The sequence below is a fragment of the Cavia porcellus genome, unplaced genomic scaffold (genome assembly GCF_034190915.1).
Source record: "Cavia porcellus strain 051 isolate PalLab524CR breed Dunkin Hartley unplaced genomic scaffold, mCavPor4.1 scaffold_24, whole genome shotgun sequence".
NCBI classification, from domain to species: Eukaryota; Metazoa; Chordata; class Mammalia; order Rodentia; family Caviidae; genus Cavia; species Cavia porcellus.
This window is the reverse complement of record NW_026947507.1, coordinates 35,632,997-35,704,521: the sequence shown is the minus strand read 5'-3', so window position 1 is coordinate 35,704,521 and position 71,525 is coordinate 35,632,997. Positions and strand designations below refer to the sequence as shown.

The window sequence follows — 71,525 nt, the reverse complement described above, 5'->3', positions numbered from 1 at the left end:
TTCTCTTCCCCTGGAATTGGAGCTGGGCTTAGTGACCCACTTTAATTCTACCAACAGAACACTGCAGAAGTGACTGCAGCGGCTACCTTAGCCTCCTCAACACCCGTTCTCCAGCAGGATGGGGCTCTCATTAATAATAACAGTCAGCTAAACCAGTGATCTCAAGACTAGGTGAAGACAGCATAGATTGCTAGGGAATTTACCATGGTGTCATTGGTCTTTTCCTCCTTTCTATTCCTAAAAACAGGAGGAGGGCCAGGGAATGTAGCTTGGCAGTATAGTACTTGCCTCATTTGCTCAACGCCCTCATTTTGATCCCCAGCACCACAAAATAATAAACTGTCATATTCATTTTTAAATAAATATATTAAGCAATAACAAAATATTTTTGTAACTAAAATAACGATTTTCTGTATTTAAAAAAATTCAAGGCCAGGGATTTAGCTCAGTGGTATAAGTGCCTGTCTGGCAAGTGCAAGGTTGTAAGTTTGATCCCTGGTACCAAAAAAAAAAAAAAAACCCTTTGGGGCTTTATAAGGGATTTAGCTGAGTGGCACAAATGTCTGCCTGGCAAATGCAAGGTCATGAGTTTGATCTTGGTTCAAAAAAAATTTCACATAGTGGGATAGCTCTGTCAATGTTCTTGCAAGAAAATACTGCACTGAGGTTCAGTACTAGTGTCTACCTTTAACTGAGATATTCTAGCATTATGATTATTATAATAAATCAAGAAAAAAGGAGGAATGAGGCATATTGTGCTGTTTTATTCTGCCATTTATTTCTTATCCTGAGCTACCATCCCTCACTAGAATACCAGAGCCATGGGTCTTTTCTCAAGGGGCAAACGGGAAGAGGGGTGTAAATACTGCCATCCTTCACCCATTATAGTGTTTAAGATGTGTGAAAATTCAGCTTTCTGGGGATTAAGTCAATTTAGAGAGACAACAGGGCTTTAAAAAATTACTTTATTAAATATTAATTGTAAGCATTTATGTATGTATACATTCAATATAAAAAAAATTTTTTTTGGAGACCAGGTCTTGGCTATATAGTTCAGCCTGACCTCGAGCTCACTATATGGCCCACACTGGTCTCAAACTCAGTGATTCTCCCGTCTTAGCCTCCCAAGTGCTGGGATTCCAGGTATGGACTACCATACCTGGCTCACATAAAATTTTTAAAAGTATATTTATGAGTCAAATAATTCATCTACAGTATAATCAATGAAGTCATTTTCAAAGCTTAGAATATGAAAACTTACCAGATAAGAAGTCAAATGTTCCATATTTAATATTAACAACTGCTGCAGTGTTCACTTATAAATAAACCCATACAGCATGATTTGAACCATGAGTTAAATTGCATTAGAAAATACAGTAAGGAAATACATCCAAGTAAAATGCTGGTAACAAGATTCTACATTGTTCTATTCTATTTTCCTTTCAACTGTTTGCCAATGACCCTAAAGTGCTTTCATAATCAGGAAAGATATATTTAAAGGAGTCAGCATATATAATTACATGTATACCACATGATCATAATGATATTCTTAGTGAGTAATATAACCTGAAAGAAAATAATGTTAAGTATAAGCAGTGTTGTTTGGATAACAGATGACATTATATTTTTATCTTCTTTGCTTACATTCCAATTTTTTGAGTTTTTGTAAAGTTTATTAGAAGACAAAGTAACAGATGTCCGCAGGAAAAAAAGGCAACCCCTCTGTGGATCACTTTTTCTATGTAAATCAATTTTATAATTAAACAAAGAAAGATTTTTCTCAACTGAACAGAGCTGCACCCCAGAGTGACTTTAACCAGTAATATTTAAAAATTCAATTTTGAATTTAAGTTACACTTTTTAACAACCAAGAATTACCAAGATGACACACAGGAAATACTGTGGCTTACACTTTCAGACATTAAAAGATTTGATGATGGATGAGTTGCAGATCTTCTAAGACTCCTGGCCCTGGTGTGCACTACTGACAAGCATCAAATATCAGATCACTTACTCAGAAATTTATAACATGGAATAATCTACTTTCAGATTTTTTAAAACTTACTTGGTTGTGAAAGAAAGATCCAAATAGATAGGTTATCTGGGGAGCCTTATTTCAAACTTCACTAATAATCCTTGTCTGAGTTTCTGTCCTCTATGCATTCCAAATGTATGCTCTCCAGTCATAAATGCTGCTGTATAGCCACTGTCAGGCCAGGTGATATAACAAGTGATCATCAAAGAATAACGAGCCAAGAGGCCCAATGTTGTAGATGTCAAAATATCTACCATCAAAAGACTGGTAAACATTCACAATCTACCAAGTCACAGAAGAATCTTGACTGCTCTTCCTCTACATGGCAGACCTACCAGTTTAGCTGAAGAATGATCACAAGCAGAGATTGAGACTTAAACAGAAACCACAAACTGCTCAGAAATGCTCACAATACTAAGATTTGCAAAACAGATAAATGGAAACCACAATGAACATCACAGAGCATCTAAGTACAATCCCTTTTTTTAAATGTCAGCCCACCCAAACATGTATGTTCCAAGACCACAGACAAACTAAGATAATAGCAACTTTTCTGGGAGTGGAGTGGCTGACAGGCAGAGCCACTGTTCCAACAAGTCCCCCAAGCTACAGCTTCTAGTCAGCCCTGGCCAGGCTGCTGACTTCCATGCTAACTCACTCCATGACAAATCACAGTTTCTATGCCTCTTCTGTCCTTCTCCTAACTCCTTTCTTCTGAGGTGCTCTATAGTTCTCATAGTTCTTCAGGAGCATGTCAATCTTTTCTGCAACAACTAAATAAATTAAACTTAGTTTTGACCACAAACTTGTTCCGGTGGTCTTCAACATTTCCAAAGCACAGAACTGGTGACTGATAGTTAGGGATAGAAAGAACACTTTTTGCTAACCACTTTTTTAAATTTTGTAACACATTACCTACTGTATTATTTCCAAAAAAATAAAATTACTTTAGAAATGTAAATAATTAGGGGCTGGGGATTTAGCTCAGCGGCATAAGCACCTGCCTTGCAAGTGTGTGGTCGTGAGTTTGATCCCTGGTACTGATAAAAAAGAAACAAGACAAAAAAACATTTGATGTTAGAAATGTAAATAATTCTATTGTAAATGAACTGCACTAGTGATTGCAATCAATCTGACCAGAACTCACAGAAGAGGAATTCTGCTGATATCAGTAAGCAGAAAAATTGCCTGTTTCTACAGGTCAGAAAAGCATCCAGAAATTAGAGGTGATTATTGGCTTTATGTCTTAACTTATCAAAAACAAACCTCAGATGTGGAAATAAGTTTAACAAACATTGCTCATACATTACTATAAATGAGGGTTTATAAGCTTTTAAAAAAACCTTTTGTATTTTTCAAATAGAATTTACAAAAACAGAACAGCATACTAGCTATGTAGCAGAGACTAATAAAAAAAAACAATGAATGAGAAGTTGGTTCTTTGAAAGAGTAAATTAAGTTGATAAATCCTTAGCTAACTTTACCAAGAAAGAAAAAAAAGACTCAAATCCATGCAATTAGGAATGAAAAGGGTAAAATCACAGCAGATCCTGCAAAAAAACCAGACGATCAGCAGCACCTACTTCAAGAACTTATATTCTAGCAAGATGGAAAACAAATAAATGGAGAGATTCCTATATATATTGAATTACCAAAACTGAATCAAGAAGATATAAAAATTCTAAATAAACCAGTATCATTTAATAAAATTGAAGATGTAATTAAAAACCTACGAACAAAGAAAAGCCAAAAAAAAAAAAAAAAAAAAAAGCCCTGTTGGACTCAACTGCTGAATTCTATAAGAAATATAGAGACCTAATGCTTGCCCTTGGGGGATAAGACTAATTTTGTTGTCAAGGAGCATAAACATGGGTCTATCATACCCACATTTATTCTTTGAATATTTCTATTGATGAATTGTTAATTTTATGAGTTTCATTAAACAATGACTACTTAAAAGAAAAAGTCACAAACATAAAGTGTGTTTTTAATATTTATTGAGTGCTTATACAAAAGCAACAAAAAGCTGGAGGTCTAGCTCAGTGGCATAAGTACCTGCCTGGCAAGCACAAGGTCATGAGTTCAATCCCCAATACCAAAAAAAAAAAGAACAAAGGCAACAAAATTTTCAACACTGATTGGTTCCTAGTGTACAAAGTCTAAAAAAGAACAACAGAAATAAATTTATGAACTACAATGAAAATACCAATAGCACAACATACACAAAAAAATCTTCACTTATAACATGCAAGGCGTTCTGCCCACATGACAACAGCACATTCAATACACACCCTCTAAGTTTCTTATGGAACTAAAGGTTACGGTAAAGGTTAAAGTTAGGCACTCTTAAGATTTTTTTTAGTAAACATCTTTTTTGGGGGCTGGGGATTTAGCTCAGTGGCATAAGCACCTGCCTTGCAAGCAGGTGGTCATGAGTTCGATCCCCGGTACAGATAAAAAAAAAAAAAGATCTTTTATTGTCTCATTAAAATATCACAGATTGGTCTTACAATCCAGAAGCTTGTTTCTGTGGCTGAATAACTCTGGGATTTTATTCATCCAGCTGCTGACTGATTCCTTTCCAGAAACACAGATACCATCCAAAAATTTTCTGATATCCTTGTTTTTGACTGTTGTGGCTTGCTGAATCAAAGTAGCTGAATTTGAAGCAAGTTCAATGTCATTACCTTCAAGGATTAGTTCATCTTTCTGGGCCTGAGATACTAAACAAGCAACACCTGCCCTCATACAAGCCTAGCGAATATATTTTTCACCCAAGAAATTCTGGATTTTGACAAGAGACCCATTCTCCTGCTTAATGATGTTGACGGAAGTGAGCACACACAGACCTCATCTTGTAACAGAAGTCCAGCCTAACACCCTTGCTCATGTTCTGCACATGACTACAGATCATGCAAATGGTAGCCAGTTCCTTTCTGTTTCCCCACCATTTGTTAACCTGGAGCCTCTTCTTTTTCTTTCCAAGAAGATTGAGCCCTACATTGATGTGGTTGAAGTCCTTCCACAGGGCCCCCTGGGGCCCTTTCACAATAACTGTGTGTGTCGCTTCAGAGGGATGTCGACATTTTCTGGAATGTCGACAGTCTGACTGCTGAGAATGGTTTTCATTCTTGAAGAAGATGCAGCAAAAGCTTTTTTATTTTTATTTTTTTATTTTTTTGAGATAGGGTCTCACAAGGTAGTTCAGGCTGTCCTTTAATTCACTGTGTAGCTTAGGCTGGCCACGAACTCATGGTGATTCTACTGCCTTGGTATCCTATGCTGGGGTTACAGGTATACGCCATCACACTTGGTTTATTCTTAATTTAGTAGTAAACTACTAAAATTTTCTCAAGCCACCAAATATCCTCCTATAATTCTCAGAGTCTGCATCATAGAGACAGGATAATTTATCTAACTGCTGCTATTAAACAATGTGATGGTTCTTTTTTTGGTACTAAGAATAATGTGGCAACAAACTTCTGTTCATGCATCTATGAGCTCATGTGTTTATTGGCCATTTGACTCAATCAATCTATAAATTACCTATAAATCCCTCCCTCAGTTTTCATGCTTCTGAATAAGTTGCAGTTTTTGATAACTACAAACACAGCTGCATATCAAAGATGGTAGTAATCTCTTGTCATCTATACTACAAACGTTTTTTCCCTAAAGCATACCTCTTAAAAGGAGGCATGTCACCCCAGCCAATATTTCAAAGCAAATTTTATCCTTCTAAAAGCAATCTACTGATATCTAGCTCATTTATTTTTTTCTTTCAGGCTTTTGATTCAATTTTGCAGTAGCCTGTCAACCTACAACAACTTTTTGGCCAAGGTAAATCATCTTCATGAAATCCTGTACTAACTTTACAGTACAGCCTCCAAAACTATTTTTTTAAAGCAGGCTTTAAGGTTTATTTAAGGACTAACATTTTCAATTCGATAAATTTTGACACACATATACATTTGTCAACCACAACCACAATCAAGATACAAAACATTTTCATCATCCCCACCAAATCCATCTCCCTCTGTCCCCAGCATTGATTGTTTTCTGTCACTACTGATTAATTTGTATTTTCTAAAAGTTTAATAACAATGGAACTATCTGGAATATAAATTTTTGGGTCTGGCTCTTTTCCCTAAGCATAATGATTTTGTGATTCATCCATTCTGTCTGGCCTCAAGCTTGTGATCCTTCTGCCTAATCTCCCAAGAAGTAGTTGGAATTATGTTGTGCACTGACACACCTGACACTATCTTTTTATTGCTTTTTATTCCACTGTGAGAATATGTCATATTATGATTATCCATTAGCCTGCTGGGTATTTCTGGTTTGGGCTATGTAATTAACTATAAATATCTGTATACAAATCTCATGTCTTCACTTCTCTTGGGTAAATACCTAGGAGTAGAATGCCAGGATGAGGTGGGGTGTTATAGTACATACCTGTAATCCCAGCTAGTGGACGGTAAACTATGAGTTCAAGACCAGCCTGAGCAATATAGCTAGACCCCCATTTCAAAACAAACAAACAAACAAAAACAGGGTAGTATGGGAGGTAAATAACATACAGTATTATGAAATTGCCAAATAATTTTACAGTCATTATACAATCTTGCCGCTAGCAGTATATATAGTTTTAATCATGTATACATGCTTACCAAACCTTAGTAATTATCTTTAAATTTTAGTCATTCTAATTGGTATAGAATGGTATTTCCTTGTGGTTTTAATTTGCATTTCCCAAGTAAGAAAGGGAAGTGGGGAGGACAAAAGAAGGGACAAGAAAAAAACAGAAGGAAAACATGGAAACAAAGCTTTTGTAAATAAGGAGAGGGACAGAGGTTGAAGGGAAGGGAAGGGATTGGGAAAAAAACAGCAAGATATGTCACATACAGGTACAAATGTCCTATGATGAATATTATTATGTATAGATCTACAATGTATCAATAAAATTTTTAAAAATTTTAAAATTTGCATTTGCCCAACTGCTAATGATGCTGAACATTTCTTATATGGTACTGGCCTTTTGCGTATCTTTACTTTTGACTTGTCAAAAACTTTTTGCCTGTTTTTTAATTCTGCTCATAATCTACTGATTCGTGCATTATTAATTCCTTACATTTGATGAATATCAGACCTATGTAAGACATATGTAGGATGTCTGTGGCTTGGTTTTTCATTCTTTTTAAGACAGGGTCTCACCTATGTAGTTCATACTGGCTTGGAATTCACTACGTAGCTGGCCTCGAACTCTTAGCAATTCTCCTGCTTCAGCCTCCTTAGTGCTGGGATTGCAGGCATGCACCACCATCCCTGGCACCTTTTCATTTAATGAAACATGTCTAGCAGAAAAAGGTTTTAATTTGATGATGTCTACTACCAGTGCTTGAAGTGCATGCTTTTTGTGACCTAGAGAAAGTTTCTCTACCTCAGTATTTTTGCTCCATAGTATTTTCTTTTGGAAGTTTATATTTTCTTTTAGAATATTCCACATCCTCAAGACCCCACCTTCTGATACCTAACCATGGAGGTTAGGATTTCAATATACGGGGTGCGGAGAAGGGCTGTTAGAGACAGGAATATTCAGAGAATATCATTAAATAATCTCTCTATCTCTTTTTTTTTTTTGGTACTGGGGATCAAACTCATGACCTCACACTTGCAAGGCAAGCACTTATGCCACTGAGCTAAATCCCCACGATAATCTCTCACTTTTAAAAAACACATAAATCACATAAAAAACACATATGGCATGGGCTACAATGAAAATAATCATTCTGAAAGATAATTAAAATTTAAGTCTAAACAACAACTACATAGGCATAACACACAAGTAACATTCATATGAAAAACACACTGTGCAGGAAACAAAAATATTTTAAACATTTTTAGATAGACCACCTATAAAACTCCCTCCTAAACACACACATGCCCCAAGAGAACAGTGAAGTGGTTGTTAACAGTAATCCTGAATCCATTCTAATTCTTACACACACAAAATCATTCAGGATTTTGAATATTTGTTGCCAATAATTTATAACACATTCACATCTGCTGGACTGCACTAAGGACTAATAAGAAACTTGTAAGATCTATAGATCTATTTTAAAATAGAATGGAGCGAAATAAAATAAATTACTAAATTTACCTTTCTGGTGTCAACTTCAATATATGAAACATATAATGCCACAAGTTAAAATTACACCCTTCCTTTTAACAATGAAACACTTTATTCTTGGGTCCCATACTAAAGACTAAAATTGTTGACTTCCTTAATTTGATTTAATAGCAGCAAACTTAGAAGAAATCCACTGACCATAATTAACCCACCTTTTGAGCCAGGGATTTAACTCAGTGGCATAAGTGCCTGCCTGGCAAGTGCTAGGTCATGAATTTGATCCCCGGTACCAAAAGAAAAAAAATTAACCCCCTTTTCTCTTCCAGCTGCTTCTGTCCTCTGTATAAAACTCAAAGCTTTTAGCTTTGCCTCCAGCACCTGTGCAGAGCTGTACAACTCTAGTCCATTCATCTAGTATGATCTTTTTCTTTGAGAGATCTCACTATGTAGCTCAGGTTGGCCTTGAACTCACTATGTATCCCAAGCTGGCCTTGAATTCATGGTGATCCTCACCTCACTTCTGAGTGCTGGGATTATAAGCATGTGCCACCATTCCCAGCTCAGTGTTATCCTCTTAAAGGCTGAAAGATTTCTCAGTGCTAACTGAAAACACATTCAATATCTGAACAGACCTAACTTCCTACAGTTAAGTCTTCCTAGAATCCTGAGAAACAGTGTTAAAAGTGAAGTTCTGGAATCTTCAGAAAACAAAGAGCGGAAAGAGTTCTTCGATTCAATTTCAAAAATGCTAGGGAAAAATATGAGGGAAACACTATATTGTAGTTCAGTAAATATTTATACTATCCACTGCATGCTGCCACTGTGTAGGTAATGTGTAAGTTTAATACACGGTGGCTACCTTGAAGAACCTTACCTTCTAGTTAACAAGACAGTTCACATAAAACAAGATACAGTATAACTACAAATGTAAAGCAATTAATTGTTATACACTAGAACTTTAGTCATGTATCCTTTCCATGTGTGTATGGTTTTATTATAAATACTATTTTGTATTTTTATATAAATGACACTATTATATAAATGGTTCCATGCTGTGTGTCCTTTTATATTTTATATAAAAAGTACATTTTTATATTCAATGAATCTTCAAGACTTCTCTGGAATTGGGCCAAGGCACTCTTTTATTCTTCCTGGTTTTTATGAATTTCCTGGGTGACTCCTGTTGGTAATCATGACTGAGAAAAATCATCCAAAGCCTGTTCATCCTCAAAGGCTGTTAAGGGCCCCAAACCTAGCTTTTTTATCATGTCAGCTGGAGTTCAATAAAGATTATTTTACAATGCTCCCAACTCAGAAGCCAAAATCAAACCAGGTATGCACATGATTAGAACAATATCCAAATTATAAAACTGAAACTATAAAATTAAGTTTCTGGTTAGGAAGAGGATTAGTGTGGCTATAAAGGGGCAAAGATGACACTATGGAGCATCTTCTCCCCCTGCCCATGCTCAAGGCCCTGAGTTCAATTGCCGGTACCCACCAAAAACAAAAACTGGATCATGCCAGGGTCAATTTCTTGATTTGAAGCCAGGTGTGGTACCATATGCCTACAATCCTAGCCCTCTGGAAAGCTGAGACAGGAAAATCACAAGTTCAAGCACAGCCTGGGCAATTAGCAATTTAGCAAGACCCTGTCTCAAAATTAAAAAATAAACAAATAAATAAATAAAAAGGGCTGGGCTTGCAGATCAGTACAAAGGTCCTCGGTTCAAACCCTAGCACTGCAGAAAAAGTTTTTTTCTTGGCTTTGGAATAGTACTATGTACCTGTACGAGGCAAGTGTTGTGGCAAAGAGGAACTTGGGAGAAGAGTTTTTAGGACTTCCTTTGTAACGTTCCTGAATTTATAATTAAATAAATTTTGAAAACCAAGTTTCAGGGCCAGGGATTTAGCTCAGTGACATAAGCGTCTGCCTAGCAAGTGCCAGGTCATGAATTCAATCCCTGGTACCAAAAAAACAAAAAACAACAACAAAAAACTAAAACCAAAACCAAACCAAACAAAACAAAATTTATAAACTCCAGTAATTTGAAGAAATTCTGTAGCCTTTTTACCATCAACTTTAACTCAGTATGCTGCTACTATACACATTCACTATATAAACTGGATTTTGAAGTAAATGTAAGTAAAGTCTGACACAGACCCACATTAATGAGAAAAGGTCACACTGGTAATGACCACCTTATCCTTGAAGTGTGAAAGATAACCTGAAAAGTCACTGGCCTATAAACTACTATTTTTAGGTTACTGTATGGTCTTACCCTCATGGGACACTGGGATTTACCTAAATAGCTATCTCTGATCGCCACAAATAACTCTGCTTTCATTTCTATTTTAAGCCAGCAAGCCTGCCCTACTTTTGCCAATTCATTTCCTAATCTACTCACCTGCCTTTCCAGTTAATACCGCTGCAGAGGTCATATTAATCAAATGTTAGTGATGAAAGTCGTATGTGCCTTCAGATTCTTTTATAGCTTATTGGAACAACTCATTTCATTTAAGTCATTCCTTCTGTGCTTTTTGATGGTCATCAAATTCAATTTCAAAGTACATAGAGCTAAGTACTGGTCCTCTACTAATCAATAACCACCATTAGTGATATAAACATTAACACTTTTTTCTGGAAGGCACAAACACACATCATTTCCCCAACGGCTTTTTTATAACTAGGCAATTTGGAGTGTTACAAATGAAGTCAGATTTTCAACTACAAGGAGAACTAAATTAGTGTGCCTTGTTCAGATTTAAGGTTTTTGTTTGAGGGGGTTTGCTTTTTAAAAATTTTTGATTGCCCAATCATAATTATATAAACTTACAGGATATAATGCTTTGATATATGGATATATTGTGGAATGGCTACCTTAAGCTAATTAACAGTCACCACCTCTACTGCTTATCCTTTTTTATGGTGAGCCATTTGAAATTTACTGGTTTTGAAATACACATTTCTATTGATTACACTCACCCTGCTGTGTACTGGGTCTCAAAACCTATTCCTGTCAGAAACTCTACCCTTTCATCAACAACTCCCTATTCCCTCCACTCACTCCCAGTCCCTGGTAACCATCAGTCTACTTTGACTTTGCATGTAAGTGGTAGCAGGCAGTATTCCCTTCCTGTACCTGGCTTATTTCACTTTATATTTTGTCCTCCAGATTCACCTGTGTTCTTGCAAATGGTAGAATCCCCCACCCTTTTCAAGCCCAAATCATAACCTCTGTGTAATTTTTTATATGCATTCATCCACTGTTGGACACCCTGCTGATTTCATAACTTGGCTATTGTGAAGAATGCTGCAATGACATGGGAGTCCAGATGTCCCTTCAACATACTGATTTCAGTTCCTTGAACACATCCTATAATAAGACTACTAAACCGTACGGTAGTTCTATTTTTAATTTTGTGGAACTTTCACCATAGGAATAGTAATTTCTCCAGTGACACCATGTAATATGGGCAGGGGGTCTGGCAGGTAGGGAAAGCTAGGCTTAAGGTCTCATTGAGCTTTATAAAGATTGATAAGGAAACTTACTAAAAGAAGTTTTTGCCTGCACCACTAAAAGTAGTTTTGTACCTTCACAAGTAGACTCTGCAGTTAGGGTAATTAGAAAGACAAAAGAGGAAAGAGCCAGCTAAACTAGAGAAAGGTACCAGGCAACACATTTACAGGGAAGCCAGCTTCTTTGACTCGCCTGACAAAATACAGGAGTGATAAGCGATAGCCACCTAAGGAGTCTTACTTAATATGCAACACACACAACTCCACATTTACACAATTACGCATGTTCTTACTTTAACATCCCACACATACCCCCTTTAAGTAAACTGTCTTCCTAATAAGCCCTCACCCTTCACTTATTCATTTCGAAGAAACGGGAAGAATCCAAACGGCCAGAAAGCCTAGATTAGGATCAAAGACAGTCACAGGAAGAGATGGGACTGCAACACGTGCCCACATAGGATAAGGGAAAGATACTAGTTTCCAATAAAAGGAGCCAGGGATAACAACTTATGGGCTTTCAGCTCAAAGCCCCCTACTATCCCATGGTAGCTGTTTATCCTCTTTCTTTTCCATCTTTTTCCCCAAATAAACTGGATTTTGTTATAGTAAACTTTAGCTTTTTTAGTTTTTTACTAGCACTAGGATTGCAGGGAGCTACATGTACAGCAGACCAGTGGCATGGCATGGCAAGGCAAACTGTCCACCCTGAACGTAACAATGTTTTTCCTAAAACACTACACAACAGTCAAAAATAATCAGCTTGACTCCATGCGTACAACTCCACCTTTATTTCAGTTATTTATTAACACCTATTTCAGTGTTGAGGATTTAGCTCAGCATGCCTGGCAAGCACGAGGTTGTACGTTCAATCCCTGGTACAAAAAAAAATCTAGTTTACTTTTGAATTTCAACGGAAGGTCACAAGGATAAAAATATGCAGGCACACACAGAGAAAAAAACACAAAGTCAGTCTCATCTCTAGGCCTCTGATCACAGTCAAAGTTTTAACCTTAAAGATAATCAATTTATAGAATGGAGAGCAAACATTTCACAGCAGCTACAGTCCCCAAGCTGGTTATCTACTCTTCTTCCAGTGGTATTAGTCATAGACAGCTCCATAGTTCTGATTTTATGCTACATTTTGAGAGGCTACTTATTATAGGCTATACCGTTTGACCACATTTCAAGTAGTATTCGGGCTTCAACATAGAAACAGAAATGTGTCGCATGTAGTAAGAACTTATCAAATATATGTTTATAAATACACAATTTCCAAAATTCTATCTATACTACAAAACTTTTTCCTTTTTTTTTTTGCTCTTTAGGTTTAAACCCTTTCAAAAGCTAAGGACAAAACTAAGACATTAAAAGTCTTAATTTCACATATGCCAGTTTAAGTAAAACAGAGCTGCTGTCAAATTATACTAAGATTCAAGATTAAGTAGAGGCATGTGTATGTGTGTATGCGTGTAAGATATCAATCCAGTGTCTCAAGCATGCTAGTCAAGTGCTCTAACACTGAGCTATAGTCCCGGCCCAAGATACACTTACTGAATAAAGAATATCTAACATTTATTAAGCACTCACTATGGGTGCTGTGCTAAGCATTTCACATACACTGTGAAATGTAATCTTTAAATTCTGAGGTAGGTTCTATCTCCCATTTTAAACTTGTGGCAAGGAAAATAAATAAATAAGGTCACACAGCCAGTAATTAGCAGAGCCTATGCTCTTTCCTTCTTATAACTGCATTTACTTAGTTACTAAGCACCTAGAAATGTGCTAGACACCATATTCAGCATTAAGGATGCACAGTCTTTGCCCTTGAATAGAATAGCTCCGTATGAATAAAGGATCTAAAAACTACACTCATTCACTCATTCACTCATTCATTCATTCATTTCTGTAGGCAAGCATTCAATTACTGAGCTACATTCCCAGCCTGAAATCACTTTTAAATGTTTGTAAGGCAATGAAGAAGAGGGCAGGAGGCTTGGAAAGCAATGAGATTGTTTACAAAAGCTCACAGGATGCAATCAATGTGTAATAACGATGGTGTAATAACAGCAGCTAACATGTATGAAGGAACTCACTATGTACCTACACTGTGCTTTGTGGAACTTATTTAATCCTTACACTTACCCTGTAAGCTAGGTTTTATTATCCCTCTTCCAGATAGGTAAGCTAAGGTAACAAAGTTAATTCTTGTGTTCATGGTCATGTAGCTACTGAAAGAATTTATATACAGGTTTGCCTGACTTCAAAGCCCACATTCTAGGGAAAAGAAGCTTCTCATAAGTCCTTTATGAAATCTAGAAAGATAAATAGGGGTATGGCAAGCTACGGGACAAGATTCTCCATAGAAGTTATGCAAAGAGCCCATTTACAGATGAAAACCATTCTCGGGACAACAAGCCATGGGGGTGTGAAATACAGAGGAGGAAGCGGAATACAAAGTTAGGGTGGTTTGGGCCTGGGATGTCGCTCAGTAGTACAAGTGCCTACCTGGCAAGTGCAAGGTCTTAAGTATTGATTCCTAGTACAAAAAAAAAAAAAAAGAGAGAGAGAGAGAGACAGAAGTTTAGCATCAATTGAGTTAAGAGTCTGTCCCCATAGCAGGAAGTGCTCATGTGAGATTTCAAGCACAAGAAAGATGCTAAGATGCTTTACATGATCTGCAGTTCCTGAGGGCAGCATGGAGAGTGAACAATGCTAGCAAGACAGAGACTACTGCAATAGCATAAATGCTGGCCAATCACACAATGAGAAAGTTATGTAAAAACCTGAGGCCCACAGCACTTAACTGTGGCAAAAATGGATGTGCAGTGAAGGGAGAAGAGGCTGAGCTTGTCATCTGAGCCAGTGACTAGGTAGGTAGGTAAGCGGTATGACAACAGGGATGGAAACATGAAAAATCTCTTTCTCTTCTATTTAGTGCTTATTCCTCAACCACTTTTATGTTTATGTTTATCCCTCAACCACAATCTATTTAATAAAGTACATGCCCATCTCACTTTCCTTATTTGTGTGATGTTCGCATTTTCTATAATTTTGCATCAAGTTTATAAGCCTAGTGCTAGGCATGGTATCACTTGCCTATTATCCTAACACTTGGGAGGCTAAGGCAGGAGGACTGCTGAGAGTTCAGTTTCAAAATGTAAAATTTTAACATCAAAATTTTAAACCAAAAAAAAAAATTTTAAGCCAGGCACACTGGCACATGCCTTAATCCCAGCTACCCAAGGCAGAGGCAGGAGAATCAGCGTGGCAACTGGTGATTCAGCAAGACCTTGTCTCAAACAAATACACACATACACACACACACACACACACACACACACACACACAGAATGGGGGTATAGATAAGTGCAAAGTTACTAGGTTCAATCTCCAGTACTGAAAAACAAATCCGAAGTTTCAAAAGTTTTAGAGCATATTATTTACAATTATAAATGAAGCATTCAACCACATACACTATTAGACTTATTCACACTGAAAATTTGTATTTACAAATTTTTTTTTTTGGGGGGGGGGCCAGGTGTGCTGGCACATGCCTGTAATCCCAGCACTCGGGAGGCGGAGGCAGGAGAATCACTGCAAGTTTGAAATCAGCCTGGGCTACATAATAAACTCAAGGCCAGCCTGCACTGCATAATGAGACCCTGTCTCAAAAAGACACAAACAGAAACAAAAAAAATCATGTGTGTGTGAAAACAAAAAAAGTGTGTGTGTGTATGTGTGTATATATATATATATATACATATATATATAACTAAAATATTAGTGTAAATATTTTTAAACCTTCATGAAACCATCATGGTTGAAACCATCATGGAAATATTTAGGTAAAGTTATAAAATTTATACTAAAATAATATGAAATAGTTTCAAAACAAAAGCTTCTAAGGCATAACCCATTTTCCTTTTAATTCAAAATACACCAGCAGATGGAAATGCAGAAAAGTATTAAAAGCAGGTTTTTTTCTAGAAGGCAGGAATATGAAGTCATTGTTTTCTCCCTCTTCTCCTTTTTTTTTTTTTTAGACAGGGTTTCATGATGCAGTTCAGGCTGGCTTGAACTCACTAGGTATCCCAAGCAGGCCTTGAATTTATGGCAATTTTCCTGCCTCAGCCTCCAAAATGCTGAAATTATGCACTACCATATGAAGCAGGAATATTACTCTTCCAGCAAAAAAGGAACAAAAGAACACTTTAAGGTACATGCAGATTGTACCCAATAAACATTTAATGAATAAGACTTTTTAAACATAAACACTTTCCACTATAGAAGTAGTCAGACTATTACTGATGAATTCCATCCACTCTGATAACCTTTATGTTGCCAAACAGATATTTTCCTTATTAGGAAGGCCTTCCAACTTACAGTTTCATATACTTTCTAATTCGCACATTTTTCCAATGCTAATTATTTCTCTACTAACACTATATATGTAGAAAGAGACTACTGTCAAACTACTACCATGTTCTCTAATACTGTACTACCTTATCCTAAGCTTTCCAGGTCATCTTATTACAATGAGATTAAATGAAAAGCAAGTTTAGGTAAAAACACAAGGTTAAAAACAAAAAAAAAAAACGAGGCAAAGTTACCAACAAGGACCTGAAGCAGAAGTAAAGCGAGGTTTTCTGACTACTAGTTTAGTCTTTCAGTTTCAGAAAGCTGTGTTTAGAGGGCACTTAAAATACAAATCACTCCCACCCACCCACTCTTCTCCAACATTTGCTCAAGCAAAACAATTAAGCAGACTTTAAAGTTAACAGGAAATAACAGAACCAAAAATAACTGGGGTGTGGTATCACCTCTGAAGAAGCTTTCGAGCGGTGAATAAATGTAGACATCTCTAGCCAGATGAGACAGAATCAAGTCACAATTTTACTACCCAATACAATATTACTTAACTACTTATACAGCAGAGTTTTGTTTTTGTTTTTTTACATTGGCTTTATTTTCTTAAAAGAAACTGTAACTACTTAACTCTTAGAAACTGGGGACAAGAGAGAAGGGAAATGACAACTGTCACCAAGAAGCCAATACTGCTATGGTCAAATTCTTATGCTAAAGATTTTTTACATGTAAATAAAACCACACATTACAGAAGCCTGAAATTGTGAGTGTTTTATTTAAGAACATTCTTAAAATGCATTAATTTGAAATTGTACTAAGTAATAAATTTGCATCATGAAGGAAGTTCTCTGAGGGTGGTACTCACTCGGCTATGAGGAGATAGCAATAACCAGAAGGAGTTTTAATTCACTTCTGTATCTAAGGACATGAAAGTGTCAATTAAAAGTTTCCTTTACAACTGAGTATGGTGGCACATCCCTATGACCCCAGCATCCTGGAGGCCGAGGCAGGAGAATCACTGTAAGTTTGAGGCCAACATAGTTCAAAGCCAGCCTGAACTTCAAAGCAAGACCCTGTCTCAAAAACACAAAATTCCCTGTATATCTTGTTGACATGTTATGGTGTAAATTACAGGGCACCACGGCGATAGCATTTTGAGATTCCTGAAGGCCTGAGGAATATCATTAAACTTCTCTCTGATCTTATCTATCCTCATTTGAAGGGGCACTTCTTGTCCATTGGCTTCCCTCCTATTTCTGCTTAGAACGGGGAATTAGAAAGCAGTAAGGCTGTATTTTGAAAAAACACTGCTGGAGAGATAAAGACAGACAATATGACACAGAGATGATACAAGGACCTCCAAATGATGTAAAGGAAATACTGTAACTCCCAATGTGTTAAATGTCCCTATGCCAAGTCTGTGTTCCCCAAAATCAAAAAATGAATTCTAAGGAATGATAAAAGTTAACTGTAGGAAATATTTACTTAAGATGGCTTCTGTCTGAGAGAGAGAGAGAGAAGGGGACCTAGAAAGTGGGTTGCCCAAGAGCCCATTCTCAAAGGAAGTGTTACAGAGCAAAATCATGAGGTGGACAGGAAATCATGAGGTGGACATAAAATGGGACAAAACTATGATCAACCAATGAGATTACAAGTATAGTTGCTTAGGTAATATTGATCCAATGGGGAAGGAGTCACATAGCAAGCGTGCATGGAAAGAACAAGGACCTTTCCAGTAAGAGATGGGTCAAGGTCTTGATTCCCCACCCAGGTGATTGATGCCTATTCAGAAAATCAATCATTATTATTTATCCCTGGGGAAGCAAGTATGTGTAGTGATTTCAGCTTTGTCTTGAAGACTGGCCTTCAACAAATGTACCTCCAGCCACAGTTGTAATATAATCTAATCTTCTTCACTGACTCCAAGCCCTAACTGCCTATAATAGTTCTACCTAACTTAGGTGTCTATAATATTAACACTTAACTAGTACAGCAGAGAGGAGTCATCTTAGCATGAGAGGAAACTGCCAACACCCTACATAGCGGATGCACAGGCTGTACTAATGGCACAGTACAGAACTTACTGTATACAATGATGACCTTGATTCATCCAGAAGGATTATGTAGAGTATATTCTGAGTACTAAGAGAGGACTATATATTCCTGGTGCTTTAGATGCTGTAAAGACTTAAAACAGTCAAAATAACTATTAACAGACAAGTGTCAAAAATAAAATAAAATAAAATAAAAGGCAAGTGTCAGTTATATCAGCTTTCTACTTAAAATCCTTAAATGACACCACACAAATGTTGAACAGGTAAGTCTCAAAAATATCATTATATTTACTAAGTATCAAATAGTGTAATTAATATTTATGATACCCATATTGTTCTGCCTTTTGAACATTTTAAACTTTCCTTGTTTAAAAAAATATATTATTGTCACCAATCTTAGTTTCCTTTCTTCTTCCAATATCAAAATGAAAGGAGAAAAAAAGCACAGTATTTTATTTTCCCCAGCATAATGCTAACCAGTTCATCAAGAGGCCACCAATGAAACTCATCTATGTATATTCCCCTTTTACACTGCTTTTCACTGTGTGCTTTTAAGCCATGTGTTAGGACTTAAAGAAAGGTTAGGCTTACTTCTTCCATTTGGACAAAAGAAGCACAAGAATTAGTGGTTTTGTTTGACAGGTCTCGTTAAGGGCAGAAACAACATCAACAACAAAAATCTACAAAACTTAGAAAGCATTTTAAGTTTTGTTCTTATAACAGTAATAACAAAAATCTCACTCAGGTAGATACATGAATCAGAGAACATTTTCCAGCTATAGCCAAAAGGAAAATAAAAAAAGCAACATCATGTCAAGAGATCTCACAAACATCATAAATAAATGGACTTATTTGTGCAGCCACAGTAAGATTTTAAAAGCAGTGACTTGCAATGACAGCGAAAGAGGACCAGAAGACACCTGGTGTAAGAACCAAAAATGGAGTTAAGGGCGTGTCAAGAAAAATAGGAGTCTACATTTAAAAAAGACTTAGAAGAGTCCAGTCAACACCTGTCCATGCACCACAGATGACTTCCCAGGTAGGAGAAGCCCAAAAAGAAAAAACCGTTTCCTTCCCATAAATAAACAAATAAATAAATAAGAAAGACGGGGGGGGGCGCTCTGGGAGTGGCACTCTAGAAGCAAGACAACCTCGGGGATCCAGCTGCTACTGGCCCTGGGGCCACGGAAAGGGAGCCCCGAGGGCTGCCCCAGAGTCGGCCGCCCCCGCCTCTCCAGCCCCGCCGGATCCCGCCCCGGGTGGGCGCTGCCCGGTTCCATCTCTCGCCGCTCCCCTCCCGGCCCCCGCCGTCGCCCCAGGCCCTTTCCCGCGGGAGGCCGAGGCAGGCCCGGCCCGCTCAGCACCTTTGATGACGCGGTCCGTGGTGGAGAACGGGAAGCGCCTGCCGGACATGGTCCCCTCGGCCTCCTCCCGGCTCCGGGACTCCGCCGCACGTACGCCTCCGCCTGGTCGCCGCTTTCCTGTGCCGCCGCCTCAGCTGCCCTTGGCCGTCAGCCCGGCGTTGTCACCACACCGCCAGGAGGATCGGCCTTGGACGCCACTCACAGGAGCGAGCGCCCGCGGCTAGCCCGGGACCTCGGCGTCGAGAGCGACGGCGACGGCCACTGAGGGCGGCAACTAGGCGACCGCCGCAGGTCCCAGCCCGCGCCCTCGTGCGCGCCCCGCGCCGCGCTCACGGCCCCTCAGAGACCCCACCCCTCGCGCCGCGCCCACATCCCTTGCGCGCCCCCGCGCCGCGCCTGAGGCGCCTCAGCCGTCCCGCCCCTAGCGCCGCGTCCACAGCCCCATGCGCGCCCCCGCCCTGCGCCCCTGGCTCCTCAGCGGCCCCGCCCCTAGCGCCGCGTCCACAGCCACGTGCGCGCCCCCGCGCCGCCCTCAGGGCTCCTCAGCAGCCCCACCCCTCGCGCCGCGCTCAACCCCACAGCCCCGGGCGAGACCCCGCGTCAGGCTCACAACTTCCCGGTGCCCTCCGCGCACCCCCGCGCTCCGTTCGAGGCTCCCCGGCAGCCTCAGACCGTGCACGCGCGCGCCCGGCTCGCGGTCTCTGCTGCAGACTCCCACTTCACAGCCGGCTCTGCCTGCGGCTCAAGCTTCCCTCCTCTCCCTGGGGGCGCTGTCGGTCCCCGCGCACTCCTCCCCTTCACCCTGGCCAGCACCACGCGCGAACCTGGGGACCGCGGTTTAACGTCGCTTTTGCCGACTAGCGCAGTGAGGAGGATCTGCTCGTCCCTCCCGGTGCCAACCCGGTGCGGGGCTGGGGGCGCTTAGTGCTGCGCTCCACCCCGAGCCCCTCAGTTCCCCTCTGCATCCAACCAAGAGGGAGGCGTCAGGTCCCGGGCCTGCCTGGGCCCCACCTGAGTGAAAGGAGCTCAGCTTCCCCTCAGCCCTTGGTGCTTCCTGCCCAGCTGGACAAAGTGATGATACCTTTCCCGCCCCCAATCCAGTGTTTTTCGTTTCGTTATTTTGTGATACAGCACCATGGGCAAGACTCTGCAGTCTTAATCTGACTCATCTCAAGGGTGAAAACTGGCCCTCCTTGCTCCTTAAATTGTAAACCTCATATAGGTAGAATTCTACTGGATGTGGTGACACACATCCATAGTCCCAGCACTCTGGAGACTAAGGCAGGAAGAAGGTAAATTACAGCCCAGCTTGGGCATTTTAGCGATTTAGCCAGTTCCTGTCCCAAAATTAAAAAAAAAAAAAAAATTAAGGGCTAGGGATGGGCCTCAGGGTGGAGGGCCTGTATTCAATGCATGGTACCAGGAAAAGTATTAATAATTGCAACTCAACATAAGCAGCTCAGCCGGGGGTGGCGATGCACTCCTGTAATCCAGCACTCAGGAGGCTCAGGTAGGCTGGTTTTTGCAAATTTGAGACAAGCCTGGGCTACAAGGTGAGCCCAAGGCCAGCCTGAACCGCATAGCGAGATCCTTTCTCAAAAAGACAAAATAATAATAACAGAAGTTGGGGCCCAACCTAGAGCTGCAGAGAATCTGCATCCTAGCAGGATTTGCACTGATGTGTGCACACGCTTCTGACAATCTGCTTGCTTCCCAGGAAGAGGCAGAAACTCCATGGCCTACTTTGCAGCTTTCCTCCCAAGGTTTTGACAGCGTGGGCTGAGACCAACAGGAGCCGCCCCCCACAACCCCGCTTGGCTCCCCCAGTCTCCCTTTGGAGGATGTCAGGGGCTTTCCAGTTACTTGGACGTGACTCTTAAGGAAGGACAGGCCCCTGGTCTCCCCTGAGGAGTCGAGTCTCCACAGCCCGTGGAGCATCAGGCTGGACGGTAACCAAGTCCACGCTGCAGAATCTGCCTCGTCTCTGCACCTTCGGGCTTCACCCTGACTCTGGGACAGCTTTTCAGCGCAAACTTGACTGTGGATGCTGCTCCGCATTGCTCCCTGGAAGCCACTGCCTTAGAGACCCAGTTTAGAGCCCTTAGTCTGGCCTCAGAGCTGCTGCCCAGTCTGGTCTTAACCCACCTCTCCAGCCTCTGGCCCTGCACAATGCCAGCACAGGAGCCATCTGCTGGGCAGGACAGGGCTCAAAAGCAAGGCGGAGAAGAGAGGGGGTTGGGCATGCCGGGCTCGGCTTGCCGCCCTGGTACTACCCAAACCATGTGCTGCTGTGTCCTGCCTGGAATCACGGCCTAGGATCAGCCTGCTCCCAAGTGGAAGGTCCCGTGGGGCTCCCTCCCAAATTTTTAGTGTTCTCGACAAAGAACTGCACAACAGGCACAGAAAAAGTCACACGATTTTTTTTTTCAAATGCATTTTATTTCAAAGAGGAAAAGAAAAAATTCAAAACACATCAATGGGGCAACAACATACACACTGTGCACTGTCATCCCAAATCATTCACTCAGAGCACACGACATCTGCATTCAATTAGGACATACAACTTTTAAAAATAATTTGGTTTGGCAATAACAAATGCTGACAGAGCTGGGGAGAAAGGCTTGTCTTGGTTACTTTTCTCTCCTTGCTGGGACAAAACACCCAATACCCAAAACAAAGGAAGGAGAGGTTTATTTAGCTCACTGTTTGTGGAGGTTTCGGTCCATAATCAGCTGGCATCAAGGCAGGGTGGCATGGCACTGGGGCAACACTTCAAGACAACAGGCAGAGCAAAAGTGGCGGGGTGGGGGAACAAGCCTCTTCTCCTTATACTGTACACAGGCCACACCCCACACCCCACAGTGGTGTAGCACTCACAAAATCTCTGTGCCCTCTTGCACAGGATGAATATATTTACAAAAGTAAGGTCCTGGCTTGCAGCTGAGTCTCTTAAACTTGTAAACCCCTCAAGTTGACACAAGGTATCAACCATAATAAGGCTATTGGTGAGAGTGTAGGCTGTTGCAACCACTGTGGAAATCAATGGGGAGAGTCATCAAAAGCCTAGGGCTAAAGGTTACTTTGACCCAGCCATTCCCCTACTGGTATTTTCCCAAAAATAATTTAAAGCATCATACCACAGCAATATATGCACACCCATGTTTATAGTGGCACAGTTTATAATAGCCAAACCTTGGAAACAGCCCAGGTGCCCATCAGCTGGTGAATGGATAAAGATGTGTGTGTGTGTGTGTTTTTTTTTTAATACAGTGGAGCACTACTCTGCCTTGAAGGATCAGCTCCAGACACTTCTAGGAAAACAAATGTACCTTGAGACCATTCTGAAGCGAAATAAATGAGACGTGTGTGAATATGGTGTTATTTATCTGGTGTAAGAAACCAAAAGTGTAAATACGGACAAACTGTATGATAGATATTGTGAAATAGGAGAAAAACATTCAAATGAAGAGTGGCACAAAGAAGAAGGGAAAAGGAAAGAAGGAAAAACTAAAAATAAATGAGAAAAGATGGAAAACATGGAAACAAAGCTTTGTAAATGGAGAGGGGAAGAGGGGTTGAAGAAGGGTAGGAGAATGGGGAAAAAAGGGAAACAAGTTATATCATGTACAGGTACAAATTCTCTATGATGAATATGATCATTATGTATATCAAAAATGTACCAATAAGATCTAATTAAAACAAGTCTTCAATTGAAAAAAGCCAACAATGCCAAAAAGACAAGTTAAAAAGAAAAGGTACAAATAATCTAAGAAATTAAACAGAAGTGCATCACTATTGAATCTACATTTTAAAAATAATAAAAAGATCAAGGAAAACTAGTGCTCATAAATTTTAAAATCTCGAAGTAGAAAGTCACTTCAAAATATATGACATAAAAACTGACACAAAAATTTTAAAATTCAAAAATACTTATATCTGATAAAGAAATTAAGCCCACAAATTAAAAATGTCCCAAACAAACAAACTTCACTGACTTCACTGGCAAATTGTCCTAACAAAGAATAGAAAGAAAAGAATCACTTTGCAGCATGTTTTACGAAATTGGCAAAATGTTGATATCATAGTTTTTTATTTTATTAAATTTCAATACACCATCTTTAAAAAAAAGAATGAGATGGCCACGGTAGTACCTATCTGTAATCCCAGCACTCTGGGAGGCTGAGGCAGGAGAGATCACAAGTTTGAACCCATCCTGGGCAATTTAGTGAACCCAGTCTCACAATACAGTATGGTACAGTATAGCGCAGTACAGTACAATATAATGGGGCCAAGGAGGTAGCTCCATGCAGAAGTCCTGAATTCAATCCTTAATATCATAGCAGAACAAAATGAATTTCCTATGTTGGTCAAAATTGACACAAATAATTAAAATTACCCAGATTCATGTTTAACTGCCTTTTCTACTAATTATTTAAGATCTGGTTTCCAGTGCACAAGGCTATAAGAGTTGGTGTATTCCCTGTGAAACTCCCCAAGCACTTCAAATATCTTGATTAATGGCAACCTAGCTCCCCTGAGAAATAATGAACACTTTTAATTTAACAAAAGCTAAGGGAATCTTGTTTCCACTGTTACATAAAAGTAACCTGGTTTTGGTTTCTATTTATATGAAGTCATTAAATATTAAGCTTCTGGGTTAAGTGCAAGCAAGGGAACTACAGCTGTCTTTAAACTAGAGTAAAATAAGGATTTCTAAACTGGGCATAGCTGTCTGCAAGTGTTATCCCAGCACTTTGGGAGGCTGAGGCAGGAGGATTATAAATTCGAACCCAGACATGGCATCTTAGTGAGACCCTGTCTAAAAACAAAAAATAAAGGGCTATGTTGCAGCTCATCAGGAAGACTCTGGATTCTGTCCCCAGGGTGGGGGTGTGAGGAGGGGCATACAGCAAAAGGTATTTCATCATGCATATTCTCCAGTTTAAAATAAAAAGTAGTACTACAAAAATCTTTTGGATAGTGCTGGGGATCAAAATCAGAATGTTTACACTGAGTTACATCCTCAATTCTTTTTTTTTTTTTTTAATTTTAAGACAGAGTCTTGGGCCAGAGATATAGCTCAGCAGCACAAGCGCCTGCCTGGTAAGCACAAGGTCCCAAGTTCAATTCTTGATACAAAAAAAACCCCCCAAAACCAGATCTCACTAAATTGCCTGGATTGAGCTCAAACTTGGAATCTTTCTGCCTCAGCGTGCCAGAGTGCTGGGATTACAGATGTGTACTACCATGTCTGGCTTACATATGTTTTTATTAGTAACATACCATATATATGGTCACCACATACTATATTTTATTCATGCCTCCTGTAAGCGTATTTAGGGTTTTGTTTTTGAGACATAACTCACTATGTAGTTCAGGCTGGACTTATGTAGCCTAAATTGGCCTTGAACTCATGACTGTTCTCCTGCCTCAGCCTTCGGGGTGCTGGGATTATAGGTGTGTGTGACTATGTCCAGCTTTAGTTTTTTTCCAGTTTTAGTTTTGATTAAATTACCTAGTATGGACACACACACACTATATTTCATTTGTTTATTTGTTTGTTTGTTTGTTTTGAGACAAGATCCCGCTCTGTAATTCAGACTGGACTTGAACTCATTATGTAAGCCAGGATGGCCTCAAACTCACAGCGATCCTCCTGTTGGGGGAAAGTTTGCACTGGAGAGGGAGAGTTCTGCTGCCTGGTAAATACATGTTTACAGGTTGATATTCAGGCCACTTTTTGGGTAGAGTGTGTGTCCTTTGTTCATCCAGGAGAGAATTGGGTAATTTCAGTGTGGGGGCTCAGGCTGCCACCACAGCCTATTACTGTTGTTTACATCACCACAAAGCAGGAAAACGGTGGCACTCACTAGATAATATAATATGTCTGGAATAGAAGTTTTGTTTTTGAGACAGGGTCTTCTTGTGTAGTCCAGGCTGGCCTCTAACCTAAGGCAATCCTCCTGCCCAGCCTCCCAAATGCTGGGATTACAGTATGTGCCACCATGCCTGTGTTGGAATAGACTTAATATCTCTGTCACACCTGCTCTCTAGAATTCCACAGGTAAGGGCGCATCGGAAAGGAGTCCTGCTATTTATTTACTAGGATGCCTGGGCCAAGAACAGAATCAAGGAGCCTTTTTCGGCCTATATTGTACGGTATCTTGTCAACTTGCTCCCCCTACCGTCCATTTTCGGTATAGCAGGTCTTTCTAAAGCACAAAGCTGACGTGTCGTCCCCTTCGCTTAAAACTGTCAAACGCCTCCCCTTTCCAGAGAGCTGCGAGCCCTTCCCCCCCCCCCCCCCCGCGCGTGGAGCAGTGCGGTTTATCACATTGAGCTGACTCACACACGCGGCCCTCAGCGCGCCGCGCTCCTATCTGTCCCAGAGCTCTCGCCTCTGCTGGTCCTTGAGCTTGATGATTCCTCTAGATCTTTGCAGAGCTGAGGCTCAACTCCAACGATGTCCTCTCAGGCCCTTCTCTGATCCCTGCAGCTCAGGGCCACCAGTCCACCAGTTCCTCTTTGCTCTGTGGGGACTGTCCTGGGACACTTGTCTCTGTTTGCCTGGGCTCTGAAACAGGAGGCCTTTGTCCCCCATTCTTTTCCCTCGCCATGACACACTGTGCCTGGCACCAAAGAGGAACTCATCATTTTGCTGGGTGAATGAATATTGGCTTTTTCTTGTCTGGATTGGGCATTTTTAACTTGAGATACAGCATTTTCAAGAAATTGCTCCTCCTCTCCCCAGTCTGCTCCCACCAGTAAATGAAATGAAGGTTTTTGAGTATACATTCATGTGCACAGGGGTGTGGGGAAATATTTTTTCAGATCCTCAAAGGAATCCAAACAACAGTTTTTTTTGTTTTGTTTTGTTTTGTTTTTTGAGACAAGATCTCACTGTATAGTGATATCTGGCCTTGAGCTCTCTGTGTAATCCAGGCTGGCCTCAAACTCTCAGTGATTCTCCTGTCTCAGGCTCCTGAGTGCTGGGATTATAGGCGTGTGCCACCATGCCCAGCAACAAAATGTTAATTACTACTAGTACAAAGTTTTAATTGCAAAAGCACTTCCTCACATGTTTGGTTATTAGTACACTTAGAGATAGATAGTGTGAACTTAGAAATCTTTATAAAAGGGGCTGAGGATTTAGCTCAGCGGCATAAGCACCTGCCTTGCAAGCAGGCAGTCATGAGTTCGATCCCCATTACCGATAAAAAGGAAGAAGACAAAAAAAAAAAAAAAAGAAATCTTTATAAAGATATGGCAGTGTAGACAGGTGAAACATATTAGAAATCACAGATAATAAGTAAGGGTCTCACTATGTAATTAGCTCAGGCTGGCCTTGAACCATAGTGATCCTCCTGCCTCAGCCTCCCAAGTACTTGGATTACAGATGCGCACCACTGTGCCTGACCATAAGTCCACTGCTTTGCAGTCAAATGCTCTACTCCTGAGCTATATCCCCAGATCCACTGTTTTCAGCTCAAAATTCTGAGCTCTTTCTGCTGAAGACATGGCAGGATCCAGAACTCTGGGGAAAGTTTGCACTGGTCTTTGTGTATCTTGATTTGTTCAATGGTCAACACATTTAAACACTTTTCCAAGGATTTTCTCATTTGAAGTAGTTTACGGGTACATGCTAGATTTTGGGGCTTGGGGTGTGTGTGTGGTTTTTAGCAGGTGCTCTACTACTAAGTGACACACCTAGCCCCAAATTAAAATTTTCAGTAGGTAAAATAAATTCAATAAATACTTAGACAAGACCTTTATCCATACTTGTTAGCCTGGAGATAAGCATATGAGCAATTACAAAAATAATTTATAGGAATGAATATACTTAAAAGCCAAATGAAGATGCTGGGAATCCGTTTAGAGTTTACTTGCCCTTCCAGGTAGAATATATAATTGAAACATCTGTATGGAAAAATTCATTTTTCTGAAAATCAGCTTTTCTGGGAAAGAAAAATCTAAATTCCAATTCTCTCCTGTTCACTCACTTTCAAGAAAAGGGACAAAGGCCCTGCACTGCATGGCGTCACATCCTCTAAGTTATGGGGCATCTCTGCCCGGGGCTGTGTCCATGGGATACCTGCAAACAGCTTCAAAAGCTTGGGTTTTGTTAACTTCAAGAAGTTACAGGCAACAGCGCACTTGAAAGAATCTCCCACTCTGGGAACAGCCTCAAGATCAAACAGATTTCTTCCCCTCTTTCCTCGCATCTCTAATTAAAGACCTACGTCTGTACTTTAGCAGAACCAGCACGCCCTTTCTTCAGTGAACTGTTTTTCTTAAAACCCACAAGCTTGGCATCTTGCTCCCACGATTCGCTAATGAACTGGTTTGGTGTCATGTCCTCCTTAGAGGGGGAGGTATTTAAAGTGTCAGCCCAGTGCAGGAAGACAGGGATCCAAAGAGGATTTCACTCATAATTACTTCATCAAAGGGGTCTCCTCTGAGAAACCCACTGATAGCTCATGTTACCTTTTCTATCTGTGAGAACTTCACTTTTTTGGTGTCATTATGTAGTTTAAGCTGCTCTTGAACCATGTAGCTTGTAGTATCCTCCTGTCTCAGCCTCAATGGTAGGATTCAAGTGTGCACCCCTGTATCAAGTGGAAACTTGTCTTTTGTTTGGTACTGGGATCAACCCAATAGCCTTGGACACTCTAGGCAACTACCCTGAGCAAGGCCACCAGTCCCCTCGCAGACTTTATTTGAGCTGGGGGTCTTGCTAGGTTGACCTAGCTAGCCTTGAACCTGTGACCTTCCGGCTGAGATTACAGGCATGCACCACCATGCTTGGAAACTTTTTCTTGAAAGATCATAAGCAACTGCATTGCTTCTATGGTATGAGAAAACAAACATGTAAATAAGGACCAAAATGTTTAACAGGTATTGGGAAATGGAAAGAAAATGTTCAAATGGGAAGGGGAACAAGGGACAGGGGAGAGGACAGAGGGGAAAATGTAGGGACAAAAGAAAAAGAAAAGGGAAAAAATGGAAACAAAGGCTTTGTAAATAAGGAGAGGAAGAGGGGAAAAAGAATCAAGATATATCATGTACAGGTCCAAATTCCCCATGATGAATGTGATCATTGTGTGTATCTGAAATGTACCAACAAAAGTTTAAAAACACACACACAAAAGCAGGGACTGGGGAGAAAAGAATCTATAAGCAAATCACAGACACAGAAAAACAAAACAAAACAAAACACCCAGAGCCTAATGGAAACAAGCCTTGCATCTTGGTTTATGATTGCCAGGGTTCAAACACTTTTGGGTTACTCCTTAACTATAACTGTTGCTACCAGTTCAGAATCCCACCTGCTGCCAGGTCAAAGATTGCTTCATACAGAAAGGACAATCTGTTAACTTCTTTCCTTACTTTATTTAAAATAAATCCCAAATAAGCCAGACCTGGTGGTGCAAGTCTGCAGGACTGCCACGCGCTTGAGGCCAGTCTGGGCTCCATAGTAAATTTAAAGCTGGCCCAAATTGCATAATGAAACCCTGATTGTAAAACCAACTAACCAACCCTGCATAGACATCTGGCAAGAAGAGGCTGTGATGTTGGAGAGAAAAATGTCTTTGGCCAGAAGCTCTTAGCCTATTTAGCTGAAGGCTTATAAGAACCTTTGGATCTTACCCTACTCCCTACTCCTGCCTTCCTGTAAAAATATCACCTAAAAGAGCCATATACCATGACTAGAATATACTTGTTTATCCCAGGAGAGGAGGGACAGACTTCCATGAGGCTTTGAATTTTCACTCTTCAGCATGCTGGTATTTCCTATTTGATTCTGAGGAGTACAAAATCTTTTAAATACATAGGCATGTGGTTTCGCCATAGGTCTATATATAGTCTGCCATATCTTGGAATGGCTTTTGCTCAAATCAGACCTGAGTGTCACCAAATGGCAATGTACAGAAACAATGACACAGGAGAACTGCTTTGGGACACCTTTCAAATTTAGTGTTTCACCTCCCACTAAAAATGTCCCCAGTGGCTCAGCTGATTAAGTATTATAAAGTCAAGGCTGAGGTCAAGGTTCTCATTTTTTTTTTTTTTTTGAGACAGGGTCTCTCTGTGCAGTTCAGGCTGGCCTTGAGCTCACTTTGTAGCCCAGGCTGGTCTCGAACTCGCAACAATCCTCCTGCCTCAGCCTCCCGAGTGCTGGGGTTACAAGCATGAGCCACCATGCCTGGCTGTTTCTCATCTTCCTAATGGCCTTTTACTTCTGTTCCATGAGGCCACAAATTCACTTTGAAATTTGTGTTTCTAAATAAAAGTGGACCAGGTGGAAAAAACAAGCAAAACATTGTGCAGGATAGTCCCAGAAAGCAGGCCTGTCACTGGGTCTTTTCATTCATTCTTTTGCTTAGCAGGTACTTCAATCACAGAGATCAAGTCCCAGTCCAGGAGGAGTTTAAGGTAAAAACAGCAATTCCTATCCAGGTCCTCCTACAGGGACACAACAGGGACATGAAGGAGTCAAACCCAAGCTGTAAGAGCAGAAAAGAGCAGGAAGGAAAGATTTTCTAGAGAAGGTGCTTGGAAGCCAAAGGATGGGGTAACCATTGAATACCTCAAGAGCACTGAGGGAATAAGTGCAAATTAAAGGACTGGGTCAGTCCCCTGTACCAAAGCGGGAAAGAGGCCACTTAACACATACTTAGAATTTTAAAAAGGGTAGGATTATAGGCGTAGGCATCTGGAAATCTCAGCACATGAAGTCAAGAAAGTGGACTAGAAGTTTCCCTTACCTGGCTGCTTATTACCGCTATCAGAAACACAACAGACCTCTAACTCTACTAAGCTGGAATGAGAGTCAATTTAGCACTCTGAGGCTCACATCAGAGCATCTTCCCTGTATAACACAAATGTGATTCACAAGAACTAAGCTGACTTTCCAAAGTCAGTGAATTTACACAAACCAGGGCTGCGGTGTTGAGGACGAAGACAGGACCTCGTACAGCCAAGGCAAGTGCTCTGCCACTGAGCCACACTCTAGACCAACGCAGACACTTTTACAGTGAGTGTATTAGGACATACTAGTTCCTTCTAAAATCCCATAGCAAACTGTTAAGTTAGACCTAGTAAAAGAAATCACAACATCGCCACCCTGTGTTAACATAAGCATCATTACACCCATAATGTTATTGCTAAAAAGACCACAAGGGGGATTCTCAATAATTACAGAATATAGCTTTATTTATAGAATCTTACAAATAAAACATTTACAGTCCACATAAGTTATCTTCTTTCTAACTCTTCGCATAACACCTGAGTTATTTAAAATAATACTGTGATGGAACTGCAGAACTGTAAAGGGAAATATGAATAAAAACAAACCTCTCTCTTTTGCAAAATCAGATTTTTTTCTTATAAAGCAGAATTCCAGCACACTACCATCTCTTTGGAAAAGAATTTAAAAATAGATATCAGGCTACCCAAACAGAGAATTTTATTTTTGGTAGTACTGGGGATTAAACCCAGGGGTGCTCTACCAGTGTTGCATCCCCAGCCCCTTTTATGTTAAGGCAGAGTCTTGCTAAGTTGTCCAGTATAGGCTTGAACTTGCAAGCCTCCTGCCTCAGTCTCCCAAAGTGCTGGGATTACGGGTGTCCACCTAGCATAGAAGTATTTTTGAAGCCCAGGGTGAAGGACGACTAGAAATGGCCCCTAGTTGATACTACACACAGAACACCTTTGGTGACAAGGACAGACAGGAAGGTGCGAGGCAGCAGAACCATGTTCCTGGCTTCTGGCTCCTGTGTATGACATGTATTTCTCTGCTGACATTCTTTCTGGAGCGAGGCAGAAGGTGCTCCCCAAACTCACCACAATGCAGACTTCTACTATGTGTACAATAGCAAATTCAACTTTTTTTTTGTACCAGGGATCAAACTGATGACCTTTCGCTTGCCAGGCAGGCGCTTGTGCTGCCGAGCTAAACCTCCGGCACAAATTCAGTTCTTAAACGTCAACCCAGGAGGCAAAGCTGTTGCAGATGCAATGTAGTCAGTCCCCTCCCTCCTAAATTCCAACTGGGGCTGACCCTGTACCAATGCCTTTAAAGAACACTAGTTCATATGATTGCTATTTAATTTATTCAAGATTAGGTTTCTAAGTTTCTTTCTTTCGAGACAGGGTTTCACTGTGCAGTTCGGGCCTTGGATTCACTTTGTAGCCCAGGCTGGTCCTTAACTCACAGAGACCCTCCTTCCTCTGTCTCCCAAATGCTGGGATTACAGGTGTATGCTACCATGCCTGGCTCTAACTTCGTCTCTTAAATTTAGAAATGAATTAACTCCAATTCAGTTTTTGTTTTTTTTTTTTTTTGGTCTTTTTCCTTTTTATCGGTACCGGGGATCGAACTCCCAACTGTCTGCTTGCAAGGCAGGCGCTTATGCCGCTGAGCTAAATCCCCAGGCCCTAATTCAGTATTTTACTCCAGAAAAAAATTTTTTTGGTAGCACTGAGAATTGAACCCTAAGCACTAAGCTATATCCCCAGCTCTTTTATTTATTAGTTTATTTATGTTCATTTTGAGATAGGATCCTGCTAAATTGCCCAGACCGGGATCAAACTTGTGATCTCCTTGCCTTAGCCTCCCAGAGAGCTGAGATTACAGCTGTGTGCTATCACACCCAGTGACAAAGGGTACTTTTAAAGGAATGATAGCATCTATGTAGGGAATACTAAAATTAAACAATAAATACATTAAGGTGAGTTAAGTAAGACAAAACCTTTCAGAGTCAACTTTCCTTTTTCTCTTTTTTGATTTTGTAGTGCTAAAGATGGAACCTAGGGCCTTGCATATGCTAGGCAAACATGCTACCACTGAGTTACACCCACCTCAGAGTCTGAAATTGTGCCATTTTCTCCTAGATCCTAAAAGCAATTTGGGAATTATAAAACAGAACAGACAAAGAAGCATTTTAAAACAATACCAACAGAGATGATGATCAGATTCTGACATTTACGGACTTGGTTCTTTGGTAAAACTGGACCCTAACTCTACCAGGTCCTGACACTCAATCTAGAATCCTGGTGGCTGAATTTTCTCCTCCGTCAGTCTGGTCTCAGTTCCACCCAAGTCAGGAAGCAAGATCAGGAGGGACCCTTAGCTGCTCTCCTGGTTTGAAGACTGTTTCCCAAGAAGAAAAAATGAAACAGATGCTGCTTGGAATTGTTAAGAGTGGACAGTCTTCCAAACTGCCTAAGAACAGAGAAGATCAGGCACTGGTAGTGAACCCGTGCTCCTGTCTATCCTGCAAACAAACATGGCCCCTCGGCTGCGACTGTGGGCACCACTAAGAAAGGCTTCTGGGGAGACTGGCTCCCCAAAGTGGCTAAAGAGTCTCGCATTATCAATATGATAATAATAAATCATTCACCTAGTGAATCTGGAGATCAACTCCCCTTGAAGCCAGAGTTCTGAGGCAGCAGCTCCACAGTGCCCAAGGCTGGCCTGTAGTGTTAGAGACAAGCACACAGTCCACTTTCGGAGGTCTAGAGCAATTCACACTGGGGTGAGCTGGGACATGTCACCTAGACAGTGACGTCTGCAGCACCCCAGGGCCAAGATGTGAGGTTCTGACCTCACAGTCCAGAGCCCCTTGTGCTCACACTTGTGTTTATGCCATCAGCAGGTCCTCAGCGTGGTCTGCACCCGTTCATTGCCGATTTCCCTTGTCACTACATAGAGCATAAACAACTGCTCTTGTACTCTACAAGTTGGCTTGCCAGTCTGTGGCAGAAGTCTCGACTGGGGCAGTGAATCCATGCAGTCTCCCCTCTAATACGAACATTTTATTTTGTTGTTTTTGTTTTTTGCAACAGAGTCTTGCTATATAGTTCAGGCTGGCCTTGAACTCACTATGCATCTCTGGCTAGCTCAAACTCGAAGCAATCCTCCTGCCTCAACTTTCCTAGTATTGGGATTATGGGTGTGTGCCACCATGCTGCCACATAAACATCTGAAATGTGCTCAAAATGTGCTTCTAGAGAGGCAGCTAAAAAATCTCTTAGAAGAAGGGAGCTGGGAATCATAGCTAACCCAATTATTTTCTTGCAGGGCTCCTGCCCCTCCCCACTGTCAGTATTAATGTGAAAAAAGAGGCCTGGGCAGCTGCCCACAACTCTGGCCCAGCCAGACAGCCAGAAGACAGCAGGGCTGGACAAGAACTGCATCCAGCATCCCAGAGGGAATAAGTGAGCACCCAGACTGGTCCCACATCACTGGTTCTACTTCCCCTGTCGATCAGGATGGTCCCTGCCTTGCCTGCCCTATTAGCCTGTTCTGAGTTTCAGTTCTCTGAATTAATAGGAACTGAACAGATTTTAAAAATAGGTGGGAGAGATGCCTGTGCCCTGCCCTTTCTCTGAAGAGCAGGAGACCCCAAACTTTTAAAAGAGGCAGCTTGAGGTCCAGGATGCAATTTGCATTTGTGGGTCCCCCAGGGTGGATTCCCCTGTTGATATTTCTATCCGGGCTCTGACAGCTGCTCTGCTTTTACACTGCAGGGTCCAAGATGCCAAATCTCATGATGCTGCTTCCAAGAGAGATCCGAGTAACCAGAGAGCAAAGGGAGAGGCTTGTCCTATGTGTGACACTTGGGTTCTGGCATGACTGTGAGGAAGGGGCAAGGAGAGGGGCGAGGCACTACCTAGAGAGTGGCAACCGTGCAGCTGGCTTTCTGGGACACAGCCGACACCCAAACGTGGGTGACAGTCCACAGCAGTTCACAGCTGCCCTTTCCGTGTGCGACGTGCATGGCGGGTCCCAGGCAGGGACGGGCAGCTCAGTGCCTGCCTTGTGATGTGAGTGGCCCTGCAGGGCCCTACCCGATCTGGATCTGCCCCGAGTACATGGTGAGGAGCAGCATGATGGTAAAGCCAGTCAGGAGGCCCAGGTTCTGGATGACGAAGGACACCAGCATGCTGCCGTTCCTGTCATGCTCCTGGGAGACCTCATTCATCTCAGGGAACTGGAGAGGGAGAGAAGAGCGAGCCAGGCAGTTCAGTGAGCACGCGGTGCAACCATGCAAGTGGCGGAGGAGGAAAGCCACACTCGTGGGAACCACAACCTAGGCACAACACCTTTCTCGGGGGCAGCCCCAGGCGAACAAAGTACTGGGCAACTGCAGGCCCTGGCAATGTTTAGATGCTGGCTGAACTCTAACACACTTGAAAAGATCTTTTCACTACCAGACATTATTGTTCCCTCCTCGGGAAACTAAGCAAGTGTGCTGGGGGATAGGGAAGGGAGATGCAGGCGGCTGGGATTCAAAGCCTGTGCTACGAAGCCAGCGAGGCAAGTGCTGACACTGACAGCATGGACTGATGCTGAGAACAAAGCTTGACACCGCGAGACCCTGTCTCAGAATATCCAGTGAATATGCAGAACTGACAAATCAATATACATAACAAAGCGTTTTCTGTATACAGAATAGAGAGGATATATACTTTATTTTATTTAGACAAGGTCTTGCCATATAGTTGAGGCTGGCCTTGGACTCACTTTGTAGCCCAGGCTGACCTCAAATTCATAGTGATCTTCCTACTGGGCTTACAAGTGTGTGCCACCATGCCCGGCTATATATGAGGATATGCTGTATAAGGAAAAATAATTCAGACCAAAGCCCACATCATGCCAATGATCAAGGAAAGCAGTCAACCTTCTAAGTTATACAAAAAGTGCTGCCAGACAGGTTGAAAATTCAAAATCCTTAGGTAGTTCATATCAATGGTAGCAGCACAAAGTAGTATACAGTTTCAGTTACTGCTTGCTGTTAACAGAGGTTAAGCCCTTTTGAAAAGTTGTTAAAATCCTAAAACCAGAGCCAGTGTGTAGTGCATGCCTGTAATCCCAGCACTAAAAAGGCTGAGACAGAAGGATCATGATAATGAAGTTCATGGTTGGCTTGGTTACATAATCAGACCTGATCTAAAAAAAAACAGAAAGAAAAGAAAAGGAAAAGGAAAAATCTAAAACTAGCAATTTTAGCTTTGAAACTAATGTATAACAGCTGATCAATTAGTAGTATCATTTGAGAGGATATTTGCAAAAAGTATGCAAGATGGAAAAATATCTGGTATATTAGGAAAAATTAATCAGAACATAAAATTGCATATTCAATGTGATTATAGTTCATTAAAAACACACAATATTCTTTGCAATAAAAAAGGAAACAAGGTACTGTTATTGTTATTCTGGGGCAGAAAAATTATGGGTAATTTTCTTTCTTTCCTTCCTTCTTTATTCATTGCTGTTTACCTATTCTATCGTGTTTAAGTATAGACCCTAGAATGGGTGGTATCATCGCTTTCTTTAATGACACATGCAAACAGAAATATATTTTTGCCCTTGAAAGTCTAATGTCCCAGCCAGGCATGTGGTGTGTGTTTGTAACCCCAGCTCCACAGGATGCTGAGGTGAGAGGGTCACAGTTCCAGAGCAGTCTGGGCAATTTAGCCAAGCGCTGTCCCAAAACAGCAAAAAAAGGAACCTGCAAACAAAACCCTAAGACTAATGCCTCCTTAAAGAGGTACATCTAAAACAGACAAGAGATGAGGTATGTGAGAGATGCTTCAATAAAAATCTTAATAAGCCAAATTAACTGCTGCACACAGGGGCACCTACAAGTAACCCCAACACTGAGGAGGGCAGAAAAAGGAAGATTCCAAGTTCAAACCCATGTTCAGCACCTCAAGGACTTAGCAAGACTTGTCTCAAAAAAGAAAAGGAGAAAAAACAAAAACTAACATCCCCTTAGCTGTCCTGTCCATGATTTTAATAACCCGCTTAGCTTTGCCTGCTGGCATAAATGCTGGTCAACTTACCATATCAGCTAGAGAAATATACAGGAACATTCCTCCAGCCAGAGCAAAAATCCAGTTAGGGGAGAAGTGGCTGCCTGCCACGATGCCAAAGGCCAGGCCCACGTAGCAGCAGCAGGCAGAGAGAAAGTTGAAGAAGAGGGCCTGCTGGATACTCATTCCGGCATTGAGCAGGATGACGAAGTCGCCTGGAGGGACACAGCGGAAAGCATGTTTAGTCAGAAGACATACTGCTTACACCACAGTAAAAATCAGGATGCCCCAGATTCAACATTGACAGGATGACTTCCGGGCCCCTTCTCTAGCTTCCTCTTTAGACAGCATCTCCATCTGCCATGCTGGCTGCTTCCTCCCAGCCCACAGGCTGGAATAAGCCACGGGACTCTGAAAGCAGATGACCAGCTAGCAGTGGCCTTCTATCCTTTTGTCTTCTGATAGGGAACTAAATAAAAGAAGCTCCCTTGCTTGCAACTGAAATAAAAGATACTTTCAGGGAATGAAACTTAGAGGAAGAGAAGGTAGGAAATTTGGCCAGACTTACAAGCCAAAAAATGGCAAATGGTAAGATCTGAGCTCCCAGAGTTCTGGCTTTTTTACACTCTGCTATAATAAAGCTAAGTATCTCCTAAGTCCTGGCTCAGCTACTTCACTCTCATCCATCCCCGCCCTGGAAGATGAATAGGCTTTGCGTTATCCCGTTTACTGAGTACTTAGCAAGTAGCTAAGTCCTCTTCACCTGCTTCTCCTTTAACCACAGGACCAGGGGCAGGCCGTGTGGATATGTGGGGGCTGTGAGCTCACCCAGCTCATGCGGGAACTCCTCGCAGAGGATGGCCACCGAGGTGCTGATGCCTTGGAAAACAGACACAGTGAAGGAGGCACCGATGGCCAGGCCATCGATGAAATTGTGCAGGCCATCACTCAGGGTGATCATCCAGGCCAGGGTGCCGATGTCAGAGTAGCGCACACCTTTCAGCCAGTAGCAGGCACTCTGTGAAGCCTGCAGGTCCTATAAGAAAGTACACAGAGGGTATGGGGTGGACCATGTGCCTTGCAAGGTGGCCCAGGCTCCCCAGGCAGTGGCGACTGCTGACCTGCACCGATAGTGAGCCCACAATGACCTTCTCTTCCACGCTGGGGGCCCTGCTATCCAGATCGCCGCTGCAGGCCTGAGGAATCATGTGGTCCAGGTCCCCGTTCTGCAGCTTCTCTGTTACGCCCTCTTCCTGGTCCTTCTTGGAAGAAAGTGTCTCTGAAGTAAAATGGTTATGTCCGTGATGGCGCTGGAAGGGTGACAGGGAAAGGTCAGGGTAACACTAACCAAAATCACCAGCCCAATGAGAGTTCCAGCCTTGGGGAGACCTCACTGCTGCACAACAAAAACCCCAGAGCAGGTCACACTGAAATGTGGACAAGGTGCATGTACAGCAGTGCCAAGCATGTGGGAAGGACCAGGTGTTAGGAACTGAAGCGGCCCCTGAGGAACCCTCACTGAAGCGAGGTGGTTCTGCAGAGTCTGGAGGGCCTAGGCAATGACCACTTGCATCCCATTCAGCAGCTGTGCAGGGCACAAGCATAGGTCCAGGTCTGAGGGCATCTCTCTGGGACCACACTGTGGTGGTCAGTCCCAGTCTCTGCCACCATGTCTCATACTCAGTGACTACCTGCTCCCAAGCCCTTCCCTAGTGGATGTAAGAAGATCTGAGGGTATACATGGGAGACCATTCAGGACAAAGCAAAGGGGACAGACTCAGCTGCTGATTAAAGGCTCATTGGCCAGATTTAGGTTCCAGAATCAGCTAACATCCTTACAATCTGAAATGTAATGACCTCCTCATGACACCTGTGTCCCCTCATCTCCATTGGTGATGCAACACTGAGAGCAGACATGTTGACATTTTTTGACATGGTGCCTCCCTAGAATTTTCCTTACTTAGTAATTGTTACAATGGGGTCTCACCTTGTTTTTCGGCTTAAGAAGCATCTTCAAGATCTTCTCTGTGAAAAAGAAAAGGTAGAAGCCCCCAAACACCACTGCAGACTTGGAGACATAATTATCTTCCTGAGGGTTGAAACCAAAAGCCTGTGGACCCATGAAAATAAAATGAGTTAAGAAAATAAAAACTTTCACTAGTTCCCTCTCATCTCTCAACAACTTCCTTGACTCCAACAAAGCAGTGTCTTTGAGTAACTGCTGCCTGCCCGAACTCTCGTCAGCACAATCTACTCCTGATGCTCCCGGATGTGATATCACTGCTCCTGGCAGGGACCCGGTGTGCTTCTCTTCTGACGCAAAACACACACCATATTTAGGACTTTAAACTTGGAAGAACAGCTGCGGATATGGCTCCCTGCTTTTAATGAGGACTTAATTTGATTTCTTTCAGCGCTAAGCTACAGAAGCACCCTGAGGGTGAATTCCACACTTAAGGAAAGGACTTTTTATTTGCATCTTATCTAGCAGTCCCTGGCTTTTCTTTCTGTAAACATAATGGGAAGTGGTATAATTATGCTTTCTAAAAAGGGAAATCCATCCCTCAGTTAAACAGAAAGAATTGCAGCATCTTCCTGACCACAGACCTCACAGGGACCACAAGGCCGAGGAAGCGGGCTGCGTCCCTGTGTGCGTCAATCTGGGTGGTTCTGAAACTGGTGTGATGATGTCTATCTGCAATGCCAGCTACTTTGGGAGGCTGAGGAAGGAGAACTGCTTGAAGTCAGCTTGGATAACATAGTAAGACCACATATCTTTATTTAAAAATAAAACACTGGGAGAGGGTGTGGAAAACTTCCCTTATTAAGGAAGGGGCAAATCCATTGGGAAGAAGACAGGGTGAGAGACCAGGAGAAGTCTATTCTAGGTCTGGCTCTTGATTTATGGAAACAGGCTTTGAATACACTCCAGCCCTCCAGAATGGGATACTAGTAAAAGTTGATTCTAACCCAGGGAACTCTAGGCCGCTTAAAATGTGAGTTTATCCTTTGATTTTTAAAGGGACCAAATTGAATCATGTCCCTCCAGGGTTGTTCTTCTAAGAGACCTACATAGTGGCCAGATTCTAGTGTGGAAGCAATATGCTCAGGTCAGCTCAGGGTAACTTTTGGGAAAGCTGAGTCTTCGTAGGGAAGAGTGATTTGCAAAGGGGCAACTACCACCGCTGCACACAAAGCCTGAAAGAACGGTGGCACCCGACTGTCTGGCTTGCGTGGGAGGCAAGGGACGTGGAGGCCAGGCCTTGGGAGGCAGCTCTCCTTCCTGCAAGTCAGAGTGCAGCGGGCAAAACAGCACTTAGTGGTGTTGATTCAACAAGAACACAAAATAGCACTGTGGAAAATACCAATGTTTCTGCTTTGCCTGGGCCTGCCAGGCCACCTATGGTGGTGATCTGTCTGATGTTTATTATAATTAACGGGTCTACCCATGACCCTGCACCCAATCAGATGGGGCGTCTCTGGGGCTGATGGCCAAACCTCAGACACTGAGCTCCCTCTCTTTTGCAGAATATTTTCTCAAGGACCTGGGCAAGGGGCAAGGGTGTGACTGCTGTGTGCAAGCCCAGACTGTTCTGTCCAGGTTGCCTTGGCCTTTAAACTCCATACTGAGACCCATGCACTCTGGCAGTGTGTTCATACTTGTCTGCACTGTTGAGATCTAGAAAATGATCTTGCTACCCTATTCTTTTCACTCAACACCTTCAGCACTTTCCTGACACCAGGCACTTTACAAACATCAACTCCCTGGGTAATCTGAGGGTGACTCTACTGTCTCTCCCATTTCACATGAGGAAACATAAGCAGCATAGTGGGGAGCTCACCCCATGCTGCAGAACCTGGAGACGGGGAGCTAGGACTTGTGCTGGCTCTCAAACATACGCTGTGCACCTTTGCCTAGCTCTTGCCTGACTCCTAGTTTTGCTTTTCACCACGAAAGACCCTGGATACTCCTCCCTGTGCCCACCAGTGAACAGAGGGTCTTCCCACTGGCTGCAGTCCCCAGCAGACGCACTGCTCTGGGGGCCAGCGTTCTGGCTTGCCATACCTCGGGGATGAGCTGGAAGAGGGCGTTGGAGTAGAGGGTTCCAATCGCCAGAGCTATGAAGTAGAGCAGCAGCCTCTTGTAAAAGATCTTCTTCATAAAGGGCACCACGCTGGCCCCCATGAGGGAGCAGAGGGAGATGACGGTGACACAGAGGATACCGTATCCCCACACTGCCAGCCCACCCAGGACAAGGAGGGGGCAACCACCATTTAGGGGAGGAAGGTGGAGAGGAAGGTGGGGGCAACAGGGAAAGTGCAAATAGGAAGGGAGAGAAAAATAGAAAATTTGTTAGTGATTCAAATTCGATAAAATTTTCTTCAATCAGTTCAAGAGAAACGAGGAGGAAATTAGGGTGGCCTTGGAACCCCGTGACTACTGCCCCTGTTGCATTGGGTGGCCTGAGTCACACCTGCCAGCTGGTATGACTGGAAGGCAGGATGGGATGCCCTCATCACACATCTGAGAATTGCCCAGGCCCATCACAGACTTCAGGTCCAAGTGTTCTCTTTCATAAGACACAAAAGCAAACGGAGAGAGACTGTTCATCCTGCTGCCCAGTTTGCTTCTGCATCCAGTCTGTGTCACAGGAGCAGATGACACGACTGGTAGGTGGCGTGGTCAGTGCAGAACACAACAAAGCCAGATGTGCAGAGAACAAGACCTGATGTTGAGTCATTTCCGAACTTCAGTTGTTTTTGTGTTTCAGTTTGCTGTAAGAGGGGCCCAAGTATAAAAGAGGGAGTTCCAAGGTCACCCCATCATAAAACAAGTCCTCTGGCATTTCCTTGTGGGATACACTCCAGGCTGAGAGTCCAGACCTGAGCCAGGACAAGACACAGGGATTTTCATTCAGAGGCAAGGAGGCATCTCACTGCAGATCTTTGAAAAATTACAAATTCAATTTCTGAAGCTGAAAACATAGCCCAAGATGAGGCCTCCCCTGGGAAGTGCCTGCTAGATCCATGTGGAATTTTGACATGAGAGCGTGTAGTTACCCTTAAATCACTGCTTCTCTCATTATGAAGGAAGGCCAGGCTAGGCCAGGCATGAATCCCCACATGGCACCTTTTCTGGGTCAATCTTGCAGTTGGGAAGAGCTGGGAAGCTGCTGACATGGGCTCTTTATGTAAGGCAGCTCCATTACTCCTGAGATGACCCCATGCTATCCTCTCTCCCCCAACAGCAGCATCCCTGCCCTAGAGGGCAGTGTGGGCAGGCTGTCAACTTGGGCTTTATTTTATAGCTCCTCAGTGATGACAATTAAAAACAAAATTACCAGACATTTTACAACAGTCAAGGAAGGGTCCCAAGAAGTCAGTCCTCTCAGGAGAAAGTCAAGATGCAAGGTACCAAGGATCCCTGCTCCTTTTATTTCTTTTTCTGTTTTGTAACACTGGGGGTTGAACTCAGGGCCTCCACACTGAGCTACACCCCCAGCTTTTGTTCATGTGGAGGCAAGGGCTCGCTAAGTTACTAAATTGCCCAGATTGGGCTGAAAGGCATGATCCTCCTGCCTCAGCTCCTCTGAGTGCTGGGATTACAGGCATGTGCCCACCACACCTGGCTTGTTTTGTATTTTTAACTTTGTTTGTTCTTGTCAAATGGTCTCCCACTGCATTCAGGATGGATAACCCACTGGCACCCAAGACAGACTCCATGGTTTCCCTCAAAACAGAGGACATGCCACGTGCTCATCCACTGCACCATGCCACGGGAGCTCTAGGAGGGACTGAGAGAGATCCTCAGCTGGAAACAAATGCTAAGAACCTTGCATCTGATGTCCTCAAGAGGCCAGATCAACCTTAGTACCCGAGGAGATGGGGACAGAAGGGGTGGGGCTGAAATCCTAAGAGAGACGTCATCAGTGGCCCTTGATACAGGTGTCAGTTTGTGTTTCAGGTGGTGGTCGCCAGGTGCCTTAGTGTGGTGGGGAGGGGACCTCAGCCGAGGGGCAGAGCGGCGGCGCGCATCTGTCTACTGCACCTCTGGGATGAGCTGGAAGAGCGCGTTAGAGAGCAGCGTTCCGATTGACAGGGCGATGAAGTAAGTGAGCACCCGGCTGAAAAATGCTCGCTCCGTGCACGGCACGACGAGGACTCCCAGGAGAGAGGCCAGGTTAATCATCGAGACACTGAGGAAACCAAAGCCCCACACTGCGGAGGAACAAGAAAAGACAGGGCCTCCATTACTGCAGGCTGGGCCACTGCGAACGTGGGGTGACCAGGGTGACTGTACCCAGCAGCCCTGGGGTCCGTCTCTAGTGTTTAGAGGTGGAGGAGTCTCAAAAAAAGCTGTCAGGGTCACTTACCTTTCAGAGGGACTGGAGGACCACATGGAGGATTAAACACAAGTTAAAACATGCCAGTGGGGATAGTATGAGACATGACACAGTGCCACGTGTCAAAGCTGGGGCCTACAAAGTCATGTGTGTTTGCTCGTAGAAAAGAGATGAGCTCACTGGCTGTGGGATGAGGGGACAAGCATGAGCCCAGGCACCGGGGTGAGGGGACAAGGATAAAGGAGACCAAGTGAAGTCTTAAAAAGACAGAACAGGGCATGGGTGGTGCACACCTATAACCCCAGCAATTTTACAAGGTTGAGGCAGAAAGACTGGCAGGGTTCAAGGCCAGTCTGGGTTACATAGTAAGTTCAAGACCAGCCTGAAATACACAGTGAGACCTTGTCTCAAAGATTGAGCCCTTTGGGGTTGAACAACACCAGTATAAAAAGCAGGCAGCCAGGTGTGGTGGCACATGTCTATAACCCCAGCACTCTGGAAGGCTGCAGCAAGAGGATCCCAAATCAAAGCCCAGACTAACCTGAGTGACTCAGAGAGACCATGATGCATGTGCGCACGTGCACACACACACACAAAACAAAAAACCCCAAAATGCTGGGGGCTGAGAATTTGACTTAATGCATAGATCCTATGTATAAAGCTAGGCCCCTAAAAAAAAAAAAAAACAAAACAGAAAACTCTGAAGTCCAGCCCTCTGAGAACTCACCAGCCAGGCTGACCTGGGTCTGGCAATGCAGCAAAACAGTGGTGTGAACACAGTAACAATCAGCACCCGTCACTCTTCCCCTTTGTGATGGAAGGCTGTGTCTACACTGCTGGGTGATCCACAAGCCAGCTTCTGCCCCTCTCCTTACTCACCTTCGAGGGAGCTCGGCTTTCCCTCCCCTGTCTGCTTGTTCTCCTCATTCTCTTGGTTCTTGAGTGAGCAGGCCTGAGAATCCAGCTGCTGTAGGATGGTGGGGCAGAATTCCTGGAACTCATTCCTCCCAATCCTTGACTCATTACTCAAGTTGTGGGCAGCGAAGAGGTCTCGAGAACTAAAGCACTGGAACAAGATGAGTGAGAGAGCCATGAAACTGCAAAGTCCACGGTGTCTCTGCTTCTCATCCTTCCCACAGATAAAAAGATGGAAATGGCAAAGTTCAAGAAATCTAGAGAGGGCTGGGGATTTAGCTCAGTGGCATAAGAGTTCAATCCCTGGTACCGATTTAAAAAAAAAAAAAGAAAAGAAATTTAGAGATGCACCACTAAGGAAGCACCTACATGTGAAAATCTCACCAGTAATCTTAGCAGTCAGCCACCTGGGGAGGTTACATGTGCTAAGCACATGCATCTGTAAATGGTTATTGGGAGAAGTTTTTTTTGTGGTGCTGGAGATCAAACCCAGGGCCTTGGTCACGCAAGGCAAGAGCTCTACAGCTGAACCACTCCCCTAGCTTTGGGAGGTTTAGGAACAACCAGACTGCAAATCATGGTGACCAGGGAGTGGTTGCAGGAAAACATGCTCCATTTGCATAGCTGAAGATAAAAGCTCCATCTGGATACCAAATCTGGGTGCTCATCTGAACGCCAGGGAGCTGCTATGTTAAAATGCAGATTCTAGAGTTACCTCGAGCGCTGGCAGAGGTACGGGAAGGAAAATCTCAAGATTCAGAGCCAGCTACTGGGCAAGTTCCGGCTGGCCAGCGGAGGTAAGTGCCCAGCCACCTTGGGAGGTATTCGTTGGCAAGTGGCTCTCACATACCGTTCCTGGGGAATGCTGTAATTTTAATTATACTTTATCCCCATCTACTCTGAGCTTGTTGGGGCTATCTCTGAACATAGCCCTCAGGGTGTGCTGACAACTGAAATTTCTGGGCCAAGACATGGACTCTAGAGACCCCAGAACACTGCTGCTACCCCTGTAGAACCCCCATGGATGTGGCTGTATTGCCTCCTGGCACTGCCTGGGGACTCAGGCATCTCCCACACCCAGCTGGCTCTGCAGTCACACTGCATGGTCCCCTTGCCTGCTTTCTTGTGCCAAACCCTTCAGGAGATTCAGTTCTCGGATAGCCCAGGGATGAGCCTGAATCTCAGTTTCTTTCCAGCCACAGAATGTAACACCTCATTCCAGCTACCTCTGAGCTCCCCATCTCGACAGCAACCTCTTTAAATATGACTCATGTTTCTGTTTCCCATAACACTCAGCGCAGGGAGCAAAGCAAATATATAAAAATCCTGCTGGCTGGCTTATGCTTGACTGTCACAAACAGCCTCAGACTTGGACCAGCCAAGATGATAGGAAGAAGGCGCACAGAAGCAGTTGCCAGAAGCCTTGGAGAGGTTCTCTGGGTGCTGGTCCTGCTCCCTCCAGGAACTCCCGGAGAATGTGTAGTGTTCTGTCTTAGGAGAGAGAATAATGGCATATCACATGTGCATGGGGCTTAGGGAATGTAACCACCACCAGAAATGCTGTGCTGGGAGCCATGGCTTCGAGACGTTCCTTGCGATCCTGGTGTAACCTCAAAAGATTGGGGGGCTGAGAACCCTACCTCCTGGCGGCCCTTTGGGAGGGCTTCAAAGCTTCATGCAGGTACAGAGATGCTGCTAAAGACTGCGGTTATGCTGATCTATAATAAGAATCTGCCACATCACCCACCCTTAGCCCCAGCAGCCAGGGACCTGAGAGACACCGGCTCACAGGAAGGCTTACCGTGGAGAGGTTCCTGGCTCCCTGAGTATGCTGGGTGACATTATCACGGCCCACTCCCACATCCAGGTGGTTGAGCAGGTCCTTCAGTTGCGGCAGGGTGAGGCTGTCACCCTTGCCATAGTGCTGCATGAGGTCATCCAGGAAAGAGGCAGCACTGATGGGCAGCTGGGCCGCAGACCCTGTTGGCACCTGGGGAGCGGTGCTGCAGGCCAGCAAGGCCAGCAGGAAGCAGCTGGGGAGGGGCCGGTGCGGCAGAGTCATGGTGACCAGGCTCACCTGCAGGACCACAAGTCTGGGTAAAGGAGCTGCCTCGCCTGTTCCTGACCCCCACGCCTAGCACCAGGGGTGTCCCTTAATATCCTGAATCTGGTCAGCATCAAGTTGCAACTTCAGCCCTTCCCTACTCCCTCTGCTGAGCCTTAAGAAACTTTTCTTTTAAAGAGGACAGGATGAGCTGGCTATGGTGGCACGCATCTGTAATCCCAGCACTCTGGGAGGCTGAGGCAGGAGGACTGCAAGTTTGATCCCAGCCTGGGTAATTTAGTGACTTGGTAAGAGCCTGTCTCAAAATAAAAGATATAAAAGGGCTGGGGATATAGCTTAGTGCCAATGCCCTGGATTCAATCCTCAGCACCACTCAAAGAAAGCAGGCAAGGGCTAGAGAAAAGTGAAGGAAAACAACAAATTCAAAAAAGTTTGACTAAACTTAGAAGAAAAAAACAGGAGTCTAGAGTATAGCTTAACGGTACTGAGCGTCTAACATGTATGAGACCGCAGGTTCTATCCCCACCAAATAAACAGTGTGGTTACGATTCCATAAAGGTTTTATCTTTTAGAGATACTGAAATAACCATGGATTAAGTGTTATCTCATCTGGGTTTGCTTCAAGGTAATAAAGGAAGAGGAGTGTGTGGGAGGCACAGATGGGACAAGACTGAGCAGGAGGAAATGACTGTTGAAATAAGTGACGGAGATTAAGACTTCTATTGTGCATGTTAGAAAATTTCCAAAGTAAATAATAGGTTCTTAAAACCATAAATACTATAACTAAAAGAAAAGATACAGGATTTACCCTAATCAAAGAAATTAAAAAAGAAGAGAGGCGAGCACATGGTGGACGGTGCCTGGCGTTTGCCAAGGGCAGACCTTGCCGAGCACTTAGAACTCATTGTTTCTTTTAAAAGAAGTTGGGAAACTGAACTTCACCTAAGAGATAAGGAAGCCAGAGAGGGTTCAGAGATTAGAAGATGCATCTGCAGCCAGCAAAGCCAAAAATAGACTCTCATGAAGTGAAGCCAGGGCTGGACAACATAAAAACACGTCCTGGATGCCACAGGCAGCCACAAGGTCTGCAAGCCTCTGAGCAGATCTGACGATTTCTATCCGTGCACAGGTCCTGAAGAGCTGGCAGGAATGCCTTAGAGGCCACACTGAATTCCAGGTGCCTGCCGCAGGATCACAGAATGGAACCAAAGACTATACCCATTGCCAGCTTACTCCTCAAGTTTATCTGCAACTTTAAAATGCTCTGAAAAACACAAAAACTCTTCAGCTGTGGGTGACGTGGATGAGCGTCCACCCAGGGACAAGTGCTGAAGTGTTTGTGGTCCACTGGCCCAGAGGCCCTTGCATGACTGCTAGGACAGCCTGGAGCCCTAGAGAAGAGGCACTTCTGATTGCACGATGAGAAAGATGAGTGAAGCCAGGTATGGTTGTGTAGACCTGTAATCCCAGCACTCTGGGAGGCCGAGGCAGGATTGCAAGTTCCAGGCCAATTTGGGGCAATTCAGTGAGACCTTGTCTCAAAAACTAAAAAAGTCTTAGGGATGTTGCTCAGTGTGAAAACCCTGGGTTCAATTCCCAGTACCATGAAAAACAGGAGAGGAGAGAGAGGGAAGAGGAGAAGAGACGAGAGGGGAGAGGAGGGAAGGGTTGGCAAGGGGAGGGAAGAAGGGAGGAGAGGAGGGAGACAGACAGATGGGGCGAGCAGGGGCAGCAAGCCATAGAGCCACCTTTACTTCTCCCAGGTGACCTTTTTCTTCACTCCCTGCCAGCATGGCTGCTCTTGTGTAATGAAATACACTGCTTTGATGGCAGCTACCACATAGTGTCAGCTCTGATGAGATCCACATGCCGTGGAGACTCTGGGGTGCCTGAACACTAGGAGAGTACAGTCGGAATCATGATGCTGAGCTCATGTGGCCTTGAGGACACTTTAGACCCAAGTGACCCAGGCCTTTTGGCAGATGGAAGGGGAGTTTTCTGCGCCAGTGGGGACTTTTTTTCTTCTTAACTGTAAGTTATTCTTAGCCAAAAAAAAAAAAAAGGTTTATGAAAGATTCTTTGGCAGAAGGAAGAGAGGAAGAAAACAGACTGTTCTTGCCATGGCTGGGAAGGTAAGGCAGGGTAGGGTCCTGGATGCCAGTCCCTGCTGGGCAACTCCAGTCCCCCAGGCAGCTGAGCCATGCCCGTCCACATTTGCCAGGGGTGCTAGGGACAGAGGGCTTCAGGACATAAGAGGAGAAGGAAGATGACAAAGGCTCAGACGATCAGGCCCTTCTTGTCACAGAGAAGCTGGGTCTCACTGCCTCTGTCCCCTTGGTGCAGCATCTGATGAGGAAATGATTCTAGTAATCAGGTTGGTCTCCAAGTAGCAGACCAGGCCCAATTTTGGGCAAGAGAATGAATGATCTGAATGATATAGGAATGAATGATATAGGAAGTCAGTAGCCAAGCTGCTTGCTCCAGAACCTTCAGTGGGGCCATAGACATTTCCTTGCCATCCTAGGACCTCCTAAATCCCACTTGCTGTCACCGCTTCCATGGGTCCAGAAGCATTTTATCTACAAGCAACAGTCCTGTTCTGTGGGCAGATACATTTTACCATTGTGTTTATCATAGTTCATTTTTTCTCAAAAACACTGCTTCTCATGGACCCTCTTCCACTCCAGCTTCCATTTGGCCAGGGCTCTCTTCTTCACCATGAGACCCTCACCAGATCCCCACCCTTTCACAATTGTGAGCTAAATAAACCTTTTTTCTTTGTAAAATACTTAGCTTCAGTCATTCTGAATAGTAACCAAAAAAAAAAAAAAAATAGACTAATATGAAATACACCCAGAGTTTTATGAATGTCCTAAGACAAAATATGTTGAAACATCACATAGATTTAAGATGGAGAACTGAAATGGCAGCCTTTTCCTTCTGCTGGTAGTAAGCAAAACAAAAAGCTGATAGTAAGGAAAATGTAAGAGGCAAATACATTCACCAATAGTCAAAACACAGGGAAACAGGCATAAACAGATGTTACTAACTTCAAGACCAGAGGGAAAGAAAGACACAAAGGGAACAACACATTACACTCCCACCCCTGGCCCAACCCTGACAACCCAAAAGAGGACAAAACTAGAATTCTCCCGAAGGTCCCTAAATATACCAAGAGGCATCCATTCTTTGTTCTCCTCAACTGAGGAGTGGGAAAAGTGGGAGCAAGAATGAAGGCTTTACTTGGGCGCAGTGCCGCACATCTGGGGAGGCTGAGGCAAGAGGATCATCAGGAGTTCGAGGCCAACCTGCACTACATAGTGAATTTGAAAGCAACCTAAACTACTGCAGGGAGAACCTGTGTCGAATCCTTCCCCCACAAAAAAGGGCTGGCTCTTGAGGGAAATTAGGACTACAGGGGCTGGGAAAGTAGCCAGTTCTAAGGAAATAATTTCTTCCTTCCTTTCCAAAAGAAATGGGATCCACTTTCCAAGTAAATGTGCTGACCTACACTACAGGGATCACTCACAAAACCAGAACAGTGCACAGTCTGATGCCCCCATCCATCCATCATCCCTCCCTCACACCTAGCAAACTGGAGGCCAGCCTGGGCTACACTACCCAGCCTTGAGAGAGGCTACCTACTACCTACACTTGAGAGAGTTCAAGCCCAGCCTACACTACCTAGTGAGACCTGGTCTTGAATAAAAAGAGAAAGAAATGAGAAAAAAGGTGATGCAGGCTTGCAAATGAAAAGATGAACTGAAAGACATCACTGGAACATTATAATGGACAGAGAACAAAACTGCATCATTTGGAACTTGGAACAGATGACCAAGCCAAGTTCTGAGATAGCCATAGAGAGCACTGATGGAAAAGGCTGATAACAGCAAAGCAGAGCAAAGGCACTAGACCCAAGGAATGGGAGATGTATTCAAGATAACATGAGATTTCTGTGAAATGGAAGAGAAAAAGCTGAAGATGGAAATAATATACTCTATTTCGTAAATGTTCCAGACTGAAAATTGCCTAGCTCAGCTACTCATGTAAGATATTTTCAGATAGGCAAAAGAAACTATTTGGTGGTGGTGGTGGTGGTTTGCTTGTGTCTTGTTTTTCTGTTTTGGTTTTTTAAGACAGGGTCTTACTACGTAGCCAGGCTGGCCTTGAACTCATGGTGATCCTCCTGCCTCAGCCCACCAAGTGCTGGGATTACAGGCATACACTCTGCACCTGGCTGCTGGTTTGATTTTGCTTTCGTTTCTGGGTGCTGGGGGTTGAACATAGCACCTGATATGCTAATCACACAAATGTACCACTGAGCTATAACTCCAGCCAGAAATTTTCCCCCTCACCCCAAAACCTTTATTGTGAAAGTGGAAGAAAATTCAGACTATAGTCACCTTCTGAACAGCAACTTCCAAGTCAAGATAATCTAAGAATAGCCCCAAGATTCTAAGGGGAAGACAATATGGACCACACATATTACCATTAGCCAAAATCTAATTCAAATTTGGTAAAGTTTTTTTAAATTTGAGCCTGGACTCAAACTTGTGATCCTCTTACATCTTAGCCTCCCGGAGTACTGGGATTACAGGTGAGCACTCTTCACTGCTCTCAGCCCTAAATATGGTAAAGACTGACAGAGATTCTTCAGCATGGAAGATGTCAGAAAGTACAGGGAGAAAACTGTGTTAACAATGAAACACAGCTAAGTAGTACAGAAATAAAGAGCCCAGGAACAGAAACTATGTAAAAGCATGATGGTAAACTCAAGTCTTTTAAATAAGAACTAAAATCATTAATTATGAGGATTGTGGTTACAGGACATAGTCTTTATTATAAAATGAGTAATAATACAATTAATACAATCAGGATGTGAAAAAAGTATGAGAACAAATGTGAGAATTCTCATACCCTCATGTTTCACAGCAAAGAATCAATAGATACTGTTGAGAAGAAAACGAGTAATTATACATGTGACTCACAAGCTATTTTCTTCACTGGATAGGAAATTATCTCTTGTGAATAACACATTTCTTCCAAGCTTAATACTTTCTTCAATTTTCTTCCTTCATTGTATTCACAGAAACGATAATACTTTTCCATACAAGTATTTCCATCTATTTCTCTGGATTCATTTATGCAGGAATATAGCTGAAGATGTATGTAATGTTCACCTAATGCTGATGGTGGATATAGCTGGGGATCAGCACTGAAGCATGCAATGGTTTTATTTTGCTAATGGGGACTGAACCCACGGTTGTGTACATGCTAGGCAAGCGCCCTACTACGGGGCTACATTTGCATCCCCAGACCTGGTTGCTTTCTTTCACTTCAGCCTACTGTTGTGTCCCAAATGGGGCTCAGAGCAGCAGTATAGAAAACATGGTGGTCAGAAGCACTTTCTCAACATGGCCCAGAACCTGGAGCCCAGAGAAGCAATCCACCTGACTCCAATGTCTGCCAGGTGTTGTACGCATCCTTCATCAGAATAGTCATGATAGTCACGGTCCGTCTCACAATGAAACAGTAGACTAGAAAACAGTCGCCTGTATAGTCAATTGTAAGGTCTGCAATTAGAAAACCAGCAGCCTCCAACCACTGGGGAGACTTCTCTTGAGCTCAAAGAGCTTTGAAAAAAAGTATCCACTGTCCCCCACCCCCTTCCCCATAAACACTGCCCAATAGACCACTCTCCCTTTGAACACAGTGAAATCTTCACCCAAGCAAAGAGCAAATATTAGTTTGGAAACCAGCCCTTGCGTGGTCTTGCCTGGACAGCCCATGTATTCAATGGGTTCATTCTTCGGCTTCTGCTTCCTCTGCCCTCCCACCTAACTGCTCTCTGCACACCCTACAAGGATGCAGTCTCTTCTCTGCCAGGCCCGGAACCTCCAGCACTGGCACTGCCGCAGGCCACGTAGGGCTGGAGATTTCCATACCATGCAGAAGTCTGTGGGCAGGGCCCCTAGAAATAGTGAAACCTCCTGCTCCTGGGAGGGGCAGGATGGGAAAATTAAAAACAAAAACATAAAACAAAATAGTGGCATCCAGTAGCAGGGAAGAGAATTAGAACCAGCAGCTTGCTGCTCTTTGGCCAATATTTACTGAGCCCTCTGTGGGTCAGCATCTGGGGGAGGAGGTTGAGACCGTAAGCAGACTGCAGCCAGGGGCTGGGCCAGGGACCTGGCTGGGCAGACAGGCTGGAAAAGGCTTATGTAGCCCCATGCTGAGCCTGGGGAGTTTACTGTCAGCTGGCCCAGGGAGGGAGGAAACAGCACACTCCCCAGCTCCAGCCCCACATCTGTGAGGACACCGGGCGTCCAAGACTGACTGAGTCAGGCGGGGCGGCAGACAGAGAAGGAAGAAGCCCAAGGGACCTGCCAGCTCCCCACCCCACCCAGGGCCGGGAAAGTCACCACCCTTCTCATCATGTGTCCATCATCAATTCCAGACACCCGATTGCAAAAGCCTGACCTGCTGTCCCTCTCAGTTGGCAGTCAGCTTCTGTTTGTTAGACCCTGGGGTCCAGTGTGTGGCTTAGCAAACGAGGTGCTGCTCACATCTGCCACTTACGTCACCCACTTGAAGCAAAACTCCCTGGTTTTTATTTGGGGTCAAATAAATAAAAAGCAGGATTTCGTGGTCTGATGAAACAGCACAACTCAGAAAGACCGGGGTTCAAATGTGCGACCTGACAGTAGCACAGTGTGGATCTCTGGCTCCGTCAAAGTGTGAAATGACGGAGCTCCACGGCCACCCGGGAGACAAGGCTTTGGGGATACAGCACAGCACTTCAGACCAGTCCCTCCCGTTTCTTCATTTCTTGAGACAATGCCCTTTCCTAGTCCCGAACTCACTCTCTTGGGGCTCATCTCAGGCATCTCCTCTTCCAGGAAGCCTTCTTGGACTACGCTCAGTAGTTTTCTCGCACTATACTGGACACCTAATTACCTGTCTCCCTGGAAATCCCCTAACTGGATTTTTGTCCTTAAGGGCAAAGAGAGTTGTCTGTTCCAACACAGGCCTGGCACAGTATTGGGACAAGAAGTTGGAGGCAGAAAATTTCTGCTGGAAGAGCAGAAGTCTAACTTTTCTAACCAACATTGGCATGGCTGCTATAGCCTGACGAACAGATAGCTCAGCACCTGGGACTCTTTTGTCCTCCTGGGACCCACAGGCCAGTTCTGTCCCAATCACCTGAAGTTAGCTGCCATAACCATCTATTATCCGATCTGCTAAAAACAACCTAACCTTGAAGTTCATTTACACTAATTAACTCTAGCTAGCTCACAACTACCAGCCTTTTTTTTTTAAGGCAGGGCCTCATTCAGGTTGGCCTAAGACTTATAGTAATCTTTCTGCCTCCACTTCCCAGGTGCTGGGATTACAGGTATACACCGCCACGCACAGTCATACCTGACATATTTAACATGCAATCCAATCCAGTCCAATTCAATCCAGGTGTAGTGGTATATACCTGTAATTTGAGTACTCTGGGAAGCTGAGGCAGGTGGATGGCAAGTTCAAGTCCAGCCTGGGCAATTTATTCAGATCCTGCCTCCAACATATGAATGGATAAAGAAGACATTTTTTTTTTACATAAAAGAGTATTACTCTATCATAAAGAAGGCTAAGCCTGAGACATTTCTAGGTAAATGGATGCACCTCGAGACCATACTATTAAAAGATATAAATCAGACACATGTTTAAATACTGCATTGTTTTTCTGGTGTGAGAAACTAGAAAGGTAAATAAGGACCAAAATGTATAACAGATACTGAGAAATGGGAAGAAAATGTTCAGGGAGAGGGAAAGAAAGGACAAGAAAAAGGACTATAAGCAAAACAATGGAAACAAAGCTTTTGTAAACAAAGAGAAGAGGTGTTAAAGGAAGGGGAAGGGAATGGGGGTAAAAAAGGAAGCAAGATATATTACATACAGGTATTCCTTATGACTAATGTTATCACTATGTGTATCTAAAGTGTGCCACTATTTTTTTAAATGAAAAGACCGAGCAGTATTAGTGGCTCACGCCTATAATCCCAGCACTTGGGAGGCTAAGGCAGGAGGATCTTTGTGAGTTCGAGACAAGCCTAGGCTACAAAGTGAGCTCAAGTTCAGCCTGAACTGCAAAGGGAGACCCCTGTCTCAAAAAGACAAAAAAAAAAAAAGAAAAGAAAAGAAACAACCAGGTGTGTGGTACATGTCTATGATCCAGCACTCGGGAGGCTGAGGCAAGAGGACTGCCAAGAGTTCAAGGCCAGTCTGAACCACACAGCCAGACCCTATCTTGGAAAAAGAAAAAAAAAAAAGAATTGTGCATCAATCAAGACTTTTTTCTTTGGGGTACTCGCAATCGAACTCAGGACCTTGTGCTTGCCATGCAGGTGCAGCACCACTAAGCTATCTCCTTGGCCCATTCAATATTTTTTTTTAAATGAAAGGTGTACTAGCGTCTGGTGCAGAGGGTGTAGTCCCTGCACTCTGGGAGCCTGAGACAGAGGATCACAGGTTTGAGCCCAGCCTGGGCAACCTAGCAACTTTAGAGAGACTCTTTCTCAAAATACAGTAGTAAAATTAAGTTGGGCTGGGGGCATAGCTCAGTGAAAAGGCCCTGGGCTTAATGCCCAGTTCTGGAAAAAAAAAAAAAAAAAAAAAAGAAAAGAAAAAAGAAAAAGCTTCTATGCAAAAGTTCACTCATTCAACAAATACTCTTCACCTGCAGCCAACTAGGGATTATTCCAGTCACCGCACCCCTTCCCTCATACAGCAGAGAGAGCAAACACCTCTGCAAGCAACTCACCCACATGAGGACGGCAAGGGTGGGCCTGACCTCGAGGTAGGGTCTGCTCGATGTGGGCAGAAGTGGCTTCTGCAGGATATTAAATGGCCTGGGGGTGCACGGAGGAGCAGAAGCAATGGCGTAGGCCGAGCTCCTGGGCTCCCAGGCTGCACAGGATCACGTTGCAGACTGGGCTGCCAGGGACCTGTGGCCTCTGCTGCTACCAAGTAGCAACTGCATGGGAAGCTCCCCGCTCCAGAATTATGCTGTCCCTGCCGGGGGCCATGCCAGCAAAGGGGAAGTCCCGGGATCTACCCCGAGGTGGTGGCCAGCTCTTCCCACCAGAATGAGCACATCTAACTGGCAGGGTCTGAATCACGCTGGGAATTTTACAGCAACAGTATTTGGAAAAAATATGCTTTTGGGGAGTTTTTTGAGTATATGGAGCTAGGGATCCAACCCAGGGCAGTCAAATGCTAGGCGAGCTACACTCGAAGCCCTACCACACTGAGCTTTCAATCTTCTGCCTTTAGAAGGTGGGGTTATAATTCAATACCCACAGGATGTGCTACTTCAGAACAGGCCAGGACCCCCAGAGAAACCTGCTTTACCTTAGTGTGGACAACCAGGGAACAGGTTGGTGGGTACCATCCACCCTTTAGAGTGCCAGGCCGAGCACTGCGGGTGCCAGGGCACACAGCAGGTAGCAGAGGTGGTGTCAGGGGTCACGGCAACTCTCCCAGTAAAATGTTCCAACTGAGACCTGTGGGACATGGAAAAGTGAGTCCAGCGAAGCGAAAGGAGGGGGTGAACATTCCAGGATTCGCAGCTATGTTTGGAGACCCGGAGGCTTGGCATGGTGGTACATGTCTGTAATCCCAGCACTCAGGAGGCTGAGGCAAGAAGATTATCACAGGTTCCAGGCCAGTCTGAACTACATCATGAACTCCAGGCCAGCCTGACCTTTGTACATCATAAGACTGTCTTAAAAAGTAAATAAAATTTTTAAAAAATAAAATGCAAAATGGAAAACATTTGGAGACTCAGTGAAGATGGCACATACTAAACAATTTGGTGCCCACAGGGGCTTACATAAAGCCCTGCACAGAGAAAAGGACCCTGAGGCTTGCACGTGCCAAGCAAGCGCTCCGCCACTGTTATATCTTCAGCCTGGCTGATGTTTGGAGAACAGGCAGGAACTGGGGGACCAGACAGGAGGCTTCCTCAGCTGTCCAGATGGAGACTGCAGACCCAGTCTGGCCTCAAGAACAGTGCTTCTTCCTACTGGCTCTAGGCTTCACAGCAACCCAGCCTGGCCTGCTGACCCTTCCCCGTAAGGGCTACTGGTCTTCAGTCACCCACTGCAGAATGGACAGGTCCCTTGTCAGAGGACACAAGTAGAGTTTAGGAAAGACCACCCCCAGCTGAGCATGGTGGTGTACACCAGTAATCCCAGCACCTGGGAGACTGAAACAGGCCCATCGCTGTGAGTTTGAGACCAACCAGGGCCACCGAGTGAGATCATGTCTCAAAAAAAAAAAAAAAAAAAAGACTACAAAAACCACCGCCATCTACCTTGAGTGCTGTGCAACCTGTGCTCAACTCTCATGCTGTGCAAGTGGGTCATTTGGAAACTCCAGCTCTCCCTGGCAACACTGTGGGTACCCCAAGAGCACCTGGCTCCAAGCTTGGCTAGAAAGCAGGACTGTCTGCCCCAGCCTCTGACCCTGCAAGATGGCTCTTGTCCGTTCCTCATCCCAGACTCTGAGCTCCGGTCTGGCCAGGCTCCAGGCTGAGAAGCCAAGTTCTGTGCAATCGCATCTCTAGGAAAGCTGTTCTCACAGTATGGCCCCAGGACAGCAGTGTCACCAGCACTGGGAACCTGCTCCTATACCTCTCACCACCCTCAGCCGGGCTAATTCAGAAACTCAAGGCTCAGCAATGTGGGTTTTAATCAAAGCTCCAGGGTGATCAAAGTAAACCCTAATGCCTTAGGTCTGCAGCTCTTGGTAAAAGAGCCAGAGTTAATGTTCCATTTCAGATCCCAGAACCAAAGGGAAAAGAGAGGAAGGTGGGTGTGGTGGTACACAACTGTAATCTCAGCATAACAGAGGTTGAGGCAGGAGGATCATCTTGAATTTGAGTCCAGCCTGGATTACATACTAAGTTCAAGGCCAACCTGAACCTTATAGTAAAATGCTGTCTCAAAAAAGACAAAAGAATAAAATGTAAAGAGCTACCATCCAGCCCTTCTCACTCAGGAGCTGGCCTTCCAGCTCTGTCTGCTCACCAGCACTGACTCCTAACCCAGCAGGAAGACAAGGCAGCACCTGGGCTTCTGAGGTGTCGGTAAGCCTAAGCATTTATCAACTCATTGGTATTACAAATGAACCCTACCCTCAGAAGAAAGGTCATTGAAAAAAAGAGAAGGAAAAAAACCCTTATTTCCAAGTTGGGCAAGAAAGGTGGCAGTGGAGTTGAGTAATCACATTCATGAATCATAATTCCTCTGGTTTCCCCTGGTTTCCCCTCTGCTGTCCCAGCCTCCCACACAGCGAGATCTCCAGCCAAGGTCACAGGCAACCCCGGTCCGGTTACTGAGGCAAAGGGCCTGCTCAGGGCTTGCCGAGAGCCACCCTGCTGCCTAAGGCTGCAGGCATCAGTAGAGAAACTGCAGCTGTCTGCTGCTTGCGCCAGCCACCCGTCTCCACTCCTCTCCTGCTCCCACCTAACAGCTGTCACATCACCCCCTGCTCCAGTAAAGTCCCCTGCACCCCACTGCCCTCACCCAGCAGCAAGGCACACCTGAGCTCTGCCTGGGGCCAGGGCACTCCTCTGGCCTGCTCCTGCTCTCCCACATGGCCCTGCTGCACCCCACAGAGGGAAAGTGGTCAGAGATCGGCCACCCCATTGGGACAGCCACCTTCCTCCTGGTTTCCAGATCTGGCTATCTCAGAACACTAGGCTGGCACTGTGAGGTCACAGCTTTGGTTGTATCCTACCAGTCTGAAAATGCTAATCTAGTATCACTCTCCCTCCATATAAACTGTAGAATGGGTCCTGGCCTTCCCCAAGGGCGCAATAGGTAGGGGTATGGGGTCAAAGGCAGGGCCCTAGGGGGCATCTTCCATCAAAGGTGCATAGGAGATGCTAAGGGTCCAGCCTTCTGCCCTCCAGAGTCTCTGTCTCTGCCAGGGCCAGAGCTTGGCAGAGGCACTATCCAGAGCACTATGTCCCATAGGAAGGGCAGCCGGGCCACACAGCCTGCAGTACACAGCAATAAATCAACATCACGTGTTACAGATCAGGAGCACACAGGTGCAGCTCTCTGTTCTCAGGTTAGGGGAAAAAAAAAACAAGGCTTGGGTATGTGGCCCTTTCTAGGCAATGGGTATAAAAGTGACTTTGCTAACATCATAACTCCTTGTGCATGTATTTCTACTCGCCTTTCCCCTCCCTACCCACCCTTTAAAAAGGGATCGACATTCTCACCAGACTTAACAGCTTACTCTCCCCTGCCAATGCCAGCCCCGAGGACTATCACACAGAAAGGGTTCCCCAGCTTGTGTATACTCCAGTTCACGTGACTTTAATCCCAGACAGAGGAAGAAAACTGACTGAGAATTCTTAGGACAGCACTGTTCACCGAAACGCTGGCGATGATTCAGAAGCCCATCAGTGACCGTGTGGATGGAATAATTTCATTTCAAGCTTGGAGTAACCATCTCACTTTGTGTCCTGCTCTTTCCGGGAGACCTCTTCCATGAAGGCTTGGAAGGAGTCCTCCCAATACGAAGTCACTGCACTGCACACTCCCCGAGGACAGGAGCCCATTCACATTTCCCTAGTAAAGCCCATGGTGCACAAGGAATTTGAGTGGCAGAAATGCTAAAATGTTAGCTGAGATAAACTGAAACTCCTTAGCCAGCCTTCTGGTCTCCCCTTAGCACACAGCCTTTCCTGCTAGTCTTGCCTGTTTACCAGCATAATAAACACAAGATAGCAAGTGCCCAAATCTGAAATCTACAGCTAGTTGTAGGGCACACGCTTGCAAGTCTAGCTATTCCTAGGCTGAGGCAGGAGGATTCTAAATTTGAGCCTAGGCTCAGCAACTTAGCAAGATCCTGCCTCAAAAAATACGAAAAGGAATGGGGATACAGCTCAGAGGATTCAAACTCCAGAATCTAAAATAAAAAATAACACACATAACAATTTAAGTAGCCAAGCATGGGAGTGCATGCCTATAATCTCAGCACTTGGGAGGTTGAGGCAGGAAGATCTCTGAGTTTGAGGCCAGACTGAACGACCCAGGGAGACCGTGTGTCAAACAAAAGACTCTTTTTTCATTATGAATAATCTGTTTCCTCATATCAGATTGCCAAGGATGGCAGCCATCTGATGATGCCACCAAAAATAACACTTTCACTCTGCCTCGGGGAAGGGGCAGGAAAAGGGAAGCCTATGCGTTCAGGCTGTTTCTGGCACTTCTGCACCGCTCATGGAAACTGAATTTCTCCCTGCGCGCACTGCCCCTCTCGGCAGCCAGCTGCGGGGGAGGGCAAAGTCATAGGCACAGTCCCCTGGAGGTCAGGGGGCGGCTGCAGAGAGAAGGACTGGAAAGGAGACATAAGAGGCCTGTGGTCAGCTGCCAGCTCTGGAGGAAAGGGTTGACTTTGTACTTTTTCCACCTTTCTGGGAAGGGAGACGGGAACTGTCATGGCTGGCTGCCTGCAAACCACCAGGGGCCCTGAGAACAGGCCCAGCCGTTCAGTTGGAGCACAGCCAACTCGGGGTAAGTGAGCAGCAGGGAAACTGATAGGTCAGGGCACGCCACCCGGGCCGAGGGCAGAGAGCACGGGACACCACTGAGGACAGAGCAGAGCAGGCCATGTCCCTGCAGGCAACAGGGATATAACTGGCCCCAAGCCTCTGGACTCTGGGCTAAGAAAACAGGACCGCTGGGGGCTGGCCAGGGAGCCTCTGGCTTCCAGGAACAAGTTGGGGAGCCTGTGACAGTCCAAGGCTCTCCTGATCAGCAGACCCTCTGGGGTTTCCAGGAAAGAAAGTGAAAGAACTCAGCTGCTCAGATCTGCCAGCCCTGCCAGCAGGATCCCCTCGGGCAGAGGGTAGTCCAGCAATCCCTGGGGAGAGATGAGCTTCAGAGAAGCTGGGCCCTACAGGGTGAAGAAAAGCTCCCCAGAATGGAAGGAAGAGTGCTGGGGTCCAGGGACCACAAGTAGGGCTGCAGTCAACTGGGTTCTTTAGTAAAACAAGAGCTTACTAAAAGAGCTGGGCAGGATGGCCCTGTAATCTCAGCACTGTGGTAGCTGAGGCAGGAGGATCACCAATTCCAGCCACACCTCAAAAGAAAAGCTCTAGGTTTAATCCTATTAACACCACCAAAAAAAAAAAAAAAAAAGAGCTTTCTATAGGTTGAGTATTCCTTTTAAAAAATGCTTTGTATCAAGTGTTTCTGATTTTATTTTTTATTTTTGGTGGGGTTTTTTTTTTGGAGGGGGGGCAGTTTACTGAGACATGTTTCATTATGTAATTCAAGGGGACTTTGAACTCACTATAGCCAGGCTGACCTCAAACTTGCAGCAATCCTCCTGCCTCAGCGTCCCAGTGGATAGGATTAGGCCCAGGTAAGTATTTCAGATTTCAGATACCTTTCTTTGGAATATTTACAAATACATAAGATTTGCATGCTGGGGACTGAATTCAAGGCCTTCACATTGAGTTTCAGACCAAGTCCCTTTTTAAATATTGTGAGATGGTTTCCCTAAATTCCTAGGTTGGGCTCCAGCTTGTGATGTGGCTCTCCTGCCTCAACCTTCGAGCATGCTGGCATTACAGGTGCATAGCACCACACCAAGATAAAATGTATTTGTCTCACATGTGCCTTATAGTCTGAAGACAACTGGGGACAGCATTTTTAATAATTTTGTGGATGAAACAAAGTTTCCTAGTGTGAAACTGGCACTCCAAACATTTCAGACTCTTGGAATATTTCCAATTTTGGATTTTCAGAGCTGGGGTGCCCAGCTGTATATGATTTGCTACATTACAGCTGAACATTTAACTAATTTTATATTCTCATTACCATGTGTATCTACTTCACAGGGTTCTCATCAAGGTTGAATATCAAAATATTTTGTGTCTGCCAATGTGGTAAGTTAAAAATTACTTATTCTTACCATTGGTGTTTTGTTTGTTATTTGAGATAGGGACTCACTGTGTGGCTCAGGCTGGCCTTTAACCCTTTATGGCTGGCCTGAAACTTGCAGTGATTCTCTTGTCTCAGCCTCCCAAGCGCTGGCATTATAGGTGTGCGCCACCACACCAGGCTCTACTGTAAATTTCTGGTGGTAAAAAAAAAAGAACCCAGTGGCTGGGGATTTACCTAAGTGGTGTAAGTACTTGCCTAGCAAGCATAAGGTCATGAGTTCGATCTCCAGAACCAAAAAAAAAAAAGAATATGTCTCAAAAAACAAAAAAACCAGAACCCAATCTTTCTTCTGGAAGAAGACAAATGTAGGTGAAGCTGTGCCAGGCTGTACAGCGCCTCCTCCTCGCTCCCACCTCTTCCTGCCTAAAGGTGCAAGGTGAGCTACAAGCACAGGATGAAGCCCTCCACGTGCCAGGAGACAAAGGGCGAGATGCTCCAGGGAGGAGAGCCTGGGTCCCAGCAGGCTTTGCAGGCAGCGCCGGCTCGGCCCTGGATGTGCCTGCCCAGCACATGCCAGTGCCCGTGCACTGCCTTCTCCCCTTGAGTTTTGTCAGGATCCCACTTAGCACTGCTAGGACCCACCGCTGTGCCTGGCCCTGTCCTACGCACAGGTGCATTATTTCATGTAATCTTCCTAACCATGTTATTATACTTATTTGTGCCTCTGGGTATTGAGCCCAGAGACTTCAACGTGAGCTGCATCCCCAGCATTTTCCAAAAATGTCAGATAGGCTCTTGCTAAGTGACTAAGTAGCCCAGTCTGGGCTGAAATTTATAATCCTCCTGCCTCCCCAAGTACTGGTATTACAGTGTTTGTCTTATGTCAATTAAAAAAAATTTTTTTAAGGTAGGAAGTGCTGGGCATGGTGGCACACATTTGGAATCCTGGCTACTCAGGAGGACGAAACAGGAGAATTTCAAGTTTGAGTTAGTCTGGACAATCCGATGAGACCTGGCCTCAAAATAAAAAGGGTTGGGATGTAGCTAAGTGATCCAGTGCTTGGTTAGCAAGTTCAAGGCCTTGGGTTCAATCCTCAGCACCACAAAATAAAAACATTTAATAATTACTAGTGTCCACCTGAAACCTCAGGTGGAACTAGGTTGGAAAGTAGAGTCTTTGATGATAATCAGCCCAGTATCTGGATGGTCCCTGAAGAGAATGACCTAGGTCTTTACAAGACCTATAATCCCAGCACTTGAGAGGTTGAGGAAGATTACAGGGTCAGGAGGGACCAAAAGAAAAGGAGAAAGGAGATCTAGACACCAATACACAGAAGGGAAGGTGGTGTGAACACAGCCAGAGACTGGAGCCGACATTACCCCCAAACCAAGAGATTCTGGGAGCCACCAGCAGCTGGAAAAGGCAAGGACAGATTCCCTCCCCACCAGGGCCCTGGCCTCCTGATTAGGAGATCCGTTTCTGTTTTGGGAAACCACCCTTGTGGTAACTTGTCAGGCAGCCCTGGGAAACGAATATATGTACTAGGTAAACACTGCGGCTGGGACGGAGGCCTGATCACTTTAGCTTCAGTTGTCAGAATCTGAAGACAGCCAACAGAGACCTGGCCTATGTGTGTGGGCTAGATCTTTGATATGCGACTTCGGGTCTGGGATTGTGTTGAAGCGACTGAAGAAAGGGATTTTAGTTCTTAGTTGGCACTGAGATAGGGAAGGAAACGTGGGGGGCCCTGTAGGAACTGAAGGCAGTTCTTGGCTGGAGACCAACTAGAAAAGCAGGGTCGGTCTTATCGTCACAAGAAGCTGAATTCTGCTCCATCATGTGCTTGGCAGAGTCTCATCTACACCCGCAGTGAGAATGCCAGGGACACCTGGATTCCAGCTTTGCAGGATCCCCAGTCAACATGACATGATGCCCAGACTTCTGAATAACACAATGGAGGTGACACAGGGGTGTCAGTGGTGCTCATGTGCCTGTCTGCTCTGCTAGATGATAGACAGGCCTTCGATCCTGGAGCAGTCTAAGACTAACTCTGGTCACAGTAACAGAGCTGGGAACACTGGGCATCCTTTCTTCTTCCTGTTCTGGTTGATTTCCCATTAACTCATCCCATGGACAGTGTTAAACACCTGCCTACCAGGAGCAGGTGGTAGCGGAAACGAGTTGTAGTTATTTTTATAGCTGGATGTTGATGGAGCATTCAGCATACTCAAGTGCACCTCTAGATACAGAACCTCCTGCTTTTTGTGCGTTGGCATGGAGCTCAGGCTGGCCTGGAACTCAAGAAGAGCCTCCTGCCTCAACCCCTGAGTGCTGGGATTATAGGCATGTGCCACCATGCCGGCTTAACCAGGGATGTTTACCTCTGCCTCCATATTCTATCTTCTACAGGTGAGCTGAGCCATAGCTCACACAAGAAAATGTGTGCTGATCACAATCATAACGACAGAAGCAAAATGATTAGATAATAATCCCCAACCCAATATTAAGAAAATGGTTGAGCTGTGATGGCGGAGTTCACCTGTAACTCCAGCACTCCAGGAGGCGGAGGCAGGAACAAGTCCAAGTCCAGCCTGGGCAACTTAGTGAGAGCCTGTCTCATAAAAAAAATAAAATAAAAATAAAAAAAATATTAGGGCTGAGAATATAACAGTCAAAGGTGAGAGAAAGAAAAGAACGCCAGACATGGTGGCTGCTCAAACCTGTAATCCCAGCACCTGGGAGGTACAGCAGGAAGACTTTTACAAATTAGAGGTCAGCTCCATTGTGAGTTCAAAGCCAGCCAGAACTATATAGTGAGACCCTATCTCAAAACTCAAAACAAAATGCAAAAGGAGTCAATCCTCAGGCAAACCCATAGTAATCAGCAGATGGCTGCTAAAATTAGAGGATGAAAGTACAAGAAGAAACAGTGTTGCATGGTCTCAAAGGGGGCCTGAACTTAAAAATAAAAAAAGGCCCCTTTTTCAGTGGGGAAAGGCAACAGACACCAATGTAACCAAGTGACCAGGTAGATATCACCAGTAGTAGGACAGACTAGGGACAGAGGGTGTGGCAAAACATATGCTTAGCAGAAGAGGCACTAGGCTCAATTTCTAGCACATGTACACACATATTCTCTCTCTCTGAGTATCTCATTATAAGGCTGTGCTTGAAAAGGGACACAATGTTCACTCTTGCTGTCCTCCCACAAAATGCAGGTCCGCAGGCTAAGGGGGGGGGGGGAAGGCGGGCACTGCTACAGATTGCAAGGGACCCTAGGAGATGTACCATGGGATTGCATGTCAGTCTGGTCTGGAACAGGAAAAGGACATTACTGAAGATAACTGTGACATTTAGCAAAGGCTTGCATTTGCAATACAGTGCCAGTGTTGATTCTCGGCTCTTGGTAACTTGTATGACAGCATGAGGAATCTATTTTTGCAACGTCTCAGCATATCTGATTAAAAAATTTAAAGCCATGTATGGTGGCTCCTGCCCATAATCCCAGCAATTGGGAAGCTGAAGCATGAGGATTGTGAGTTTGAGGCCTGCTTCGGCTAATAACTAGATCCTGTAGAGAAAATGACACCCCATAAATCTGTACACTATGCATCAATTTAAAATTAAAGGAGCTAGGCATGGTGACGAGCACTTATAAAGCTGGCACTTGGGGAGTTTGAGGCAAGAGAATGCCAAGTTCCCCTGCCTGGGCAACTCCATAAGACCCTATCTCAAAATAAGAAATAAAAACAGCTGGGGCTAGAGCACAGCATGAAGGCGCTGGGGAGTAATTAATAATAATTAATTAGCTAATAAAATAAATGGCTGAGTAAATTATGATACATCCATAAAATAGTATAAAATACCAAATAACTAGGAAGTTCTGAGGAATATTTAAGTTTCTGAAAGATTTAAAGGGTAGTGGGTTTTTAATTTTTAATTGTTTATTCCATAGGGGCTGATGATTTAGCTCAGCGACATACGCACCTGCTTGACAAGTGCAAAGTCATGAGTTCAATCTCTGGCAAAAAAAAAAAAAAAAAAAAAAAAATTTACTCCATGGAAAAAAGCTAGAGCCAGGGATATAACTAATGGCACAGCATCTGCCTGGCAAACGTGAGGCCTGAGTTTGACTCCTGGTACCAAAAAGAAAAAGAAGACACTCCTCCATGGAGAAAAGGTAAAACAAAATTTCACTATAAAATATAGGAAAAATAACTATAGTTAATACAACACATGCTGCTATCTTTAAAGAAGTTGCTCAGGGTACAAGATATGGGCATAAAAATTTCTCCAGTCAGAGCCAGGGATATAGCTCAGTGGCACAAGCACCTTCCTGACAAGCACAAGGTTGTGAGTTTGATCCTTTTTTTTCTCCTGTCGATATCAGTACAAACCTTCATCTCAATTCGCATCCATTTACCTATAAAAGCCTCACGTTTATCCTTCTTTATGGCTGAGTAGTATCCCATTGTGTAAAAAATACATCTTTTTTATTCATTCCTCAGTTGATCGGCACTTAGATTGTTTCCAAGATTTAACTATTACAAATCGTGCTGCTATAAGCATGGGTGCACATATATTGCTTCGTAATGTTTTCAATTTTTCTATGAAGATGCTCAGAAGGGGAATAGCTAAGTCAAATGGGACCTCTAATTCTAGTTTTTTGAGGAATCTCCATGCTGTTTCCCACAGTGGCTGCTCCAGTCTACATTCCCGCCAACAATGGAGAAGGGTTCCTTTTTCCCCACAGCACCTCCAGCATCTGTTATTGGTTGATTTCTTGGTGACAGTCATTCTTTCTCAGGTGAGATGGAATCTTAGTGTTGTTTTAATGTGCATCTCTTGAATGACTAGCAATGTTGAACATTTTTTCATATATTTATCTGCCATTTGTATTTCTTCATCTGAGAAGTGTATAGTCATCTCAGATGCCCATTTTTTAACTGGGTCTTTGAATTTGGTGAGTCTGATTTTAGGGGAGTGGGCTTTGTTGTTGTTTTGAGGCAGGGTCTCACTACAGTTTAGGTTGGCCCTGAACTCACTATGTAGCCACAGGTTGGCCTCACACTTGCAGTGATTCTTCTGCCTCAGCCTCTCAAGCACTGAGATTACAGGTGTGTACAACTCACTGAGTTAAAATATTTTATACATTAATGTATAATGGCCTTGTTTTTGTAGTTTATGTGAATAAATCACTTGTTAAAAATTTCTCAGTTTGATGTTTTGACAGAGCAAATATCAACAGATTTAGCCATAAAAACAAATGATAGTATTAAAGGGCCTTAGTGTGAAAAAGCATGAGAATGACTAAATTAGAAAGACATAAGAAAAAAAGAACTGCAATTCAATTACGCATATGTAGGTCTCTTGCTTCCAAAATCAGATTAGATTGGGCATGTTCAAGGTGGTATGCTCAGAGACATGCATAGGATTCTAAATGTGGTCTGCAAAATTAAATTCTTTTTTTTAGATTAGGTGTGGTGGCACAGGCCTGTATTTCCAGCACTGGGAGGCTGAGGCAGAAGGGCTGCCAAAAGTTTAAGGCCAGCCTGAGTTACATAGTGAGTTCAAGGGCAGCCTGAACTATAGAACAAGACCCTGTCTCAAAAACCCTTTTAAAAAAGTGATATGTAATTTTTTAAAAAATGAAAGTCAATTAAACTTGATGTATTTGACCTTTCACTCAGCAATTTCACTTCACAGAATTTCCTCTAGCCAGGTGTGGTGGCACAGGCCTGTAATTCCAGCACTCAGGAGACTGAGGCAGGAGGATTGCCATGAGTTGGAGGCCAACTGGGTCAGCCTGAACTGCATTCTGAGACCCTGTCCAAAAAGCGGGGGGGGGGGGGGACACAAAAACAAGCGAGCCAGTTCTGATTGTTTTTTTTTTTAACTATGTAACTATAGAGCCTGGTGAAAATGTTCAACAAAGTAAAGAAACCTGGGAATCACGGATGATTCAGATAGGTACGATTTTTATACACAATTTTAAAAGTCTAATTAGAGGACCTGGGGACTCAGAGAAAAAGGCTTCAGCCCAAAACTAAATGACCTGGTAAAAGAGCGAGGGACGGCATAAGTGCCTGCCTGGCAAGTGCAATATCGTGAGTTCGATCCCCAGTACAAAAAAAAAGAGCTGGGGTATAGTTGCCTAGTGGCACTTGCTTAGCATGCCTGAGGACTCAGGTTTGATCCCCAGCACTGCAAAAAAAAGTCTGGGTAAATAAAACTATAAAAAATGTACCTCTTAAATGACTTAAAATGATTTTTCTTTTAAATTCCCAACTTTTAATGGATTTTTAAAAATTAACTACTAATAATGAGTATGCTGACTACAGGTCTCTGCAGTAATAAACTTGGGGTGTCCTTTCTCCCCGGCCCAACCCCTCCCTCTACTGCACTGCTGATGTGCTGCAGGTTCAGGTTCGGAGGCTGCGAAGAACAGTCAGATCTCCAGTTGCCAAGGGAGGGACCTGAGTTTCCCAGCACTGGGCAGGCAGGGCTCCCAAGCTCCCTGGTTCCCGAGCTCCTGGCCTGATGCAGGTTGCAGGGCCCAGCAGGAAGCTACTCATCCCAGTATCGCCTGGGCCCAACAAGAGCCCATCTGGGGCTGATAGCAGTGGGGTAGCCTTGCAGCCCTCACCCCAGGACAGGCACGAAGCCCGGCTGGCAGCAGTCTCCAGCTAGCAGACTCTGGACTCCTTATCTCCTGGCATCCAGCCCCAGGTCAGAGGGTGACCTTGCCGACATCTGGGGGTGGAGGCCCTCTCTTCACTCACTCTGCACCCTCTCCTATCTTTGGGGCATCTGCACAGAGAAAGGAGCAGATGCCCTCAGAAGTAACCCCCGAACAGAGGGACATCTGTCCATCTACCCTGTGTCTCATATGCACAGGGACAAGTGACTGACTGCCTCCTCTTCGGTGTTCCAAGGAGCACACTGCACTGCAGTAGTCTGCAAGGTCTTCCTCATCAAGTCCCTTGGCCACAGGCAAGCATTGCAACTTGGGGGGCCTCCTCAAACTGTAATCCTCCTGCCTCAGCTTCCTGAACAGGGAGGATCACAGGTATACAACATGTCCAGTCAAGTGTCTTGTTTTAATGCAAAGTCCCTCCAGACAACATGCTACCAGTGTGTGGTCCTGCAAAACGGCTAGACACGACTTTCTCTCGGAATCAAGTACAGACTGGCAAATTACTCTGGCACATGAGGTAGTCCGTCTTCCCAACATCCACAGTCTACTCACAGGGCTGCTGCTTAGCTCCCAAGATTCTGTCAATGCTGAAATTCTCCTGGACTGGCAAGGAGTGTGGGCAGGTAAGGAAAGAGGTGGGACGTGTTGAAAACAGAAGTCCTATGAATGACACGTAGTGTACACACACACAGAGATGTGCAGACATGCACACTCAAGCACAACACAAGCACTGGGAGTCTTTGTTAAGACATCCTCGGGGGGGCTGGGGATTTAGTTCAGGGGCATAAGCGCCTGCCTTGCAAGCAGGCAGTCGTGAGTTTGATCCCTGGTACCGATAAAAATGAAAAAGACCAAAAAAAAAAAAAAAAAAGATATCCTCAGCCCAGAGATAGAATATTTATTCCCTGAAGAACTCAAAGTGGTTTTCAGAACTAAAGTGGAAGAGCATCTCTTTTTCCTAAGCTTGGTCAAGGATTGGTCAAGGAGTCTCAGGGATACGCCCCACAGGCCATGGGAGAGAGTAGAGAACTGGCATCCACAATTGGAAGAGAGGAGAGGAACCTGCCCTGTGTCTAGACTCACACCAGCCCTATAACCCAGCTGGCTGAGTCTGCTTCTGGGATCCCTAAATCACCACTCCGTTCCAGAAAGATGAAGACCAGGCCTCTACCACACAGGGCGCTGAGAACAGACCCACAAAGGTTAGGCAGCTTCTCCATGCTGGAGAGTGACCAGGGGTGATTTGAACACAGGCCTATCTGGCTCAAAAGCCCTGCTCCTGCCCCGCCCCCACTCTGAAGTACAATGCTCTCCTCTGAACCTACCTGCAACCAGCAAAGAGACCTCCCTTGTGCTGCTTGCTACTTTACTCCTCATCTGTGCCCTTCTTTCTGCCCAAGGAGTCTGCAACAGCAGGAGTCGGGGCTTCTGCCCATAACCCGCCCAGCAGCCCCCAGAACACAGACCAGCTCCTGTGCATCCAGGTTGGCTCTTCTCCCTAGGACAACATTGGGCTTGGATTTGTGCTCAGAGTCACGTAGTGCTGGGATCTCAAGGAGTCCACAATTCTCCTAAGAACAAGGCCAGCTCTGATACAGTGGCACACATCTCCCAGCACTCTGAAAGGCTGAGGGAGGAGGGCCCTAAGTTCGAGCCCAATTTAGCAAGTTGCAATTTCAAAAATAAATAAGTAAGTGCAAATGCCCTGAGTTCAATTCCCAGTACCACCACCAAAAAAAACGGCGGGGGGGGGGGGGGCAAAATCAATAAAGTGGCCACTCCCTCCCCCTAGGTTACTGGGTTTCTCAGCCAACAGCTGGCTCATCTCCTCCTTCTGCCCTTTACTCACCCAGGGGCCAGGTAAGTAACAAAAGCCAGATTAATTAGGAAGAAGCCTTCTGGCCTAATGCTTCAGGAAGAAGAAACAATATCCAGGGTCTCCAGGTCCACTATGGCCCTGGTCACACCTACAAAGTGCAGGAAGAGTACCACTACTGTAGTAGTGATGAGAAACACACCTGGGTCTCCAACAGAAGGGAGCAGCTTCTAATTCTAGCTGCTAAAAGTTGTGATTCCAGACATTCCTTCTCTTGTCCTCAGTTTCTAGTTTTAAAGGTAAACATTACAGAATTGTACAGACTATGCCCAAGGGATCATCTGACCTTAGAACTGATCTGAGCCCTTTCCAAAGTCGCAGAGGAAGTTAGGAATACAGCCAGAACAGAGGCCAGGATAGCCTCAGCCAGATGGGTCCTCACCACTGGCTAGCATCACCACCCCCTAGCAGGCTCCACCTACCCAAATGGTGGGTGAGAGTACCTTGGGAACAGGACTAAAGTCACAAATTCAGATCCAGGCTACTGGGGAGAATGACCCCACCTTTCCGTTGAAGCTATGGGAGAGCACTCAGGCCCTCACCGGTTCACGTTCAGAGTCCTCTTGGCCACGCAAGCTATTTAACCATTTGCGGAACATAGGGCCTGGCAAATGCTCGAGCTGTAAAACAGAACCCACAACCCATAGCAGAAGAAAATTCCCTGGTTAATCGGCCCTCCGGATCGCAAGGTGAAACTGTTGGAATGGTATTCTGTCCCGTAGCCTTACTAAAACACCAAGAGGGGGCAGACTGAACCTGACTACCCAACTTGGTCAGGACTGACCAAAAATAGCCCAAAAGTCTTGTTTGCTGTACGCCAGGTGAGAGTTTAGCTCCGTCCTCCTATGTGGTCCACGGCTCCAGCTCCTGCCCCGCTGAAAGATCGGGGGCACTGATCTTCAGCTGAGGGGTGGCCTGACGCGAGTGAGGGTATACAGTTCCTGGAAAGCAAAGTCCAGACAACAAGCCTCATCGGAGCCGCTAGGCAGCACGTCAGATTTACCCATCCACTCTACTTTCCTGCGCCCGGGCGCTCCGGGCCCTCAGCTCCACGAAGCCTGTCTCAGCCTCTCCGCAAAGCTTACTGACGTCCTGGGTGCCCTTCTCCCGTTCCCACATCCCGCGCTCTGCGGCCAAACGGACCGTGCGGTGACCCCCCTCCCCTCGCCATCGTGGAACCGGCTCCCGGCCGCTCTCCCTGCGCACGCGCTCGGCGCCCCGCGCTCACCTGCAGCCGTCAGCTGCCGCGCAGCCTCTTCTACCAGGCCTGGGCCGCTGCTTCAGCGCGTCCACGCACACCACCGCGCGCCCCCTCCCTCGCAGCGTCCGGCCCTCGCCGCCGCGCGCATGCCCGCTATATACCCGGCGCGTCAGCGCAGGGCCCGCCCCCACCCCGCCCCGCGCTCCCCCGGGCCTGCCACGTGGGGCGGCCTGCAAGCCCCGGTGCCCGCGCCCTCCGGCTCCGGGGTGGCATCGCCGGTGCGAGCTCAGCTCGCTTGGCTTCCCCATCCTGTGCTCGCCTTTCTTCTCAGGGTCGTCGAGGCCGCGCAGGCTCTTCTCTCTCTGGCAACCTCCCCTCACACCTCCTCCTCCTATGTGGGAGGCGCTGCCACTCCAAGCGCGCTGCTGGAGGGTGCGCCGCGGCTGATACGCGTGTATTCACTCGTAAACGTTTCCCTCCCGACACTGAAATGTGCTGTAAGAAGGGCAGCCACCTAGGCTGTTTCCATCAACCAAAAGAACAAAAATGTCCTGTTCCAATTCCAAGTGAACCATGTTATATTCACTTTTCAAACTAGATTTCACTTCACGTCCCCCGAAGAGACTCCTAGGGAGCCGCGTCTGTGAACCCAAACACGTGCTCCGGGAGCGAGAAAGACCTGGGAGTCTCTTCCGGTGAGGAATGGGTCTGTTGTTATGGATATCAGGCCTCGGAAATGCAAATTGCTTGAGAAAATAAACTACCTAACAAATCCCCATTGTTGTGTCCTGCCGAATGTTAAGATTATTTCCTCTACAGCTAAAGCAGCTGCCACCCGGGGCTGGGAGATCGAGGGGAGGGGTTTTCCAGCTAAACTGCAGTCAGTTAGGGCCCGTGCACAGCTGGGAGTCGCTGAATCTGCACGGAGAAGGGAGACAACAACGCACTCTAAGCGACTCTGGGGGTGAACACACCCATGAAGGCGGGGCTAAAGGGGAAAGGAAAGCGGACTGTCCCGGAGCAGGTGGCAAGAAAGCTCTCTTGCTTCCAGAACTGGGAGAGAGGGGGAGAATGCACCGAAGCTGGGCCAGATTTTTCCCATCCCTCTGGAAGAGACTAGCTGCGCCTGGGTTCTTCTGAAATCCAATTATCCTCACCCTGCTATTACAGTGCTTCAGTG

The 71,525-nt window shown here is 44.7% G+C and overlaps 2 protein-coding genes and 1 pseudogene across 14 annotated transcripts in view; all 3 read right to left on the bottom strand.

The window, feature by feature from the left end:
* Positions 1-19,828, bottom strand: part of Ppp3cc (protein phosphatase 3 catalytic subunit gamma) — an 83,906-nt gene extending 64,078 nt beyond the window's left edge. For 2 of the 10 annotated variants that reach the window (XM_063234868.1, XM_063234870.1), the window contains exon 1: positions 19,469-19,828. In XM_063234868.1, the coding sequence (XP_063090938.1) occupies positions 19,469-19,517 (49 nt within the window). In that variant the 5' untranslated portion in view covers positions 19,518-19,828. Of the gene's footprint in view, positions 1-18,134; positions 18,238-19,468 lie in introns of all 10 variants that reach the window. The other 8 variants (XM_063234869.1, XM_063234871.1, XM_063234872.1 and 5 more) reach the window with 7 other exon arrangements.
* On the bottom strand, positions 654-18,128 carry LOC134472715 (large ribosomal subunit protein uL6-like; annotated as a pseudogene).
* Positions 19,829-30,654: 10,826 nt separating the features above from the next.
* Slc39a14 (solute carrier family 39 member 14) lies at positions 30,655-70,507 on the bottom strand. Of its 4 annotated transcripts, none has more exons than XM_013143526.2 (10): positions 70,373-70,507; positions 55,013-55,164; positions 45,350-45,625; positions 43,513-43,699; positions 42,339-42,508; positions 38,277-38,399; positions 37,411-37,599; positions 37,118-37,325; positions 36,320-36,504; positions 30,655-34,464 (listed from the first exon to the last, which is right to left on the bottom strand). In XM_013143526.2, exons 3-10 carry the CDS (start codon positions 45,608-45,610, stop codon positions 34,318-34,320), a joined length of 1,470 nt encoding a protein of 489 aa, XP_012998980.1. In that variant the 5' UTR covers positions 45,611-45,625; positions 55,013-55,164; positions 70,373-70,507; the 3' UTR covers positions 30,655-34,317. The 4 variants fall into 4 exon arrangements, with proteins under 4 accessions (XP_012998980.1, XP_005008166.1, XP_003479703.1 ...); XM_005008109.3 differs by lacking the exon at positions 42,339-42,508 and adding an exon at positions 40,356-40,525 and having other exon boundaries at positions 70,373-70,506; XM_013143528.3 differs by lacking the exons at positions 30,655-34,464; positions 42,339-42,508 and adding exons at positions 34,911-35,423; positions 40,356-40,525.
* Positions 70,508-71,525: the final 1,018 nt, after the last annotated feature.

Coding starts and splice junctions, on each gene's coding strand:
- Slc39a14 (XM_013143526.2), bottom strand. CDS start 45,610: ATGACTCTGCCGCACCGGCCCCTCCCCAGCTGCTTCCTGCTGGCCTTG. Junction 37,600..38,276: donor TTCTTAAGCCGAAAAACAAG/GTGAGACCCCAT, acceptor TCACCCTTCCAG/CGCCATCACGGACATAACCA. Junction 37,326..37,410: donor TGGGCTCACTATCGGTGCAG/GTCAGCAGTCGC, acceptor ACTTTCTTATAG/GACCTGCAGGCTTCACAGAG.